At 39.3% G+C, this 72,089-nt stretch overlaps 2 pseudogenes; one reads left to right on the top strand and one right to left on the bottom strand.

The window, feature by feature from the left end:
- Positions 1–42,676: 42,676 nt before the first annotated feature.
- Positions 42,677–43,915, bottom strand: LOC149157625 (sister chromatid cohesion protein SCC4 pseudogene; annotated as a pseudogene).
- A 273-nt stretch (positions 43,916–44,188) lies between these two features.
- On the top strand, positions 44,189–45,345 carry LOC149157624 (arogenate dehydratase/prephenate dehydratase 6, chloroplastic pseudogene; annotated as a pseudogene).
- Positions 45,346–72,089: the final 26,744 nt, after the last annotated feature.

Below are 72,089 nucleotides of genomic sequence, written 5' to 3'. Positions count from 1 at the left end.
CACGGTTCAGAAAACTTATTGTATCATGACATAACGCAGGAATCCTGCAGCAGCAAGCAATCTCATCACAACACATCAAACAATGCAGAGTTTCGGGAACTTCATCAGCTTCTTGTATTCAAAGTCTGTAATTACAGTGTAGCTCTTCGGAAGAAAAATCATCAACCCCAACTAAGTTATGCGTGGGGATATATATACAAAAGTTTTTTACAAAATATCTGAAAGATGAGTCATTAGCTCATAACTTTCTTACCAACTTTCCAAAAATAGTAGATACAACAGTTATTGCTTTTAAAAGATTAATAAAACAGTTGTTTATCTTTGTCAGAGTTCTTTCACTTTGCAATCAATTGGGCCGGCCGACTGATTTGCATTCATTTCGGGAGCCTTTGCTTTCTTGCTGCTTTGCCACCACGCTGCTGTTGTGGTCACATCATTTGTAATCATTCATTGGTGCCTAGTCATCATCTTTTTCATTCAGTTGCTCTTCCTATTGCCACCCAGGTAAGCCGAACATGTGAGTCATTTGAAAATGCTGACTCGAGATTGATCAAATAAGATTTCAAACAAAATTTGATTTTTCAAAGCAATGTTTCTATCATGCCTCTCCACCAATCTTCAGTAGGCAATTGGTGTCTCTGAATTTTAATCAGAGTCTCATCGGCTTCAGTATATTTGTAGTAATTTGGAGGTGTTTCAAAAAGGTGTTTGATCTCATGCTCAATAAAAAACAATTTTTCTAGCTTCTCGTAGAGAGTCTGCCCAGATGGGGGCCCTGTTTCCTCTGAACTGCTTGCGGATGCTGTTATTTGATTTGTTGCATAATTTTTGAGCCACTTGGCATAATTTTCATGTGACATTAACCTTCCTGCACTAGTTACCAAGCTGGGAAGACCTTTGTTATGCAATGCTGTGATTTTTGTAATAAATTCATTTACTTCTGTTTGCATTTCTTGACACCTTCTATCCAATGTCTGCGCATAATTCCTCAAGGTAAGCACCCTTTTTATTAGTAAAATGGTATCAGTCCTGTTTCTAATACCCATTCCTGCTAGTTGGAGGCCAGTGTGATTGTTGAGCACTTGAATCATTCTGTTGGCTATTTTAGGCATACTCCCTAGGGATGCCCAGGCTCTTTGATTTTCTGCTTTTTCCCTGCCTAGGAGATCCATTTTCTCATGGATAGTTTCGATGGACTGCCATTGGTCTGTAATGGATTGCCCAATGTTGGCCCACAGAATCTTCTTGACTTCACTTATAACTTTGTCTAGAGTAAGCTCTTTTTCTAACTCCTTTATCCTTTTTTCAAGAGCCCTTACCTCTCTTGTCCTCTCAGCTATGTTTTTCTTTGATTTATCATATTTTTCTTCAAGCGCAACCAATTTCTCTTTAGTCTCATTCAGTTCAGCCATCTGTACTTCTAGAGCTTCAAGCTCCTTCATCATATTCTGCATGCTGAGGCTGGGCACCTGTTCTGATGTTGTTGCTGGTGCTGTCGCTTCTGGAGCTGGTGCTGAGCCTGAAGGGCCTGCCTCTGATGTTTGTCCAGTGGGAGGACCTGCTGAAGTAGTTATTACTTGAGGAGTATCCTCAATATTTATGACTGTTGTTGGTGGCTGAGCTACTTGCCCTTCTGGCCTTTTCCTTAGGGCCGCTTCCAAAGCACCCTCTGTTTCCACCAATCTCTTATGTAAGGTGAAGAGTAGAGCAACCACGTCTTGATCTTTCTTTTGTTCTGCAACCTCTTCAGTCTGAGGGTGGAGGGTAGGTGGTAGCTTAACTAGCTTCCTCAAAGCCGCTATGTCTTCATCTCTTTTCTTCAATAGTGCCTGCACACCCTTAGGGTCCTTTGGATCATGTCCGAGCTCTACAATAATTTCTTCCAAGGACTTGATTCTGTTGTCCTTGGCTTGAGATGATGCCTTTTCTAATTCCAGCTGAGCAGTAGTGTTATGTAGAGAATTCTGCAAGCGGTGTGCTAATAGAGTTTTATCAGCCAATGTAGAATAGAGCATCTCCCCTGTTTGCTTGTGTAGCTCGATCTGATCCATGGGGTGGATGTCTTTGGCAAACATTTCCAAGTTAGTTCTAATATAGTCAGCAGCTGATTGAGGTTGCTGCATAGTAGGCCTAAAATGACTAAGAGTCATCTTTCCTTCTTGAATATCATATGCTGACATGAGCCTTTCTTGATTGGTTGGTGCCATTCTGAGCAGCTGGTTATAGAGCTGGTATCTAACTAGCTCATTTCTTGCTTTTATATCTGTAAACTGCTTTTTGATACTAGAGTCTGCCTTGGTCCGCTGCCTTGAAGAACTTACTTCTGTTCCTTGTTGCAATTCTTGCTCTTGCTGTAAGGAGCTGGCCAATGTTTCTATGCTAGGAGGGAGCATAGTGTCAGTTGGTCTTTCCGGCATCTCGTCCTCTGAGAAGGTATTTAGCCTCTGTCTTTTCTCACCTTGCTGATCTGTTGAAGTAGTGAGAGGAGTTTCCTCTTGCCTATCTCTTTTCCTCATTCTTTCTTCGTTTGCAGGTGTCTGTAAAACTGTAGTTTCAACTGTTACCTACTGCCTTGGAGGGATTTGCTCTTGGGTTTGCTGCTCTGTGGAGGCAGGCGTTTTAGCCATTTCTTCTTGCTGCTCTACTTGCTGCTCCAAATCGAGAAGTGACTCTTCTTGTTGTACTTCTTTGCCTTTAGCTATGTTTTCTGTTTGACCAGTTGCTTTGGCAGACCGCTGTGGAACAGTGGAGGATGAGGCACTTTCTCCAAGATGCCGAGGGGCTGGAGACCAAACCTGTCCAAAATATTCCAAGTCAACTGCTTTTTCTAAATTCTTGATTGCTCTTTCTGCTAATTCTTCTTCAGAATAATCCTCCAATAATGTGCCTTCTCTCCACTCTAGTTGGTTAGCATGTTTTTCAATTTCTGGAATGCTAAAGTGATCATAGGTAGCAAGCCTATACTTGATTCTTCTGAGGCTTATGAAATGGTTAGGGTCATATGGTGCCCAATAGAGGCTTTTTTTGAGTTGGAGGCTTTTTAGCATCTTGTCTACATCTCCCCAAGCTTCTTCCCTCTTGTTAAAGATGAATGGACCCGGTTGGTGCTTAATTTTCAACTGTGATTTCTTATTTCTGCTATGAAAGTGGATCATGTCTGCATTGCCAAACTGCTGGAAGTATTCTAATGCAAAAAGTCTCATCGGAACGTACTTTGGCAGTTTGTATGGGGCTAACTCACAGCCATATACTCTGATTACTGTGTGGTCTTGGTAGAAGTACCAATCTCCAATGCTATAATTCTTTGAAAGTTGGAGGATCTTCTGCATGTCATCGGTGAGTCTAGGAGGAGGAGAACTCTGAAACAGGGACAAGGCTAGATGGATGAACAGATCAATGAACTAATAGTAGTTGTAGGGAGAGTAAAAGATATGGTGACAGACTGGTGTCCAGTATATCACTGACCTCCTGTTTCCTTTTGCACCCAGCGTTTTGAGAAAAATAGGGAAACTGTCAGGCTGATTGTATAGTATCAAATGATACATGTATGAGGTATATTTGAATACTCTCTCCCTCTCCAGATTCATGAATTGCTCATGAATTCTGTCAGCAATAAATGTGGCATAATCATATTGGACAGCAGGGGGCTGTCCTGGAGTGAACATGGATATCATTACCAAGACTGTTTCATCCCCAAACTCACTGGTATTGAATCCTAAAATGCAGGATATCATGTCTACTAGCAGTCTCCCTGTTTCATTGAACCAGACATGGAGATAAGGAGGAGGTTACCGGGGCTGGTAATCTGGGAGCATGAACAATTGGCCAATCCTTGTGACTTCTGAGCTGGGCAGCTTGGCACCTTGTTTGAGCAGAAAATTCATAGAAAGGGGCACCAGAGGTTTAGTTGGCTCAAAGCTTAGCATCTCATTTATGGATTGAGGAGTGGTGTGAAATAAAACAACCCCAGTTGGAGCCAAAACTGCTCTTTGAGAGGGTTCATAATGTTCACAACACTGATGGATGAAGTCTGGAAATACATTCACTTGTGGAAGGTAATAGATGGGCAAGTTGGACTCCCAGATACCTATGTCATCAGCACCACTTATGTATTTCTTCTTCAGATCAACAATGGTTTCTATGTGATATTTGTTGCTTATTTCAACCGTTTCTTTGATTTGATAATCCCGGTCAGCAAGGGCCAACCATTCTAGGTTCTTGTGTGGAGCATTCAGAGGTGCAATATTCAATTCCACAGGGGTCTCCATTGTTTAGCTGTCACTTGGAGTTGTATTGAACTTGAATTTTGGACCAAGGTAACACAGAGCAGTGAATTTCGATGGATAAGGAAATTTGCAGAGAAAAAAGGGGTAAATTGGGGTGAAACAGAGGTAAAATGCTACTGGGAGAGGCGAAAAGAGCCAATGCTGAGAGTGAGCGCTGCCTTTTTTCAGTGGAATTTGTCTGCTAATGGTTTTAAGTCGCAGATGTGCGAGAAGCTGTGGGAGTTTGGTGAATTTTGAACAATGGGAGCTCCTTCAAATAAATTTGGGGCTAAGCTGGCAGATGTAGGTTCTTAGTACTTAGGAATTTTGAGCAGTTCTTATGCTTTTTTCTTTCCTTTTAATGCAGATAACTTGGAAGACCAGGGTACGCAGAGGAAACGGTAAATACCTGGTAATTATGTGGCGGGGGGGCGCTGACAGTGGTGAATCCGCGGCGGCAGCAGCTCAGGAGTTCAAATTTCTGGAGGTTGGCGCAAACAACGTAAAATGGCATGCAGGCGGCAGACCACTCTTTCAAAGAAAAAATGAGAAAAAACATAACTTTTGCCCGAAATATGGAAAAATTTGATTTTCTGCGCCTTTTTATGAATGACGTCAGTGTGACGTCATTGGTCAGGTCCAGGTACGACGCGATGACATGGCGACACGAGACTGGGCTGAGGTGGACGAGTGACGGGGGGGCCATGTCAGATAAAAAGTGAAACGGCGGTTGGCGTGTATGCTGATGTGGGCGATGACGTAGGGGCGGGAAGCAAATGGTGGTAAGCGGTATTATCGGACCACTTTTAGTACGGGCCCAATAATGGTCAGAGGCCGCCCGATCCAATAACAAATGGGCACGCGTCCCTGGCACTATGTCACCCTCTGACAGTTTTCGGGCGCTAACGGACGGATAGTAGAGGGGCTCCCAAATGCCCGATGACTGTCGGATGGGAGGGCCCAGATCCGACGGTGGACGGGAGGACAAGCCGCCAGGACGATAGCGACGGGACCCGACGATTTTTAATTAATTTTTGTTTTTTGGTAAAATGCGCCGAGATATAAAACATTGGGTAAACGGCTTGAGTGGGTTTTTGCAAAAATTTGTAAAACAATTGGGAAACACATGAATTTACCATTTGTATGATGGGTAAGGGTTATTAAATCAACCAAGTGTTAATTTAATCCCCGAATACAATATGAACATCAATTTACATCAGAGCATTATACTTTCATACTTTAGGGATATATGGCTAAATTGCCCAAGGGGAGGATATGTACATATTTTTTGGGATTTTTACGTAAAATATGATAATAGTAGGGGGAGGGGAACACTTAGGGAGTTAAATAATAAGGTTAGAGGTGAATATGAATTTGAGATGTGAAAGAGGAACAGGGAGCTAAGTTTAAGGAGTAAACTTAGATTTAGAAGCAGATGAGAGTGAGAGATGATTTTACACAAGAAATGTGGCTTTCTTGTATAATGGAAACCAACACCTTGGCTTAATATTTCACAAAAGATAAAGTGATGCTCGGACTTGTTTGAGAAAATCTCAAGGTCCATTGGAGGAATGTTAGAAAGAGATTTTCTGGGGAAAACAGGGGAAGTTAGACATGCTTCCATATTTTGTCATCAAAATGCTACATAGGTACCTCTACGAGTGCTAACATGTGCCTTCTTGATCAAGGCCAAAACTGAATAGAATCAGGCTTCTGCAACTTCTGGCTACCTACCCAGCTTAGTACCTAGCATTTCTTGTTACTTCAGGGAGGGTGCACTTAGACTTGCAAACCCTCATATGCTCTTTTCTTTTTGCTGCCCTCCTATCTAAATCTACCCTTATATCTTCCAAGGGCCCAGATTAAGCAGATGGGCTCCTTCCTTTCTCTATCCAGCTACTCCTCTGTCAAGCTTGAACTGTTTGAACAGATATTCATTCTCTAGTCTAGAACAAGCAATTTAAAACATGGCATGGCCCAGCTTGAACTGTTGGGCCATCCATCAAGATAGCAGTGGCATTTTGGTTGGCCACTTTCCTGGTCTTTCTTTGGGGTTCATTTCAATTATTTTTTCTGACCAATTCATTTTCTTGCCTTTTGATTATTCTTTTAAGGCATACCCTCTTTACATTTTTTAACTGTCTGCTTTCTTCACAAAAAATGGAACCTTTGTATCATCAAAGATGAACATTTTTGGCACTTCCACTGTCAATCATGAAAAATGGAACCCTATTGGTATAGGAGGCTAACAGTGGCTCCACTTGGGGATGACTTTTCCGGATGAAAAGTCAAGAACAGCAGGTCAGATCGCCTTATTTTTCCATTCTTGTTGCAGTCTGAATTTTCCTTTTGTTAGAGACCATTGATCTGAATCTTAGAAACTTGTATGAAGTATTCATTAAGCTGATTTGCTGTGAAATTACAGCTCTATTTTTACTTGTTTCTCTGAGTGTTCCTCTTCACCTTGATAGTTTCAATGCGTTTTATCCTGCTTTTCAATAATAGGGTCAAAATATATATTAAAAATGGTGCAGCACCTTGGTCCTTCTCAAAATCGGATTCAGCTATACCTTCATCTATCCGCTGTAAATAAACATACTGAAAATACAAATATTTATGTACAATCTACAAATATGGAGTGTTTTATCAAAGGGGGTCAAAATAATGCTTGAGCATCCTCCCATTGATTGGGCCTTCCTCAGTGTTTGAGCCATCCAAACTCTTCAGAAAATAGGTGTTATTACCTTGTACAACATAAATGACATAAGGTCCCTTCCACAAGGAATCAAATTTACCATGTTTTCCTTTGTCCTCCCTCCTAGAATCCCATCTCAGCACTTTGCTTCCTATGAAGAAGTCTTCAGCTTTGGTTCTTTTGTCAAATATTCTTTTGAGCTTCTCTTGCAGTACTTGGGTTCTCTGATAGACTTCCTCTCTTGTTTGCTGTAGGTGAATTGTCTAATTGATCCTTCTTTGAATGTCATTTGGCTCAGCTTGTATCTCCTACAGCAACTTGATTACAGGGATTCCCAAAGATGAAGGAAATATTGCTTCTATTCCATAAACAAGTTCATATGGGCTTGTGCCAATGGATCTTTTGGTGGTCAACCTGTCCGCCCATAGTGCATTTACCAGCTTCTTATGCCAATTCTTTTTGTTCTCCTCCAGGACTTTCTTGATGATGTTGATGAGACTTTTATTGGAAGACTCAGCCAGGCCATTGCCTTGCGGATAATAAGATGTGGAATGACCCAAGGTCATATGATATTTATGGCAAAAGTTGATCTTTTTTTGGACTTGAAAGCAGCAACATTGTCTGTAATAATTTTATCTGGACAGCCAAACCTGGACAAGATGTTGGTTTCTAGGAATTGTATAATGATGGAGTCATTGGCTTGCCTACAAGGGATGGCCTCTATCCATTTAGTAAAATAATCTGTAGCAGTCAAAATCCACCTATGCTAACCAGAGGATGAAGGGTGGATTTCACCAATGAAGTCTAAACCCCATTGTTGGAATGGTCTCTTAGTTGAAATAGGCTTGAGTGGTAAAGGCAACAACTTTCTCTTGCCTTCAAAGATTTGGCATTTGTGACAGGACATTACAAATTTTCTCACATCAGTAAACAAGGAGGGCCAATAAAAACCAGCCCTTAGGATTTTATCAGCCGTGAATTTCCAGTATAAATGTCCTCTGCAGTCACCTGCATGAAATTCCTTGAGGGCATTGTTAGCTTCATCCAAAGTTAGGCATTTAAGCAAGATTCCTTCATGGTTTCTCCAAAACAAAACATTATCTATGATACAAAACTTTGATGCTTCCATTTTCAAGAACCTTTTCTTAGTTCTGGACAACCCTGGAGGAGCTTGTAGGTTTAACAATACAAAACATATATCAGCATACTAGGGAGATTTTATGATCCGGATCTTGGGAGGAGAGACCCCCAAGATCTAAAAACTTGCAATGGATCTTGGGGGAAAGGACCCCAAGATCTGAAAACTTGAATTGCCAGAAGAAAAATAAGGAGAATGCCCAATAAACAAAACCACAAAGAAACTTTTATTTAAAATAGTAATGGAAATAAACCAGCTAGGGCGATGGTAGCTTATCTCTAAGAAGAGATGTGGTGGCTACATGCCTCTGAACTGTAAAGGCTACATTGCGGCGGATAATATGTCCTTTTACAAAATGTGACTTGTTACTTATAGTATTTTTCAATTACAATACCATGGGCCAATTCCATGGGTGAATGAATACCATGGGTGGATTTTACAATACCACGGGTGGATGCCATTTACAATACCATGGGTAAATTCCATGGGTCGATGAATAATATGGGTGGATGAGTACCATGGGTTGATGCCATTTTCCATTCGGATCATTCCTCCCTCCTTAAGAAGCAATGGTCCCCATTGCGTAAAGTTCCCTCCTGTGAATCCTTTGTTGAATATGAAGAGCCACTGAAGATAAGGGTTTTATGTGGTTAACCCATAACCATGATAAACGAAGATCCGAGGATAGAGATACCCTGTAATGCTTGTGACCAACTGTGATGATGACAGTGTGCGGCCTAGCAAATGGACTTCGATGAAGTGTGGGTTTGTGGATGACCTATAACCATGATGTTGGTTGTTGATGAAGTAGCAGGTGCCTACATAGCCTGAGGTGGGAGGGCATGTCTCCAATGGAAACCCACTCTGAACGCTGCTTCAAAGTTAAAATGGACATAACTCGGCCAATATAACTTAGAATATTTATTATAACCTGTTTTTAGAAGCAGAAGGATCCTTTTGCATCTTCCCATGAGTTGGAAATCCTTATCTGGACATTCTGAGATCTCAGATTAGCGCTGCAACAGATCCGTCGTCACAAAAATTCTGATAAAATAACTGATTTTAAATCAGCGATATCTCCCACATCCGAACTCCAATTCGACCCATTTTTTTTTTTAAATTGGGTGATTTTTTGAGAGGAATCCAGATCTGGTATTTGTTTTTGTAAATTTTGTATCAAATGTTTCATATCTGATCTGCAAATTCGCCGCCCAAAAAAAACTCTTGCAAAAAATTAAAAAAGAAAATTCTTCCTGCTTGACCCAAGAAAGTGCTCTGTGGAGGTTGTAGCACATGCCTTAAGTTTTTTGAATATTGCTGCAAAATTTGAAACTGAAACATGCATCAAACCCTCATTCCCATGGAATCATAACCTGCTCTGATACCACTGATCCGGATCTTGGGAGGAGAGACCCCCAAGATCTGAAAACTTGCAATGGATCTTGGGGGAAAGGACCCCAAGATCTGAAAACTTGAATTGCTAGAAGAAAAATAAGGAGAATTCCCAATAAACAAAACCACAAAGAAACTTTTATTTAAAATAGTAATGGAAATAAACCAGCTAGGGTGACGGTAGCTTATCCCTAAGAAGAGATGTGGTGGCTACATGCCTCTGAACTGTAAAGGCTACATTGCGGCGGACAATCTGTCCTTTTACAAAATGTGACTTGTTACTTATAGTATCCTTCAGTTACAATACCACGGGCCAATTCCATGGGTGAATGAATACCATGGGTGGATTTTACAATACCACGGGCGGATGCCATTTACAATACCATGGGTAAATTCCATGGGTCGATGAATAATATGGGTGGATGAGTACCATGGGTTGATGCCATTTTCCATTCGGATCATTGTAAAAAGGCTTGGTTGATCTGTGGAGTCGCAATCTCCTCTTCGTTGTCCAGTTCATTAATGTCAAGGGCTTGAAAGTTGGTTTCAGTCATTAGCTTGGCTAGACCTTGTTCTTTTATCAGTTTGGTAGGCTTGATTTCAATGTCATATTCTAAGATATTGGCAATCCATTTTCCCCTCCTGCCTTCAATTCCTTCTTGGGTTAAAATGTCCTTAACCACGGCATTTGGGACGTAGGAAATTATATGAGAGTATAAAATATAGATTCTAAAGTCTTTGATGGCCTTTACCAATGCATAGGCTTGCTTTTCCATAATCTGATATTTTAAGGGGGCATCTCTAAGGGTTCTGCTAAAAAAAGCAATGGGTTTTTCACATCCTTGGTCATCTTTTTGTAACAGGACAATAGCAATTGTATGCTCAGATGCAAAAGAAAAAATGATGAAATCTCTATCAAACCTCGGGCTTGTTAGGACTGGTGTGTTTGTCAATGCTCTTTTGATATCCTCAAAGGCCTGTTTAGCTTCCATGTTCCATTTGACCTTAGAATCCTTCTTCAACATATTGTTCAATAGTCTTATGAGTTTAGCCAAGTTAGGAATGAATCTTCTCAAGAAATTGATTTTTCCTAGAAAGCCTTGTAGTTCTTTGATGTTTCTCGGATGAGGCACTTGAAGGATAGCTTGAATTCTATCCGGGTCAATCCTAATACCATCTTTTGAGATTATATGCCCCAAGAGTTTACCTTCCTCTAGGCCAAACAGTGATTTCTTTGGATTCAAAGATATACCATATTTTCTACAAATTAAGAAAACATGTCTCAAATGTTCTAAGTGTTCTTGGTCTGATTTTGAAAAGGCAGTAAGATCATCCAGGTAGACCACCAGAAAATCATGGATTTCCTTGGCGAAGGCTATATCCATTGCTCTTTGGAACGTGGCCCCTGCATTCTTAAGCCCAAAAGGCATTTTGACATATTTGAAAGTTCCCCAAGGTGTTGTGAAGGCAGTTTTGTCTTGATCATCTGGGTGTACTAAAATCTGATTGAATCCAGAGAATCCATCTAATAATGAGATCCTAGAGGCTCCCACTACCCTTTGTAGGATATGATCCATTTTTGGTAAGGGGTAATGGTCTTTGAGAGAGACTTTGTTCAAATTCCTTAGGTCAACACATAGTCTGATCTCTCCCGTATTTTTCCTAGTAGGCACTAGGTTTGAAATCCATTCTGAGAACCTGATTGGAGCAATGATCCCTACTTCATACATACGTTTCACTTCTTTTTCAATGAGGGGAAGGAACACAGGGTTCACTCTCCTAAGCTTCTGTTTAAAAGTTTTTTGGTTTTCTTTCAAAGGTATGGTGTGCTGGATGACTGAGGTATCATAGGACTTAAGGTCCTCATAACTCCAGGCAAAGACATCTTGGAACTCTTTAAATAACTCAATGTATTTCAACTTTTGATCAGCTGGTAGTGCCTTAGCTAATTTTATCATTTTGGGATTTTCTGTGGTTCCAATGTTGCAGTCTTCAATTTTAGCATTTAGCGGTTGCATTTTTGGTTTTCTTGAGATATCATTTGAATCAAACAAATCCTCCAAAGGGGTTAAACCTGTGGGCAGAAAATTGTCTTTTAGATCAATTACTTCAGCTTCTGTCTCAGCTGTTTCATCTAAATCTGTTTGCTTCAACTGCTGCACATTTTCATTATTAAAGGTAGTAGGATGCAAAACTAGATTCGTTGTTTCAGCTGATATATTTTGTGTGATTGTGTCTACCTGCTGTTGATCAAGCATAGTGCTAGAATCAATGTTAATGCTGGAAAATTCTTCTTTTAGAGTAAGGAATTTATTTATCTGTGTATCACTCTCAAAGACTTGCCAATTCTTGATGTTGTCCGGGACTGCAGGCCTATGTTTGATTTCAGCAGTGAAAGTGTGATTGGGTTTGAAAGGTAGCTTGCAAGTGCTGGCAAAGGTTGCCAGGCTATGAGCATGTAGATTGAGCTCTCTAGAAATTTTAGTTAACTGAGATTCTGAGAAGGTATCAAGTACTTGGATAGCTGCTCCCTTATAAGCTCTCAACCTAAGATCATTTGTGGTAAAGTTTCCTTTCATCTGTTGTATGATCAGATCTGAATCACCTAAGATTGAAAATTTGGTTGCACCTAATTTTTTTATGAGTTTGAGACCTAATAAAAGGGCCTCATACTCAGCCATATTGTTTGTGCATCGAAAGTTTAACCTATATGCATGACCTTCAGCCTGGTCATTCTGCATGTTGTGAATCCAGACTCCTGCCCCAGCTCCTAACTTGTTTACAGAACCATCAAATTCTAAATACCATAAGGCTTCATGGTCAAGCTTTGTATTGAGACTATTAGAGAGTTAGGTTATGGGCAGATTGGTTTCTTGCAAGTCACTTGATGCATCATTCTTTTTTGTTGTATCAACTATATGAAAAGTTCTTTGATCTTGAGAAACACATTGTTGATTCACTCCTTCAGTCTGTGCTGCCACTAATAGTTTGGAATAAGCTTTGGTGCACATGTCAGCATTATACAAAATGAATGAATCCATGTCTGAATGTATTGAATAGATGGGGAAGTTTTGGGGTTTTTCTTGACTGCTCACCACATATTTCATTAATGTTTCACGGTATAATCTCTTTGGTTGTCCAAAGACTGAAATGGTGGCGTAGGACATGTCCAGTTGCAAAGATCCTTGGAGTTTGGCTCCCCAAGATCTGGACAAGAGCATACCATACTTAGGAGGCATGTCAGCTACCACTACATCCATCAAAATTGTTTTGGTTGGGTATTGGACCGGGGAAACACACAGATCTTTAATCAAGCCTAGGCACCTGACTTGGCTTGAATCAAATGAAAAAAGATCTTTGTAAGGTCTTGTGATGTCTAGCTCTAGTTTTTCCATTACAGATTTGGGCATTAAGTTATGTGAGGCGCCGAAGTCAAACATTGCATTGTGTAAAATCTTGTCGTGAATGTTTAAGCTGACATAGAAGGGTGGAACCCCTCCATTTGTTGTCTTTCCATCAACCTCAGGGCCAAACAGCAGTTCAGGTTGGTCATCTAGAACATTTACAGCATCCTTAGTGTCTGATATTTGGAGTGACCTATTAATCTGTTGTCTATACACTTGATGTTTGGCCAATTCAGAAATAGGGACAGCTATCTTTAGCTTACTTATTTCTATTTCTAAGTTAAAGGGCTTTTCCATTTGAGTTTTGGCATTAAGTGCAGCAGATTTTTCCTTTTTAGCTGGATTTCCAGTGATCCTTTCTTCATGATTAGTATGATTTTGAATGAAATCGGCACCAAATTTATTTTCAGGGATGCTGTTTAAACTTGCTTTTGAAGGATGAGATGGGGATGGCTGGTTTCCAGAGGGCTATTGATCTGAAATATCTTCCACGGTGACTTCTATGGGATGGGGGTTTGTTTTATCAGCGGATTCTGGAAGAACAATATTGTCCTTGGTCCTTTTTGGCTGCTTACTGTCCTTTGGTTTGAAAGGTTCGGGTACATCTATGGTTCTACTTCTTAGTTTGTACTGTTTATGTACCTCATACACCGCTGCATCATAGCCTTCCCTAAAGTCAAAAGACTCTCCTGATTTAGTTTGAAATTGATTACAATTATAGGCCTCTTGATCTTCTTGTGTTAGAAAGACCTGATGCTCACTGTCTAGACCCATTAGGTTGATGTGAGGGTCCTCGGTTGGTTCTCTAGATGTTGAAGCCTCAGCATAATTTTCTTGAAACGGAGGTCTAATATGTTGGTCAAGATCAGTCCTTCCAACATTTGGATTTTGGTTCTTTCTAAAATTTGGGTTTCTAACAGTACTCGGTTGACCTTCCCATGATGATTTTCTTTCTATGGTTTCTACCCTGTCCCCAAGTCTGTCCATGCCTTTGATGATTGCATCTAGCTTTTGTTCAAACGTTGAGGGTTCTTCCTTAAAAGTAGTTCTTCTTTCATCTCTTGCCCGATTCCTTTTGGCAATCAGATTTGCCTCTACACTTACAGCTATGTTTTGCATGTATGCCAGGGTCGCAGCGGCTCTTTCCCTTAGTTGATATGCCATATCAGCGTCAAACCCATCCGGGAATTTGATTAAGGCTAAATCAGGTGGAGGCCTAAGATTTTGAGGAATGGCATCATAAACACTGTTGAATCTGGTACAATAATCTAGGACAGTTTCTTGTGGGCCTCTCCTTATGGTTTCAAACTCAGATAGAATATGCAGTGGGTCTTTTTTCTTTTCCCATCTGTTCAGGAAGGATTGATAAAGAGCACCCGAATTGGATATGGAATTTGCAGCAAGTGCTCTGAACCAGGTTCTTACTTCACCTGTTAGACTTTGGACAAAGATTTTCATGCTCACATCATCATCGTCTATTTCATAGTTTTCAAAGTAATCTTGCATTTTCTTGGTATGTTGTAGGGCTGTAAAAGGACCAGTATTGTCAAAATAGGTGATTTTGGATTGGTAATCTTGAGGTAAAGCCCCAGGATTAGCGGGCAGTTGCAGGGGTGCATATCTATTGGCCGTATTGGCAGGAATAAGTGGAACAATAGAGAGAGCAGGGATAACAATGGCAGTTTGTGTAGTGGATGGAGGTGTGAAGAATGTGTTTTGAGAAGTGGATGAGGAAGGGGGAGAAGACGGGGTTATGTGAGGACGAACTGTTGGTTTGGCAGGGGTTGGGATATAACTTTGTTGAGCTGGCTTAGGGCTGGAATCAACAATATCTTCTTGTTCTTCTTGTTTCCTAAGAATCTTCGGGATTAACATAGGATTGTCAAAAACCGCTGGGGGATTTGGATCAGGATTTGACCTAGTATACCTAGTTTTCTTTTTAGGAGCCAGCTTCCGAATTTGTTTTTTGTATTTTTTGGGAATGTTTGTAGAACTAACAAGGAACTGCTCAAATTTTGGAACAACTATCTAGAGGCTAAAACTAGCATGAAGTTTAACTGAAGCAACTTTTATCTAGTCCTGTAAATGCAAAGCAAGAACAGTTTCAAAGGCTTCCTGGCTGGTATTCAAGCTTCATCTGTAGTTGTAAAAAGTAGATGGAAGTTGAAAAATTTGTTCTGTTCCCCAGTGGAGTCACCAATTATGTTATCACTCGGGTTGTTCCCTTTGACTCCTAAGGGAATACGACTGAGGTAACCACTAACCAATCTTTGGATTACAGGTTCTAGCCCACCTGCAATCAGAGAGGGCTCTCTCTTTCTGATTTAGCTTTGTTTTGGGAATTTTAGGATAGTTATGATGCACTGAATTTTGTTTAAAGTTTGGTTGAATGATATCTTCTAACAGCTGAAATGCAATGTTCAGAGGGTTTTAGTCCATTGGGCATTGGAGTCTGTGGTTATGTGTTGCTTGAGGTATTTAGTGAGAATGATGATACTGCAGGGCCAGATGGGCACTCATGAAACAACCTTCAAATTTGGGAAGTATGGATTGTAATCAGTCAGTGAGAGGCAATCAAGGATCTTTCACTATGCTGGTGAGATGGAGAAATGAAATATTACTCAGGAGCAACTCAGAATTCCTGAACAGTATTTACTATGAAAGATTCAGTGTAAATGTGAGCAATTAAGAATTTCACATTCATAACTAATTATGAAGGAAACATAATTAACAACAGAGATTGAGCTTAGGGTCTTTAAGAAACAAATCCTGAACTATTCTTTTTCTCTAATGCTAAGACCAAAAACATACAGCATATGTGGATTTTGTAAGCGAATTGAACATAAAGACACGGTTCAGAAAACTTATTGTATCATGACATAACGCAGGAATCTTGCAGCAACAAGCAATCTCATCACAACACATCAAACAACGCAGAGTTTCGGGAACTTCATCAGCTTCTTGTATTCAAAGTCTGTAATTACAGTGTAGCTCTTCAGAAGAAAAATCATCAACCCCAACTAAGTTATGCGTGGGGATATATATACAAAAGTTTTTTACAAAATATCTGAAAGATGAGTCATTAACTCATAACTTTCTTACCAACTTTCCAAAAATAGTAGATACAACAGTTATTGCTATTAAAAGATTATAAAACAGTTGTTTATCTTTGTCAGAGTTCTTTGACTTTGCAATCAACTGGGCCGGCCGACTGATTTGCATTCATTTCGGGAGTCTTTGCTTTCTTGCTGCTTTGCCACGACGCTGCTGTTGTGGTCACATCATTTGTAATCATTCATTGGTGCCTAGTCATCATCTCTGTCATTCAGTTGCTCTTCCTATTGCCGCCCAGGTAAGCCGAACATGTGATTCATTTGAAAATTCTGACTCAAGATTGATCAAATAAGATTTCAAACAAAATTTGATTTTTCAAAGCAATGTTTCTATCATGCCTCTCCACTAATCTTCAGTAGGCAATTGGTGTCTCTGAATTTTAATCAGAGTCTCATCAGCTTCAGTATATTTGTAGTAATTTGGAGGTGTTTCAAAAAGGTGTTTGATCTCATGCTCAATAAAAAACAAATTTTCTAGCTTCTCGTAGAGAGTCTGCCCAGATGGGGGCCCTGTTTCCTCTGAACTGCTTGCGGATGTTGTTATTTGATTTGTTGCATAATTGTTGAGCCTCTTGGCATAATTTTCATGTGACAGTAACCTTCCTGCACTAGTTACCAAGCTTGGAATACCTTTGCTATGCAATGCTGTGATTTTTGTAATAAATTCATTTACATCTGTTTGCATTTCTTGACACCTTCTGTCCAATGTCTGCGCATAATTCCTCAAGGTAAGCACCCTTTTTATTAGTAAAATGGTAGCAGTCCTGTTTCTGATACCCATTCCTGCTAGCTGGAGGCCAGTGTGATTGTTGAGCACTTGAATCATTCTGTTGGCTATTTTAGGCATACTCCCTAGGGATGCCCAGGCTCTTTGATTTTCAGCTTTTACCCTGCCTAGGAGATCCATTTTCTCATGGATAGTTTCGATGCACTGCCATTGGTCTATAATGGATTGCCCAATGTTGGCCCACAGAATCTTCTTGACTTCACTTATAACTTTGTCTAGAGTAAGCTCTTTTTCTAACTCCTTTATCCTTTTTTCAAGAGCCCTTACCTCTCTTGTCCTCTCAGCTATGTTTTGCTTTGATTTATCATATTTTTCTTCAAGCGCAGCCAATTTCTCTTTAGTCTCATTCAGTTCAGCCATCTGTACTTCTAGAGCTTCAAGCTCCTTCATCATATTCTGCATGCTGAGGCTGGGCACCTGTTCTGATGTTGTTATTGGTGATGTCGCTTCTGGAGCTGGTGCTGAGCCTGAAGGGCCTGCCTCTGATGTTTGTCCAGTGGCAGGACCTGCTGAAGTAGTTATTACTTGAGGAGTATCCTCAATATTTATGACTGCTGCTGGTGGCTGAGCTACTTGCCCTTCTGGCCTTTGCCTTAGGGCCGCTTCCAAAGCACCCTTTGTTTCCACCAATCTCTTATGTAAGGTGAAGAGTAGAGCAACCACGTCTTGATCTTTCTTTTTTTCTACAACCTCTTCAGTATGAGGGTGGAGGGTAGGTGGTAGCTTAACTAGCTTCCTCAAAGCCGCTATGTCTTCATCTCTTTTCTTCAATAGTGCCTGCACACCCTTAGGGTCCTTTGGATCATGTCCTAGCTCTACAATAATTTCTTCCAAGGACTTGATTCTGTTGTCCTTGGCTTGAGATGATGCCTTTTCTAATTCCAGCTGAGCAGTAGTGTTATGTAGAGAATTCTGCAAGCGGTGTGCTAATAGAGTTTTATCAGCCAATGTAGAATAGAGCATCTCCCCTGTTTGCTTGTGTAGCTCGATCTGGTCCATGGGGTGGATGTCTTTGGCAAACATTTCCAAGTTAGTTCTAATATAGTCAGCAGCTGATTGAGGTTGCTGCATAGTAGGCCTAAAATGACTAAGAGTCATCTTTCCTTCTTGAATATCATATGCTGACATGAGCCTTTCTTGATTGGTTGGTGCCATTCTGAGCAGCTGGTTATAGAGCTGGTATCTAACCAGCTCATTTATTGCTTTTATATCTGTAAACTTCTTTTTGATACTAGAGTCTGCCTTGGTCCGCTGCCTTGAAGAACTTACTTCTATTCCTTGTTGCAGTTCTTGCTCTTGCTGTAAGGAGCTGGCCGATGTTTCTATGCTAGGAGGGAGCATAGTGTTAGTTGGTCTTTCCGGCATCTCCTCCTCTGAGAAGGGATTTAGCCTCTGTCTTTTCTCACCTTGCTGATCTGTTGAAGTAGTGAGAGGAGTTTCCTCTTGCCTATCTCTTTTCCTCATTCTTTCTTCATTTGCAGGTGTCTGTAAAACTATAGTTTCAACTGTTACCTCCTGCCTTGGAGGGATTTGCTCTTGGGTTTGCTGCTGTGTGGAGGCAAGCGTTTTAGCCATTTCTTCTTGCTGCTCTACTTGCTACTCCAAATTGGGAAGTGACTCTTCTTGTTGTACTTCTTTGCCTTTAGCTATGTTTGCTGTTTGACCAGTTGCTTTGGCAGACCGCTGTGGAACAGTGGAGGATGAGGCACTTTCTCCAAGATGCCGAGGGGCTGGAGACCAAACCTGTCCAAAATATTCCAAGTCAACTGCTTTTTCTAAATTCTTGATTTCTCTTTCTGCTAATTCTTCTTCAGAATAATCCTCCACTAATGTGCCTTCTCTCCACTCTAGTTGGTTAGCATGTTTTTCAATTTCTGGAATGCTAAAGTGATCACAGGTAGCAAGCCTATACTTGATTCTTCTGAGGCTTATGAAATGGTTAGGGTCATATGGTGCCCAATAGAAGCTTGTTTTGAGTTGGAGGTTTTTTAGCATCTTGTCTGCCTCTCCCCAAGCTTCTTCCCTCTTGTTAAATATGAATGGACCCGGTTGGTGCTTAATTTTCAGCTGTGATTTCTTATTTTTGCTATGAAAGTGGATCATGTCTGCATTGCCAAACTGCCGGAAGTATTCTAATGCAAAACGTCTCATGCGAATGTACTTTGGCAGTCTGTATGGGGCTAACTCATAGCCATATACTCTGATTACTGTGTGGTCTTGGTAGAAGTACCAATCTCCAATGCTATAATTCTTTGAAAGCTAGAGGATCTTCTGCATGTCATCGGTGAGTCTAGGAGGAGGAGAACTCTGTAGCAGGGACAAGGCTGGATGGATGAACAGATCAATGAACTCACAGTAGTTGTAGGGAGAGTAAAAGATATGGTGACAGACTGGTGTCCAGTATATCACTGACCTCCTGCCTCCTTTTGCAGCCAGCGTTTTGAGAAAAATAGGGAAACTGTCAGGCTGATTGTATAGTATCAAATGATACATGTATGAGGTATATTTGAATACTCTCTCCCTCTCCAAATTCATGAATTGCTCATGAATTCTGTCAGCAATAAATGTGGCATAATCATACTGGACAACATGGGGCTGTCCTGGAGTGAACATGGATAGCATTACCAAGACCGTTTCATCCACAAACTCACTGGTATTGAATCCTAAAATGCAGGATATCATGTCTACTAGCAGTGTCCCTGTTTCATTGAACCCGACATGTAGATAAGGAGGAGGTTGTCGGGGCTGGTAATCTAGGAGCATGAACATTCACTTGTGGAAGGTAATAGATGGGCAAGTTGGACTCCCAGATACCTATGTCATCAGCACCACTTATATGTTTCTTCTTTAGCTCACCAATGGTTTCTATGCGATATTTGTTGCTTATTTCAACCGTTTCTTTGATTTGATAATCCCGGTCAGCAAGGGCCAACCATTCTAGGTTCTTGTGTGGAGCATTCAGAGGGGCAATATTCAATGCCACAGGGGTCTCCATTGTTTAGCTGCCACTTGGAGTTGTATTGAACTTGACTTTTGGACCAAGGTAACACAGAGCAGTGAATTTCGATGGATAAGGCAATTTGCAGAGAAAAAAGGGGTAAATTGGGGTGAAACAGAGGTAAAATGCTGCTGGGAGAGGCGAAAAGAGCCAATGCTGAGAGTGAGCGCTGCCTTTTTTCAGTGGAATTTGTCTGCTAATGGTTTTAAGTCGCAGATGCGCGAGAAGCTATGGGAGTTTGGTGAATTTTGAACAATGGGAGCTCCTTCAAATGAATTTGGGGCTAAACTGGCAGATGGAGGTTCTTAATACTTAGGAATTTTGAGCAGTTCTTATGCTTTTTTCTTTCCTTTTAATGCAAAGAACTTGGAAGACCAGGGTACGCAGAGGAAACTGTAAATACCTGGTAATTATGTGGTGGGGGGCGCTGACAGTGGTGAATCTGCGGCGGCAGCAGCTCAGGAGTTCAAATTTCTGGAGGTTGGCGCAAACAACGTAAAATGGCATGCAGGCGGTAGACCACTCTTTCAAAGAAAAAATGAGAAAAAACATAAATTTTGCCCGAAATATGGAAAAAATTGATTTTTGGCGCCTTTTTATGAATGACGTCAGCGTGACATCATTGGTCAGGTCCGGGTATGGTGAGATGACGTGGCGACACGAGACTGGGCTGAGGTGGACGAGTGATGGGGCGGCCATGTCAGATAAAAAGTGAAATGGCAGTTGGCGTGTCTGCTAATGTGGGGGATGACGTAGGGGCGGGAAGCAAACGGTGGTAAGCGGTATTATCGGACCGCTTTTAGTACAGGCCTGGTAATGGTCAGAGGCCGCCCGATCCAATAACAAATGGGCACGCGTCCCTGGCACTACGTCACCCTCTGACAGTTTTCGGGCGCTAACGGACGGATAGTAGAGGGGCTCCGAAATGCCCGATGACCGTCGGATGGGAGGGCCCAGATCCGATGACGGACGGGAGGACAAGCCGCCAGCGCGATAGCGGCGGGACCCGACGATTTTTAATTAATTTTTGTTTTTTGATAAAATGCGCCAAGATATAAAATATTGGGTAAACGGCTTGAGTGGGTTTTTGCAAAAAATTGTAAAACAATTGGGAAACACATGAATTTACCATTTGTATGATGGGTAAGGGTTATTAAATCAACCAAGTGTTAATTTAATCCCCGAATACAATATGAACATCAATTTACATCAGAGCATTATACTTTCATACTTTAGGGATATATGGCTAAATTGCTCAAGGGGAGGATATGTACATTTTTTTTGGGATGTTTACATAAAATATGATAATAGTAGGGGGAGGGGAACACTTAGGGAGTTAAATAATAAGGTTAGAGGTGAATATGAATTTGAGATGTGAAAGAGGAACAGGGAGCTAAGTTTAAGGAGTAAACTTAGATTTAGAAGCAGATGAGAGTGAGAGATGATTTTACACAAGAAATGTGGCTTTCTTGTATAATGGAAACCAACACCTTGGCTTAATATTTCACAAAAGATAAAGTGATGCTCGGACTTGTTTGAGCAAATCTCAAGGTCCATTGGAGGAATGTTAGAAAGAGATTTTCTGGGGAAAACAGGGGAAGTTAGACATGCTTCCATATTTTGTCATCAAAATGCTGCATAGGTACCTCTACGAGTGCTAACATGTGCCTTCTTGATCAAGGCCAAAACTGAATAGAATCAGGCTTCTGCAACTTCTGGCTACCTACCCAGCTTAGTACCTAGCATTTTTTGTTACTTCAGGGAGGGTGCACTTAGACTTGCAAACCCTCATATGCTCTTTTCTTTTTGCTGCCCTCCTATCTAAATCTACCCTTATATCTTCCAAGGGCCCAGATTAAGCAGATGGGCTCCTTCCTTTCTCTATCCAGCTACTCCTCTGTCAAGCTTGAACTGTTTGAACAGATATTCATTCTCTAGTCTAGAATTGGCAATTTAAAACATGGCATGGCCCAGCTTGAACTGTTGGGCCATCCATCAAGATAGCAGTGGCATTTTGGTTGGCCACTTTCCTGGTCTTTCTTTGGGGTTCATTTCAATTATTTTTTTTGACCAATTCATTTTCTTGCCTTTTGATTATTCTTTTAAGGCATACCCTCTTTACATTTTTTAACTGTCTTCTTTCTTCACAAAAAATGGAACCTTTGTATCATCAAAGATGAACATTTTTTGCACTTCCACTGTCAATCATGAAAAATGGAACCCTATTGGTATAGAAGGCTAACAGCATACTTGCACCATATAAGTTGCCAAGATACCTCCCTATGAGGTTGTTTGCCTTAGAGTATTACAGACAAATCATCAATGCAGATGAAGTCAACTTTGTCAATGCCAAGAAGAAACCCTATTTCAAAATAAAATATCAATTAGGTACCTTTATATGCAATTCTAGAGAAGTAGGGAAGGAGGCAGACCTAATCCTGCAAATAATGAAGTTCCAAAGGAGTTTTGTATGGAGATATGACCCTTTAGAATTCATTACCAAGAAAAGGAAAAAGGTCAAGCTAGGACCCTTCATCCACCACCCCATATCAGAAATAGAGGCATATTCCAATCAAACAAAATGGGTGGAAGGTACCCTAATGGACCAAGATAGCACCACAATAGATGTAGAAAATGCCCTGATTGATTTGGAAAAGTAGCTTGATGACAACTCTTTCCTGCAAGTACCAGAAGAAAGAGCCATGAGCACCCCTCCAATCATGAAAACTCCTTAGAATGAGGAGAAGATTCCAAAAAGAAACAGAGAGGGAGCTTCCACTTTAGGAATGGACACCTCAAATTTGCAACAGGAAACAAGCAAGAGGCAAAGACTCAATCCAGCCTCTGAACAGGAATACACAGAAGATTCGGCACAGGTAACCAATACAGAGGTAAACAGAAGCAGGCCTACCACTCCATCTGAAGGCATGCAAGAGCCTTCCACATCACAGACTCAGATGTTGGAAAGGTAGCTTAGTGTGGAAGTGTCTTCATTCAGCAGGCCTGCTGACAGAGACCAGGACATAAAGGAAAGATACAAGGAAATCAAAGCAAGAAATGAGAGGCTTAAGGCCCAAACATATGCTCAGTACCTAAAGCTGACTCCCACCAATCAAACAAGGCTAATGTCAGCCTTTGACATTAAAGAGGGAAAGTTGTAGATGTCTTTCATCAAACCTATAGCTCAGCAGCCCAAGACAGCATCTGATTTCAAAAAGGTTGACTTTGAAGTGTTGGCCAGGGATATTCATCCCATAGACCAGATTGAACTGCATAAATAGGCTGGAGAGATGATATACTCCACCCTGACAGGTAAAGCCATAGTTGTTCATTAGCTACATAACTCTTTGAACAACATTTTTGCACAGTTTCAGTTAGAGAAGGCTTACTAATAGGCCAAGGATACAAGGATCAAGTCCTTAGAGGACTTATTGATTGAATTGGGACACGATCCCAAGGATATAAAAGCTACAAAGAAGCTTATAAAGAAGAAAAATGATGATATTTTTTCACTTAAGAGGAAATTAAAAATACCCTAGCTGCAACATCCTCAAACTCTAGAAGTCGTAGAGGGCCAAACTAGAAATGAGGAGTTGATGGACTTGGTCCTAAAGCTGAATGATAAATTAAAGGAGACAGAAAAGGATTTGGACACTTTAATTCAATTGAAGCAAAGCGACATGGCCAAAACTTCTAAAGATGTCATCCCTAAAGTGTTCACAGCAGTCCCTTCTACACTGGCATCTTCATTGGCACCAACAGCTCCACTTGCCACAGCATTGCCAATAATAGCATAATCTACAACAACAGCAGGTGCATCAGGAGTGAAAGTAGTGGAATTAGTAAAAACCATGGAAGAGATGTATATCCAGGCTACAAAAATGAAAAGATTGAGAGAAAAGGTGGCAAGTTTGGAAACTGACTATAAAATTTCCCAACTTAAGCAAAAGAAAGAAGCACAAAAGGCCCAAAGAATGAGTGAAAGGATCAAAATATTAGAGAAAGACTTAACACTGGAAAAACCCCTTGAGAAAACCAAGGAAATGTTGTGGGCCAATATCATTGACTTCATCAAGGATATTTGGCCATCAATTCAAGTTATTTTTTAGCAGACAGAGTTAGTAAAGATAGCTACAGAAGCTATCAAAAAGGTCAAATAAGAATTAGGAGACATGTCTGAGGATGCCAATAGACTCATCCACTTCCTCAACAGTAAAAATATGTATGAGCTCTAAGAACTCAATATAGAAGATAGAATTGAGACCATTTTGGAAATAAGGAAGGTCCTGTCTAAAAGGAACCTTTTGCTTAACTTAAAAGAAAAGTGCCACAACATGCAGATAGCCATCGATAGGTTCATGGCTAAATTCCAAATTTTGAGGGAGAAAGGTCTGACCAATCCTTTGGTTATCAATGAAAAAATCATGACACAGTTGGACTATGATAACAGACTCAGACAGTTGGCTAAGGAACAAGCAAGCACTTCATCCATAAAAGCCCTGCCAACAAGCAAAGTTTTGTACAACACATTTGAGAACTTCTTTTTCCTTGAGCATGAGATAAAACACTTTTTTGTCACCAAACCTAATTTTTCCAAGTATACTGAAGCTGATGAGATCTATAGGAGGATGATGAATGTAAGGTTACCTGATGCAAAATGGTGGGAGACAATGACTAATTTACTGTGATAAATTTACAACAAAAAAGTTACTGCACAGTAAAAGTGAAAGAAGCCAGGTAAACAGATGAAAACAGGGCAACATGGTCAAAGAGTGTCAGGTGAAAGATAAAAGTTGAAGAAGATTCTAGCGTTAAATATCACATACAAGCCAGCATAAAGGGCTAAAAACTCAACAATAGTAGCTAGCAGTACCAAATAAAAAGGGACAACATGAAACAGTTCATTAGCTGTCTCTATCTTCTTGCAAGAAGATATTTTTATTTCCTAGAATAAATCTCAAGTTTGTTTTGATATATTTGTAATAATTTTTGTATAAATACTTCACCATTCGAAGTATGTAGGGTGGATTCTTAGACATTTCTATAGACTTTCTTAATCAAAGACTATAAGCTATTGTATCACCAGTTGGACCAGCAAGCTGGATTAATGAATAAAGTCAATACATTTCCCTGGATTCATGTGTAGTGCAAAGTACAGACAAGTATTTTCTCTTGTGATTGTTATCTTTCATTTAAAGTTTTTCCCATAATCCTTAATATATCTAAAATCTGAATGCTATAATATGGAATGATAACTCAAAATTTGCTTCATTGCACTCTGTTTTAACTATTATGCATTTTAATGTTTTCTGCTAATTATCTTAGTTAAGGAATTCTTCATTTCTCCTTGATTTAGGTAGTTTCCCTTTGAGCTATAGTAAATGATTCTTAAGTGCCCTTTGCTCATGATTATCCTTTGTTCCTCATTTTGATCCTGGTTTGAGGATTCTTAAGTGCCTTCTCACCCTGATTAAGATCATTTCACCCATTCAACCTAAAAACATGTACTTCACTCTGCTAGCTTGCCCTTTGAATACTCCCTTTAATGAGTTAATCCCAATTTTGTTGCCCTTCTATGACTCCATAGCCCAATGGTCCAGAGACTTCATTCTATCCCTTTGTTTTAAGGATTCCACCATCCAACCGTCAATACAAATCAAAACCCCCTGAACTTTAAGAACTAGCCTAAAATCCCAGCAAACAAAGTTAGATCATATAGAGAGAGCCCTCTCTGAGTCATAGGTTTGCTAGAGCCTATACTTAAAAGATTGGTTTGTGGTTACCTTGGTCTTTTCCTTCTTCTGATAACTTCTAGGGAAAATTCTGAGTGATAACACCTTCATTTGCTGACAATCAAAGCATATAGCCACAAACTCTACTACGTCCCTCTTCAAATTTGGCCAATAATAATATCTCTTGACTACTGTGAGTGTCTTATGATAACTTGGGTGACCTGAATATGGTTTCACATGAAACTCCCTCAAGATCACTTTCTTGAGCTCACTGTTATTCGGCACATATATCCTATCTCGAAACCTAACCAATCCATCTGCCATAAGACAATAATCCAAGTCTTGTGCACCTGCACCTGTACCTGTACAATGACATGTACCTGTACCTATACTATCTCCCTACTGCAACCTGTGCACAATCTCCATATATCTTACATCTTGTTTTCCTACCTGTAAGATCCTATCCTACAAATTTGTCCCATAAGATCTCATAGTTTATAAGTGACTCGCCTGTACTCGCTAGCTAAGAGAATCTACTAGTTTTTTCTCCTTACCTTTGATGTACTTGATCTCAAAATCAAACTTGATGATCATGGACAACCATCTAGCCTACCTAGCATTTGGATTCAGCTGGTCAAACAAATGCCTCAACCCAACATGATCACTCATAAGCACAAACTGCATGCCAAGAAGATAGTGCCTCCACATCTTCAGTGAATGTATAATCATTGGTAACTCAAGATCACACGTGGGATAGTTATGCTCATCCTCATCTAGTTTCCAAGACTCATAACATACCACCTGTCTATCTTGCATAAGGACTCCACCAAGCCCTATCTTGCAAGCATCTGTACATAATACATACTCTTTGTCCGGATCTGCAATTTGTAGTAGTGGTGCATGTGTCATCAACTGCTTAAGCCGCTCAAAGCTAGTCTCACACTCTTCAGTCCATTCAAACTTCTTACCTTTCCTTTGCAATGATGTGATAGGATAAGAAATCAGCAAGAATTTCTTGATGAACCTCCTATAATAGCCTGCCAAACCCATGAAAGATCTTACTTCATCCACATTCTTAGGAGCTACCCACTCCATGATGGCCCTTATCTTCTCTAGTTCTACTGTAATTCCCTCCTTGGAGACAACATGTCCCAAGTAGTGTACCTCGGTCTGAAAGAAACTACATTTACTAATATTAGAAGACAACTGATGTTCTCTCAACAACCTCGACACTGCTGCTAAGTGCTCAACATTCTCTTCCTCACTTTTAGAATATACCAGTATATCATCAATGAAAATAATAACAAAGTTATCCAAATATGGATGCAACGCACTATTCATCAAACACATGAATGTAGTTGGAGCATTAATTAAGCCAAATGGAATAACAACAAACTTATAATGCCCATATCTAGTCCTGAACATAGTCTTTTATATGTCATCCTCTTTGATGTGCACCTGATGGTATCCGGATCTCAAGTCAATCTTCGAGAACACCGCTGCTCCCTTCAATTGATTGAACAAGTCATCATTCCTCGACAAAGGGTACCTGTTCTTCATAGTCACTTTGTTCAACTGCTTGTAATCAATGCATAATCTGAGAGTACCATCTTTCTCCCTCACAAACAAGATCGGTGCGCCCCAGGATGATACACTTGGCCTAATGTATCCCTTGTCCAACATCTCCTTCAGTTGCAATTTTAACTCAAACAACTCAGCTATGCTCATCCTGTAAGGTGATTTAGATGTTGGATCTGCCACTAGCACTAACTCAATAGAAAAGTATACCTCCCTATGTGGTGGACACTCTGTGATGTCCTTAAGAAATACATCCCTGAGCTACTGTAAACCTGGGTACTTGTTCAACACATGTACATCCTCAAACTCCTTACCCTTATCACTAGAAATATGTATTGCAAATAGCTTGCACCCTTTCCTATGGTTAAACTTTTCTTGCATAGCTTTCACCATCCTAACTGATGTGGATTTATTCTTACCTTGCAAGACTCTTGGTTCTCCATTTTCATCAACACACTCAATAGCTTTGTCATAGAAGTCAACCTTGGTTCTATGTAGATACAACCAATCCATGCCCAATAACATATTGTATGATCCCAACGGTAATGTATGTGTTGTGGTAGGCATACCATTCAAATCAAATGCACAAGCTCTTACCCAATGATGAACTCGCTTCTTCATACATGTAGCCAACTGCACTAACCAAGACTCTGCATGCAACTCATTATTCAAACCACACTTATCCACCAAGTCAGGACTAACATAGATATAATTAGATCCAGGGTTAATCGAAATAGAAATAACTTGATCACAGAGCTTACTGTCCATCTCAACAATAAATGTCTGATGCACAGTCGACCTGTTGTCCACAGCTGCATAGATAGGAGGAATACTCTTTCCTACATATCCAACAATTTGCACCTCCTGTGCACTATATATCTGAGGTCTACCACTATGATGATGTGGACAATCTCTCGCAGGTGGTCTTTGCCAAAAGTACAACAACACACGAGCTCCTTACTCCGCCCCTTAGGCCAATGTCCATGTCCTCTATTTGATGCATTGAACTTCTTATGCGGTGCAACATTCTACTTGTTATTTTTACTCGATGGTCTTGCTTGATTTTTATCCCATTTTCCTTTGTTCTTTACATCACCTCTCTAGTCTGACTTAGTCTCAGTTCTGCGCTTCGCTTGTTCATAGAAATGTCTTAGCTTGCGAATGGCCTCCTCCAATGATCTAGGCTCATCAAACTTGATCATGTATTTGAATGCAACCAGTAACCCACTAATGAACCGTTGAATCTAAGCCTTCTCCTCTGTGAGGTAAGGCACATACCTAAGTAACTCCAAGAACTTGCAAGTGTACTCATCATCTATTATAGAACCCATATTTAGTTCATAAAATTATTTTTCCCTGTCATTAAAGTACCTCTTTGACAAGTACTTCTTCTTAAATAGCTGCTCAAACTCACTCCAAGAAAAATCTTCCTCATGAATACACCTAACATTCTTCACATATTCCCACCAAATGTCCACTTTACCTTTGTGACTGAGGGTAGCTACTCTAGCTTTCATGTTCTCTGAGTATTCATGCAACTTTAAGAACATCCTCATGCCAAGCAACCATGCCTCTGCATCCTGTGGTTTATTCATTTCCCCATCAAAAGTAGGTGGCTTCACTTTCTTAAATTCATCCGACAAATATCCCCTATCACTCCTCCTGTAAGGATGATACCGATGACGATCATAGTTCCTATCTGAATCAAAACTAGAATCATACCTATGTATATCCCTTCTCCTCTCCAGAGTGTCCAACAATATTCCATCTCAGATGGTGTTAGATCGATATGACTTGTGTCTATTACGAGATCTGTTGCCATATGCCCCATTAGTTTTGTCCTCCTGCTCATGATTGATCCGGAGTAGTCCTTGTCACTACAAATCTGACAAGCTCTGAAGTATGACTGCATTTACCTCTGCTAACTTTTCCTGTGACTGCATGATTCTGTCATTATCCACCTTACAACTCTTGATCTCTTCCTTTAAACTTCTCAGTGTCACTGCCAAGTTGGAAGAGTTCCCAACACCATACTGATCTTCTGATTCGTAAGGAGAGTCTATGTAGTCAACCATCTTGCTAGCCATTTGATATTTCTTCTTGCAAGGCATAGTATGTCAGATAAACCAATCACAATAAATCAAGTACCTTAGCATAGCTTGGGGAGGATAGCTTGTTTGCAATATTACCAAATTAGTGTGATACATGTATAACATAATCATAATAACATATATACATATGCAAGTAAATGTATCAACTCATAAACATTACTCTAACTAGGGTCCATTCATCAATGCAAGGCAATATCAACAATGCATGCTATGACCTCATGCATGATACCAACTGATGAGCCTCATCATTGGGTAACTATATGGACCTTAATCCACATAATTATTTTATTTATTTACGTGCACATCAGTAGAATGTTTGATGCTTTGAATTTTCATGCTTAGGACAGTAGAAGTGCATACATGTTAACTTAGCATTCTTTTTAAGCATCACCTCTTAGCAGTTAGTTAGAAAATGGTGTGTTATAATATTTGATTTCAGTCTTTTTCCTTACTGCAGTATATAAACTTTCCCTTAGAGTAGATTTCTCTTTCCCTCATTGGTAATCAAGCTTCTTCTGAATCCATAGAAGTCTGGTTCGAAAAACCTTAGTGGTCTATCACCGGCTTAGCAGTGAAAACAAGCAGACCCATCACATTTACTTGTGTATACAGCACTATCACCTCCAAGTTTGTACGAACCCTGGGTTGATAAAGTAAAGTTAGTAGCCCCAGGAGTTGCAGCATTCTTGCTGCAATACTGGTGCTCATCACTTTTTGGCGTCGTTGCCAACTAGGTGTCTGAGTAATATGTGATTATTGCATCCTTTCTTCCATTTCTTGTCTCTGATATTCTACTATTAGTTTCATTTATGCAAAAGTAATTTACTTTGCTTTCTTTTCCATTCTGCATTCATTGCTTTCCTTTCCATTATGCATGTAATATTTCATTCAAGCAGTTAGTTTTCATTCAGTCGGTTAGTTTTCATTCAGTTTGCAATGATTTTCAAAGATTGAAAAAAAAAACACAAAACAAAACAAAAATACTTCTTTCATGCCTCATAGGAATAGGGATAACTTAGGGAAAAATTTTCCAAATACCCCCACTGCTTCAAACAGCCAACCTTCCCTCTTCTTCGGTGGCTGTGAATTGGAGGAACTCTCAAGTGAATAACCAGAGATATTTGAAGAGCCTACAGGGGGAGAAGAAGAAGAAGAACCCATGCCAACTAACCCAATGGCTGAAAATAGAAATGATAGAGGAAATAGAGAAACAATTGAGGGTGTCTTCCCCATTAGGGAAACTAATGGGGATACTAAGATGAAGAATATAAGCCCCTCTTCCCTTTATCATTTCCATGGCCTGACCTCAGAAGATCCATACACTTTACAGTTTTAGTTTGTTTTCATATGCAGAACCTATGATTACACCAATGATGAGTAGAATTTGAAACTATTCCCATCCACTCTCAAGGATGTAGCTTTGCACTGGTTCATGGGTCTACCTGGGGATAACATCACAACTTGGGCTTAGATGTAGCAAGCCTTCAACAACAAGTATCGAAACTATTGTAGGTCTAAAGACACTAAAGAGGAAATTCTTAGGATGACCTGCACACTTGACCCTGAGTCATTGAAGTTAGTCCTACTTAGAGGGGTAAGGGAAGATCTTATGGATACCCTAAACCTGTTAGTGGTAGGGGACATCTACCAACTACCCTATGAAGATATCAAGACTATCTTTAGAAACCATTCTAGGGCATCTAGGAGAAAGGGTAGGGGTAGTCAACCTATGGTTATTCCATCCTCTTCCAATACATCCATCAAGGGTGAAATTGGAAACATGCTGGAAGATTTCAAGAGTGAGATGATGCAAACCCTTGCCCTACAGATGGACACTATGCACACTAAGAGAAAACAGGAGGAAGAAGAGAGAACCTTAGCCATTTTCTGCTCTAGATGCACAAGGAGGCACCCTAGGAATGAATGTCCATTAAAATTAATTGAAGTCTACTCATTCTGTGAAGAAAACCACTCCACAAAAGTGCCCTTCGCTACCTAGACTAAAAGTTGTATATCAGGGAGCTGAAGGGGTGACTGAACAACTCTTCTACATAAATCAAAGGAGACCTCATGGGCCTCATCCATACCAACAAGGCATGTAAGGGTCATCCCATGCATATTACAAACCCAAACAGACCACATGATCCATTCCCTCTTGGGGGCCCCCTGCTCATCCTTCCTGGTCTACACCTCATCCTTAGTCCTTTGCACCTCAGTATCATTCCCAACTGACCAGCCAGTCATTTCAACCATATGCTCTACCACAACCTCAGTGGAATGCACTGCATCAAGGGTCGAGGCCCCCATACAATAACGTTGTAGCTTTATTTCCTTCAAAACCTACTAAAATACAACGTTTACAACCTGCTCCACCTAAACAACCCCAGATGCCCAGCCAACCAAATCTAAACCTGAACAATAAACATGCACAACAAGTATACAGTGGAGAGACATCCTATCTTGCTTATGCTATGGAGATTTAGGAAATAAACATGAGATCTGGGAGAGTACTCCTAGACAACCAACCTCTACCTCCACCTAGGGAGAGTGAGGAAGAAAGAGAGGAAAGCATGCCTAAAGTAAATCCACCACCCTTTCTTGAGAGATTAACTCTACCAATCCAGCCTACCCTGGAAGAGACTGAACTTCTGGGAGAATTGAAAACTCTGTCTCAAAATTCCACTTCTCCAAGCTATAAAAGATGTACCTATTTACAACAAGTTGATTAAAGAGAAGTGCTTCAAACATCTAGGAATGCAAAAAAGAGATGCCCGTACCATTAATGTCATTAGACAACTGTCTGACTTAACACTGGGGCAGGTAATTTGTCCAAAGTATTTGGACCTTGGAAGCCCTGTAGTAGATGCGCACATCAATGGCACCATTGTCCAACACACTTTGATTGGTCTTGGTGTTGCCATTAATGTGATGACCAAGGACACCATGCTCAAGCTCATCCTCCAGGGTTCATTGAGAAAGACCACAACAGTCCTGCAACTTGCAGATCATTCCACAGTGAACCCTGAGGGGATTGTGGAGGATGTGATGGTCTCCATTGAATCTTGGGAGTACCCTGCATATTTCCTAGTTCTCCAGCCTAAGGCCAAGCTTACTAGTTACCCTTGCATCCTTAGGAGGCCTTGGTTAGCCACTGTCAATGCCTACATTAGCTGCAAGGCTAGAAATATGACTATAAAAAATGGGCATATGTCTAAGCAATTGGTCCTATACCCTCCTACCGAACCATCTATAGAACATGAATTACCTTTATGGCTGGAGGAGGAGGAAGAAGATGAAGTTTATTCAGCCCAACTCTATACCTTATAAACAACCATGGGAGGAGGACAACCGGATGAAGATGATTTGATTGAACACATACTCCAAAGTCCAACTCCCAACACATTGTCCTTAGAAGAAGTAATAAAGGAAACCCAGAACAACCATCAGATTGATCTATGCTTAACTGATTCAAACCCTACCTGTGTCAAAACCATAGAATTTGGCCCTGAGAGAACTTTGAAAATCAACCCATCTCTTTCTGTACACCAAGAAGAAAAGTTGTGCAACATGCTAAAGGAACATCTAGATGCCTTTGCTTGGAGTTACAAAGAAATGAAGGGAGTGCACCCCTCGGTGTGTACTCACCACATTTATATCAAAGAAGGTTGCAAACCAGTCCGAAAACCCCAAAGGAGAATGAATCCAGCTCTCAAGGATATAGTTAAAGAAGAACTGCAAAAGCTGCTAGATGCAGGATTCATTTACCCTATCTCAGATAGTGAGTGGGTCTCTCCTTTAGTGTTGGTTCCAAAGAAAAATGGGAAGTGGAGGATTTCTATTGATTACAAAGAGTTAAACAAAGCAACAAGGAAGGACCATTTTCCTCCACCTTTAATTGACCAAGTTCTAGATGGCCTGGCAGGGAAATTTTTTTCTCTTTCCTAGATGGGTTTAGCGGGTACAATCAAATCTAGATCAGCCCGGAAGACCAGGATAAAACCACCTTCACTTGTCCTTGGAGTAATTTCGCCTATAGGGTCATTCCTTTTGGCCTATGCAATACCCCTACCACTTTCCAGAGAGCAGTCCTGAGTATCTTTGCCAAGCTAGTCCATGATGCAGTAGATATTTATATGGATGATTTTACACCCTATGGGTGTGATTTCCAGGAGGCTCTGTCCAACTAAGGTAAGGTGCTAAAAAATGCATTGAAATGAACTTGTCCGTTAGTCCCGAAAAATGTGAGTTCTTGATGACTAAAGGGACTGTGCTAAGTCATTCAATATCCCAGCAAGGATTGTAGGTGGACCTAAACAAGATAGCCATCATCCAAAGGGTCCCACCTCTGGAAAAGAAGAGAGATGTTAGAATTTTCTAGGTTTAGCTGGATACTATCGAAGGTTTATAAGAGAATTCTTCAAGTTAGCTCCTCCTTTATTTGGGTTGTTGGCCAAAGACTCTGAGTTTGTATGGTCAAAAAGTTGTCAAGAGGCCCTAGACACCTTGAAGGACAAGTTGACCACTGCACCTATTCTTTAAGGCCCAAATTGGGTCGTTCCTTTTCATATACACACTGACACCTCACACAAATCCATAGGAGCAGATCTAGGCCAGATAGATGACAAATTGCCTTATGCCATTTACTTTATCAGTAAGAATCTGTCAAAGGCCGAACTGAACTACACAGTGACCAAAAAGGAGTTCCTGGATGTTGTGCATTCATTGAACAAATTTAAGCATTACATTGCAGGTTATTAAACATTTGTACATACTGACCATGCTGCAATTAAATATTTAATGAATAAACCTGATGTGAATACCCAAATTATTAGATGGTTACTTTTATTACGACAGTTTGATCTAACTATTGTTGATAAGCCTGACAAGGAAAATGTTGTTGAAATTTTTTTGTCCAGATTAACTTTACCTGTAGGGGAGGAAGGAATGGTTGATGATCAGTTACTAGATGAACACTTATTCACCATTTCAGTTCTCTCTCCATGGTTTGTTGACATAGAAAACTATTTAGTGTCCGCATAGTTGCCACCAAGTTTGTCCTCCACAGAGAAAATCAAGATTGTGATGAAGAGCATCCCATTCACTTGGATTGGGGGAAACCTCTTCAAACTAGGCCCAGATCAAATTCTGAGAAGATGTGCCAGGGAGGAGGAAGTCTCTGACATCCTTTTAACCCGTCATGATGGGCCTTGTGGAGGTCACTTTGTAGCCAAGAGGACATCATTCAAGGTGTTACAAGTTGGTTATTATTGACCCACTCTTCATCAGGATGTGAGAAGATATTCTAGTTAGTGTGGTTGGTGCCAAAGGATGGGAAAGCCTACTCCAAGGGATGAAATGCCTCTGCAACCTCAAGTGACTTTTGAGCCATTTGACAAATGGGGCATGGATTTCATTGGACCTATTTACCCTCCTTCTAGGCAAAAGTAGTACATCATTGTGTGCACTGACTATTTGACTAAATGGGCTGAAACCAAGGAAATCAAGGCAACAACAAAGGAGAAGGTGGTTGATTTCTTAAGGGAAAATGTATTTTACAAGTTTGGGTACCCTAGAGAACTGGTCACTAACCAAGGTAGCCATTTTACATCCGACATGATTGAAGACCTGTTAAGCCAACACATGATCAAGCATAGAACCTTCACTCCCTATCACCCACAAGCTAATGGGAAAGTGGAGGTGACCAATAGAGAGTTGGAGGGCATTCTGACCAAAGTGGTTAGCAGCACCAGAAAAGATTGGCCAGATATATTAGTTGAGGTCAGCTGGGCCTATAATACCACCTTGAAGACCACCACTTTATTCACACCCTATGATTTGGTCTATGGGAAGAAGGCCTTGTTGTCCATTGAATCTGAGTATAATACATTGTGGATGGCATCCAAACTAGATCTATATCTCAGCAGTGCACAAAAATAGATATTGCTCCAGTTGAATGGGTTAGATGAGTTTAGAATGAAGGCCCTCCTACACATAGAGGTCACTCAAATTCAGAGGAAGATCTGGCATGACAAGAACATCAAGGAAAAGCAATTTCAAGAAGGTGATTGGACTTTGTTATATGATTCTAGATATCAAGACTTCAAGGGAAAGTTAAGGACTAGATGGTTAGGGCCTTATGTCATAGAGAAATGTCATGATAATGGTTTAGTGCAGATTAGAACCATAGATGCAAAGGCCATTCCTTTACTTCTTAATGGGCACAAATTGAAGGTTTACAAGAGGCCATTGCCAAAGCAAGAGTTCATTGATGGTATCAGCAAAACAATGATGGTGGTGAAGCAAGTCTCAGCTCCTATCTCATCAAGTCACTGAGGAAAAAAGAAAAAAAAGAAAAAAGAAAAAAAAAATAAAGAGAAAAATAAGGAGACTTAGGTGGAAACCTCCATGAGGCACCTGAGTCCCACTGTTGGGTTGAAAACCTCTTAACATGGCCCAATCGTGTCAAAAAAAAAAGATAAATAAAAAGATCTCTGGGTGAAAACTTATCTTGAGGTGCCCAAGGCAAGAATCTAGGATGAAGACCTCTTAGAGGCAGACTAGTTGCTTTCAATAAAAAATAAATGGAAAAAAAAGGAAAAGAAAAATTATGAAAATATTTTTTGTAGGTCAGCAGGGGGGCGATCAGAGTAACAAAAGAGAATCAAAAGGGACCTATCCAACTCATGTTTTTATTTCTCTATTCATTATCCTTCATCATTCAATCATTCCCTCCATTTTTTCATTCATTTACCTTAGGTTGCAAGGGTTCTTTGTTTTCTACAAGATTCCCTGTAAACCTACAGGATTCCCTGAAAACCTATAGGATGATCTTGTAGGAACTACAGTGGCATAGGAATCCTAAAGGAAGTAATCCTAGAGTAAGGAGATGACCTACCCATGTAAAAAAAATAATTCCTACTTCACCATCTCATCACCATACCTCTCTCCACCATGATCACCCATGCATTCATGAAAAAAGTTAGTTTCAAAAAAAAAATCAGTTTTGAAATAAAAGAGGATGAAGACAGAGAGCAAGGGGACAAAACCTAAAGGATATTTTCCTCATTCACAAATCCCTATACCCCTTCTCTGCCCATTCCAATCATCCTCAGGCTCTAGGAGTAGAAAATTATTAAGAATTTTGAGGGAGAGGCAACTATAGGACATCCTGTAGGAAATCTTGTAGCAGCCTATCCCACAAAAAAAAATCACAAGTTGCAGTCAGCTTCAAGCATGGAAGATCTAGAGGTAGAAGAAGCTCCTCCAGAACCTAGCAACAGCATCAAGATCATCATCATCAACACCAAGTACCTGCACATCAAAGAAGATCATCAAAGGACAATAAAAAGAGAGGATAAAATCACATGTAGCCAACACACAACAAAGACTTCATTCTTTAACAAACAACATAAAGGCATCATTACCATAGGTAATTATCTCGCTTCCACTCTCTTGTTAGCATAATGTGATCAAAAGATGTAAAAGTTGTGAAAGAGTTGGTTTATAAGCGAAAGGTGGCCAGTTAACTTGGCCACCTGGGTTTAGTCAACGATGAGAAAGTAATTAGTCCTTACACACGTGGCAGCAATGAAGTCAAGGAAAAGAAGAATGAGGTTGGAAGTAGTTAAGCTACGGATGCCTGAAGTGGGAGTTGATTATGAGGTGAGGAAAATGATGATGTGGTAGTGGGACCAATGGTCCAAAAATAGATATTCGTACCTCGACTACCAGCACACCACCTCACTCAAATCACTCATATGAGGAAATAAACATTGATCCGCATGCATAGAAGCGTTCACATTCTCGAGGCTCCACACTAGCAAAGTCGCTCTTGGCCCTCAAGTAGTCTACAGGAAAGGAAAATTTCGTTTTTTCCTATGCAGGACCACCTACAGGATCCTACAAGAAATCCTATAAGATACAGTCCGACACCTACAAGATTGGCAGTGAGCAGTTTCATAGGGAGAAAAATAGGGGTTGGCTTCATCAGGCAGTGATAAGGAGGTAGGCTCTACATTTCCCCACATTTTTCCAAGTGAAAGGAACATAGAAAAATATTCTAGTTTGTTAAAAGTAATTGTAGTATAGGGAATTTCATACATAGAATCTTCGTTTAAATTTCCTCATTCATTAAATTTGGTAGCAGACCTATACAACCCTCCATCCATCAGAGAAAATGACAGGGGGTTTAATAAAAGGGAGGCCATCAACACAATGAGGATTCATCAACACCCTCCTGTGCTAGAGATATTAAAAAGGCACAATTGGATGGATTTCTTCGAGAAATTGAGGGGTATGATGATGAAGTAGCTAGAGATTTTTCTATCTTCCTCATTCCATTGACTAGGACCCATGCCACGGTTGTGGTGAGAGGCCTCTCCATAGAGCTCACCCCTGAAATCATAGGCGGAATTACCATACTTCCCTTAGGAGTGCCTTGGAGAAAGGAGGATAAGGGAAATATCCAAACTGCAAAGAAGAAATTCCTTTTAGAAGGAGAGGAGGCCATGGAAGACAAAAGTGGGGTGAGAAGAGAAAGCCTACCCTATCCTTGGAATGAGATTAGCTACCACCTTATAAAGTATATCTCATGTGAAGGTAGGTATAATGTAGTATATGGGTACCACTTTAGGCTTCTTCAAGAATTGAGGTTTGGAGCAGACACACTTCCTCAAAATAGACTCATCATCCCCTACTTCCTTCTTCAATAAGTGATAGATATGAGCATGAAGGTGCAGGAAGGAAACAATCAATAGCTACCCCATCATGGGTCAATTAGACTTATCATAGAATATTCCCTCCAAAACCTCAGAATCCCTATCACATGGGAAAATTTTAGAGACATGCAGACATAGGGAGATATAAAAGCCCTTGAATATGACAAGAGCCCCACTGCTAGTGAAAGGGATGAAGAAGAAACAGAGGAGGAGGAAGAAGAAACTAAAAAAGAGGAAGAAGAAACAGAGAGGGATGAAGAGGAAATAGATTAGGAAGAAGAGGGAAAAAAATAGAAGGGAAGTGGTGAAGAGACAGAAGAAGATTCAAAGGAGAAAACTGATGAACAGGGTGAGGAAGTAGAGAGAGAAGAAGAGGAGAAAGACGAGTATGAGAGGGGGAATGGAAAAGAGGAGGAAAAAGACAAGGAGGAATCACCCAAGGTATCTCTAGAACTCACTAAGAAAGAGGCAGTAGCTACCCTCACTGCCCTTAGTACCCCTATAAAACAAAAAGGGAAAAGACAGAGACAAACTCTATTATACCTTAGGACAAGAAAAAGTACAAGAATAAGGCAGGGAAAACCTCAAACTCCCACCAAGGTTCCTATTGTTATTGAAGACTCACCCAAACAGCAGGAGAATATTGCTCCTCTTATGAAAACTCAAGGATAAGGATCATCAGGACAAGCCTCCCCCAAGTCTTTGATCACTTATGTAAGAAGGCATGTCACTAGATTTGCCTTATCCAAAGGAAAAGGCATCCTACAGGATACACAAAAGGACCTACAAGAAGTAGAGGAAATCCTACATGAAACTTTTCTAAACCTACAAAAAACTCAGAAATTGGATAAAGAAGGGAGTATGCAGCAAGAAACAAAGAAGGAGGATCCAAAGATAAGGGAACCTAGTCCTCAACCTAACCTTGATTCCTACTACAGGTTGATTGAAGGGGGTAGGGTCATTCCACAAAATTTTTCCATCCCATTATTATTTGAGCTTGAGAAAGAAAGGGGAAGAGCACATAGATGGATGCAGATTTCCAGATCCAAAGGGGTGGAGGACATATGTCACATGGAGGAAGAAGTTAAAGAGATGGGCAGATAACTGAGTAGCCTGAAGGACAAAGAACCTTGATGGGTGATTTGAACCATCCCTTTTTGAATCGTTAAAGAGAATAAAAACAAGGATCCGCTTTTAGCCATTTTCCGACCCTTTAAAAGTGAAAATATGGCCGAGCCCTTGTCCTTTCGAACTTGTTAATGGATGCAAAACGTCATGCGCCCAGTATAAGTTTACCCCTTTTTCAAGCTGGGAGGCACTATTTACGAAAAAGGTACTCCTTGACTAAAATGGTCAAGTGGTTCTCTCAAGTATCGTTTTCTACCTTTTAAGGCTCGAGAGACACAAATGTATGAAAAGGGACCATGTGGAGTTTTCTTTTACATGTCTTTTTCAAACTCTCTAAACATGAAAAAGGTACCGAGTTACACCTTTGTCAGACTCGTTAAACTATTAAACGACATCAGATTCATCATCATGAAAAACATGAGCTTCTCCTTCCTAGGGCTTGTTAAACTTACTAAGTCAGATTCATTCAAAGGATGAACTTACAGTGCAAGCATATGCTATCCCCTTCAAGCTTGTGATTAAAAAATTATTGGGGTACTTGCCAGAAATGGTGGGGGAAAATTTGGAAATCTATCAGTCGTGTCGACAGCTCACTCTTGAACGTGACACTCTTTGCTTCATGTCGGGTTGGGACATCCTCCTTTGCATTGTTGAACTTCCTAGGTTTAGGCCGTTTACTTTTTCCTCCCATATGATCTCTGCTACGTCATCATGACCACCAATCCTATGGATCCAGAAGCTACTAAACTTCCAGTTGTGTTGCCGATATGTTCAAGAGTTATCCTTCTATAGTTACACTTACCTCTGATTCTCTGCATCATCCAAAATCATTTTGCATCCTCTCGTCTTGCGTTGATTATGTGGGATTCATTATGGCCCTCCTTCGACATGGTCACTTTCCATCGACTTCAACTCACTATTTGAGAAGCTGACCGCGAGACTCCCTTCTAGTACCTTAGAGCTTACATGCCCTAATGGCAATTTCTTTGCACTCGACGACAAGTTCACATCATTGGCTTTCGATTGAGTGATTTCACGGGTGTTCGACTTCAATTCCTATATTCACATTCCGTGAATTGTGATGATAGTACCTTGGGGACCATTATCATTAGTGGTGGTTTCTCTCACGCTTGTTAATAGTTTACATCATTGACTGGTAATCAAGTGACTTTCTAGCATGTTCGACGTCAACACATCTATTCGCATGCTAGGATCTGTACTTTGATTGGGTCGTGTTGGAGTGCAAGACCCTGGACTCAGATCACAAAAAGTCCAGGTTACGAAGTGGTGTGACATGATTATGATGATATGCATGTCTCTTTCAGATGGCTGGCTGCAACTAGACCATGAGTTATCATATGTGATCCTTCTCATTATTGGATGGTTGCGACCATACCTTGGTTTCATTATGATCCTCTTTGACGGATGGCTGCGCCCATACCTAGATCCATTTACATGATCATTCTCTGGATGGTGCATCCATGCCACAATTCATGTATCATTCGACAGAGATCTCAGTTTATGTATATGTATCTATACTTTCTTGCAGGTTTTCTAATGGCAAACCAGTTCCCTGCACTTATTTATAAAGCATTTCATCCCTCACTCTAGTTCGGCCTTCACGCTTTCGGGGGCATTTGTTGCACATCATTTTGTCACTGTCCCTGTACTCGACGTTCCTTGATCCTGGAGGACCTCTAGAGTGAACCCCACATGCTTTTCCTTCATGAAGAAACTCCCATTGTGTCCCTCTTCATCAGCAAATCATTTCCCTTTTGCACCATTTCCCCTGAAACGTTTGTTTTGCCCAGTTTACAAGACAGACGCTAATGGCCTTTGTCTCCCCCATGCCGATGTGCAGAGATTAGCACTACTCCTCACGCCAACCAAAGCGACTGAGCGGTGTTTCAGTTACACCATTCCTGTTATGGAAATTTTTTTAAATTAGAGTCGAAGCTTCCAGCTCTAGAAGCTCCGTAACGGAAGTCTAGTAAATGGTTTGGCCGGATGGGGTCGAGGATGACAGTTTTGGCTCCTTTCCCCTATAATGATGGAACTACCTCAAGGGATAAGTCCTTCTCCCATGAGAAGAGGATCCATCTCCCATCCATATTTCCTATATAAACCTCCCTTTTTTCCAAGCACAACTAGTTGTAGTCATAGTTTTTGGCTGAGTGTGAGTGTTATAGTTGCAAAGTGTTGATGCTATTTTGGAGTAGACAAGCAAACTATTACTAGTTGTAGCTATCTAGTTGTGTGAGGGAGAAGTGTGTTTTAGTTTGGAGTGAAGCCTAAAGGGAAGAGCTTTAAAACTATTGTTGTTTGAAGCCATCGTGGAATGCTAGCAGAAGTGTGTGGGAACCTGGTCTTGTTAGAGGAAGACTGCAATGTCAAGACGAATGGTTGTAATCTATCTTTGATATTAATATATGCAACTATCGATTGATTTCCTACATGTTTTGTAATATTACATATCCATGTCTTAATGTTTCTTGACTTGTTAAGTAGGTTGAATTGTAATTTGTCTATTATTATGTTTGTGTGTTGTTGTTGTTTACTAGTTTCAGGAGCTTGAAGAAGGAAGCAAGAGATTGTTGGAGTGAGAAAGCAAGGAAATCATCAAGCAGGATAAGCGACCAAGAGGTAAGCCATCTTGATTGATTCTAACCTAAGGAAATCTTCCATAGAATGTATCTGTTCTGGCTAGACCCATTATCGGGCTAGAGGAATTCGTTCATGTCCATACTTATAATTTTAGTTCACCACACTTATGTAAATGGTTGCAATGAACTTCTTACTTATTTAATTTGTGGTAAATAAATTTTAATGGTATATTGTCATCAAATAAATTTTTAGATATAAATAAATTATTTCCCTTCTTACTGTGTTTAAAATTAGATAAATTTATTTTTTAGTTAGAGGACCCTAGGGGGGATCCTCACATATGGTATGAGATCCGGTTTCAAAATTTGAGGCCTAAAAGTAGATCTCCATCATCTAAGCAGCTGTGAGTAGGGGGTATCTATTTTTCCAAGTGCTTAGGACCTTCACCTTACCCCAACCATAATAACAGGTTTGTTTACACAGGTGCACTGGCTCACAAGGGGAAAAATGTTACTAGGGTGATTTGAACCATGGTGCAACAAATAACCATACCTTGCTTTACCAATCAACTCAGCCCCTATCAACATCTTTGATTTATTTAATTGTAGATACCATACCATATTGGTCCTAATCCTCCTTTAGTTACAATGTGCCAACACCTTTTCCTTAAGTGTCTTGAGCTACTTTGCAGTAACGGAGAGGAAGCTTATAGTGCATGTTTTGAACATTTAATATACATCCCTTTTTACAGAAATTGTCCTTTCATCCACAAACGTACATTTTTGTAGCACCATTCAAAAGTGAAAATTGCCTTCGGAATCTTCTATAGTATAACATAGTTTTATCGAATAGACAACAAACTGGGGCTAGGTAAATTATTGTTGCGAGAAAACCATGGTACTTGGTAGTCAATTACTAAAATTCCTGCAACATTAACAAACATAGTGTATAAGTGATCCATTTCAGTGTTAACTTTTAAGTAGCAGATTGAAGCAGGATCACCACACAGTATATTCATGCTTCTTGTAAATTGTGTTGCTTCATTTGTAGAAGACCGAAAGCAAAACGTGCACCTGTTTTCTCTCAAAATCCCACAAATAAGTCCAAAGACCTATAAAAAGGACCTGTTAAGTCCAAATCCCTAGAAGATGACTCAACATCACCTATACAAATGTAAGATATGGATGCATACACCTGACACATGGCTTGCATGCTTTTACTCTCGGTTAGCTTTGTTGCTTCAATAAAGTGTAAAGCAGCTTCATTGAAGCAACCTAATGAGTGCGCATATTGGCCGAGAAGCATTTGAATGGTGTTCTCACACCCTTGTAAAATGGTTGGAAAGCACCAAAACCAGTCAACAATTTTCTTTAGAGCCTTTTTTGCTTCAAGAAACTCTATACAAGTCAATTATATTATAGTTTTGTTTTCCAATAGCCACACAAGCAGCATCAGATAAACACCTGCCATCCAAATTTCCCATTGTTGCAAATATACCTCTCACATCCCCACTGATTCCAAGATTCCCTAGCTCCTCTTCAATTCGAGACATTCCTGATAAGATCCACTTTGAAAAATGTTTAAATAACCCCTTAGGCCGACCACATATAACTGCCATAAGGTCAACCAAGACATATACTGCACCCTTTGGTAACCACTCTCCATTAAGTGAATTTCCTTTTCTCAAACAATTCTGATTTTTGTGTTGCTGTAGACCAGGTTGCAATAACCTACTCTCTACTTTGTAAGTTCTGCACTCAACTTCTGAACTTGTTATGTTTGCTGCATATCATCTTCCAAGGCAGCATCTAAGATATTCATAGGGTTTGAAGCCTCCTTATCACATATTTGTAGAAGATAAAATGTGTGCAACAATTCATTATAAAGATGCAGACCACGACAACATTGTCTTTGATCCTCAGGAATTGAATTCCAAATGGAATCACATTTTTTCACAGCTCTCTCTAGAGTACTTGCATCTTCCCACTGCATAAGATGAACGTGCAATATCGATGCTACAAAGACCATCTCAAGTTCAGGGTACTTCATTTCACTAGCATGATGTTGTCTAGTCTCTAAAGCACGTATTGCACCTTGAAAATCCCCTTCATTTGTCAAAGCATTTTCAAGCTGTAAGCGGAAGTTGCAAGACCATAATTTTGTAGATTCCCCTTCTCCAGTAGAATAATAAGTAGAATAGGCATACTGGATAAGAATACACGGTCCTGCATACATAAATTGTTGAATAACCATTTAGAAATATATGAAAGTCAGAATTACTCATGCACAAAAATGTATTCAAGCATTTCATGTAACCATCTTATTAATAACCCATCAAGCTCCAAAAAAAATTTGTTTCGACCTAAAAGTAGTCATGCTCGACTTTCAAATCTGGGTAGTGTAATCCTCCCATCAATCAATAAATCCATAAAGCAGCTGCTCTCACTTCTGCAATTCGTTAAGCACGTGGTGGGCTTTCGGACTCTGTAAATTCTGGTAATAGAAAGCAGAGAATGCTTGTTTACCATGGCCGCTAAACTCCCCGCCTCCATGAAACTATGTTTTGGATCAGGATTCAATACCGATCCCAGGAGTCATGCAATCGAATCCCTCCCATTCTAGCCTGGTGTGCATGTGCAGTTTTATCAGAAGCGTTGGTGTGCAGCAGCGAAATTGATAATGGGAGGGAAGCAGGGAACGTTGGCTGTCAACAGTAACAGCAACTGAGGCAAGGATACCAAGTCGGTGGTAGAGGGAGAAAATGGTGTACGGAAGAAGGTGAGGGTAGCATATCAGGGGATTCCTGGGGCTTTCAGTGAGGCGGCAACAACGACGACCCACCCTAGTTGCGAGGTTGTGCCTTTCAAGGGCTATGAGGATGCTATCTAAGCCATGGAGTTCCGCAAGGTGGATCAGGCCATATTTTAGTAGAGGGAACTCTAGAGGGAAACGTCGTTCAAAACTACGACCTATTGCTTCATCATAGCCTGCACATCATGGAGGAGATTCAACTCTTCATTAATTATTGCTTGTTGGTGGCACCCAGTGTTCGGAAGGAGCAAGTGCGTCACGTGATGAGCCATCCCATGGTGTTGGCGCACTGTAGCCACGGTCTCAAAAATCTAGGGCTCAATGTGGTCATTCGTCAGGCTGTCGATGATACTTCTGATGCTGCGAAGTTCGTGCACTCCCATGGCCTTAGGGGCACTGCTGCCATCGCTAGTTGTAGGGCCACTGAGATCTACGGCCTTAACATTGTGGTACGCAATGTGCAGGATGAGCCTTGGACCGTGACTCGGCTCTTGGTGCTCGCCAGGAAACCCCATATGGACAACGAAAACGTTGGGGTTGGCGCCGTTGTTGGCATTGACCATGCCTGGAAGACGAGCATCGTGATTGCACACAAAGGGGGTTTGGATGTACTTATGAAATTGCTTTCTGCGTTCTCCTTCCACAACATCAGTCTGTCGAAATTGGAGGTGAATCCAAAAGGTAGCGCCCCTCTCAGAGTTCTCGACATCGATGCCAAGGGCAGTGCTGCCGTAAGGCAGTTTGAGTACGTTTTATATATAGATTTTGAAGCTTTCGAGGCAGACCTGGAAGAGGTAAGACGCTTTGCCACTTTTGTCCGGGTGCCAGGATGTTATGTTTCCCGCCCCAAAATCCACACCCTTGACCCTTGATTAGATGAATATCGTCAGTTGTATCAGAGGTATCGATGTCATGCCAAGCATGCGCTTTCTTGTTGAGGTTGTTATCTATGTGATTTATTACAGGCAGTAGGCTGTAGGTTTGTTATTTACCTGCTGTGTGGTATTTCTCTGGTTTGTATAATTATTATTATCAGTATAGATCTATCTTTGGATCCAAATATTATAAGTTATTATTATCCTAAAAATGGATTTGCATCCAAATAAATAATTACCTCACTCAACTTCACTCTTTCTTTTGGGACCTCCCACCCTTTTGTAGCCCTTTTTCTGTGCATGTATGCATTTGAATGTATTAATCATTTGCTTACAACACCTATAGTTATGCCCTTTTGGGTATTCAAGTTCATATTCATCTCCAAAGTATATGACATTGAATTTGGTACATTTGGGTAGAAAGGATTGATGACTCGCTTACGAGTCATGATACTCTGTCTATGGACATGTTGATATTTTCATATCAATTTAATAATTTTAGAGCCTACACTAGAACATTTTCTCGATCAGTTGTTGGACTTTTACATGGATGTTCTGAATGTTTATGATTATGAGTTTACATCAATGTTCTTTGAGATATCTATCCGAATTTCTGGACTTTATGCCTTTTGGGTCTTAAACTTCCTGCCCATAGTAGTCCTTTTCTATGCATGTGTTTACTTGAATGGCTTGATCATTTTCTTACTGCAATTATAGTGTGCCTTTTGATATTTGAACTCATATTCATCTCCAGAATATATGACATTGGACTTGGTACATTTAAATAGGCTTCGAAGGATTGATGGCCCTCTATTGAGCAATGATATTCTATGTACGTACATATAATCAAATTTTTGGATCAATTTAATGATTTTGGAACATGCACCAACATACTTGCTTGATGATTTCTTCTTGGATTTTACTTGATTCTCTGAACGTCCATGATTGTGTGTTTCGATCAATGTTATTTAGGATATCTATTCAATCTATGTGCTTCATGCCTTTTGCTAAAGAAGTACATAGAGAATATAAGTTTTGATTAATCTGCATTAATCTTTAAGCTATGGTATCATGTTTTATAGTGTTGATGAGTATTGATTAGAGATTAAAAAGGTTGGTTATTGAGAAGCTATAAGAGATTAAAAATGCATGAGTTCAAATATCTTATATTCTCATCACCTTAAAGACTAACATAAATAAGTAAACAGAATATAAGTTTGATAAATATGCACTGCTCTTTACTAATCTAGATATCATGGTTTATAATTTTGATGAGCATTGATTAGAGAGTAATTATGCGTCAGTTTAAATGTCAAATATTTTCATTGCTTAGATGACTGATATAAGTATGTGTATTTGAAACATTTGGCTCATAAAAAGTATTAGCATGAATTGGATGAGCACTTAAATGGTTTACAAAATGCATATATGTTTTTTTGCTTGGACTTGGTTGCCTATTTTTGGTTGCATGTATGATGTAACAGTCCGAAGAGCACCTAGTAGGAGAGTGCAACTGTTTTATTTTGTTTACAGCGACAGTTTGGAAAATGTGGTTGTCAAGTAAGCATATTTTGGCCAAATGAGGCAACTCACACATTTTGTCATCCATGGAAAATTAGCAACTAATTGTGGCATTCCGAGTTTCTAATTCATGGTTATAAATATGCAAAGAATGACCATGACTGTGAATGAGTGCTATATATATTGGGCCTATTACTAGTTCAGAGTCCTTCTGCTACTTATTTATTTTCTTATAAAGAAATCAGCCTTGCTTTCAACCTGAAGGCAAGAGTGAGGTTGTTGGTACCAGGCCAACCTACAGTTATACTCACTTAAGAGTGCATGTCTAAGGTTTAAAGCCATTGCATCATAATCATCAAAAACATCAAAGTTCATCATTTCAATAGCAGGGATTTGAACCTGGGTGAGAAGGATAATAATTGATCCACATCAAAAACATCAAAGCTCATCATGTCACTAGCATGGATTTGAACCTGGGTAAGAAGGATAATAATTGTTCCACCTAACCACCTGAGATAACCCCAAGTAACTCCTCTTGTTACTAATATCTTAATGAGGAATGAATTTAAGAATGAAATGGGGTTGCCTTTTATTTTGAAACACAAATTGTATAGTGTAGATATTGCTTCCTAATGTGAAACACAAAATTTGGTATATTTTAGATATTTCAAACTTTTATTCTGGACTTTGAAAATTATGTCTTCATTTCTGGTTTAAAATTTGAAAACCATGTCTTCATTTCTGGTTTAAAATTTAAAAATCTAAATTATGTGCATCATCTTGGATAGTTGGTCTGGAAGTTAGAGACTTTTATCTATTTTTCCACTTGTTGCATAGTTTCACTAGTTTGTTTATTGTCTTCCCTAGTATGTGCTTATAAAGGCAGATTTGCATCTAAAAATGAGTGTTTTGGCCTATAGAATTCAAGGTGTTTATTTATTTTCTTTTGAACTTTATGTATTTTTTAACCCTACCTTTCACCATAGAAGGCAAGGAAGGAAACTATTAGATACATATTTTTATGGCTCAAAACAATCTGAGTGTGGATAAAGTTGTCTTTTTGTAGATGCATTTGGGTTGATCGTTAATTGGACCGACCCCTATCATGATAAAAGAATCCACCCCTTGGGTTTGCTTTATTTTTGGTATTTTCTTCAAGTTTTCACAAGTATTAAATTGTTGTTTTAGCTCTTAAATGTATGAAGTTGGAAGACAGTGGCATTTATTTATTTATTTTTATTTTATTTTTTTGAAGTAGATTGTTAATTTTAGCATTTTAACAATAATAGATTATAAAATACCAAAAACAAATCCAACACTACCTTTGAAGAGTTGAAGGGTTGAAAGAGTGGTCAGAAGTGTATGTGATCAAATTCGACTTGCTAACAAGTTTCTAGGTGGATTTTGAGTGAAGTATTTCAAACTCTGGATCATGCCTAACATTTTTGAAATTGTTATAGGGGATGTGTACCTCCCAACTTTATGTAGACATCAAAAAGTAGAACAAAAATATTATTTGAAGATAGGGTAGAGAAAAAGGATCAAATTCTCCATTCCTTCCTCTAGAGGAAGACATCTTTTCCAATACCTGGAACAGAGCCAAGGGAATCAGTGATGAAGCAATCTCTTTCCTTATTGTGCGACCCACAAATAAAGATTTATAGAGAAAAGGGAAAGAAATATGCACAAATGTCTACCATTATGTGCTGGAAGACTATGCAAGCATCTGTTTTATTCCTATTCAAATTTGAGGTTATTATGGATATGACTATCTGGAGTATGAAAAAAGCTAAACTTATTCCTTCCACATAAGAGGGTCGTGTGATGAAGTGGTTAATGTGGTTAATGGGATTGGAAGGAATTCAACCCAGACATGAATGTGACCATGTGGAGTATAAACAAGCCTAAACATATTCCCCTCCATGTTAGAGGTTCATGTGATGAATTAGTTTATGGGATTGGAAGGAATTTGATCAAGACATGGATAGAGATGAAACAAACATTCCTAGGAAGATGTAGATACTATTGCAAGACCGTAGCTCAAACAGTGGAATTCCTAAGAATAAAACAACTAGAAAAGTTATGCTGATTCGCATAGGATTGATCGAAGTTATGAAGTAGGAGACCAAGTTTTTATTCGTATCCGGCCCAACAAAAGCACCATTTGGTTTGGGAAAGGGATGAAGTTGTCACCTCGGTTTATATGACCTTTTAGGATCAAGGAGAATATTGGACCAGTTGCCTATCATCTTGTACACCCACCCCATTTGCATAAAACTCATGATGTTTTTCATGTATCTATTTTATGACATTATGTTTCTGATGCATCTCACAAACTGGATTGGATGGAATTGTGGGTCTCATACATGGGAACAATAATGGTCGAACCATTACGCATATTGGACCATAAGGTTTGACAACTCAGACGTCGCATGGTGGACCAGGTTAAGCTCCAGTGGGACAAGTATAGTGCAAGATCTTCTACCTGGGAGGATGTAGAGACTATACGTCATGACTACCCCTCACTTTTTGAGCATCTGTGATGCCCATTTTGACTTAGATAGCTACCTATGCTAAGGATCTATTGCAATTCCATGTTATTTATGTATAAACGCTATGTAATATTGACGCATTTAGTTGGATGGGTGAAACTATTTATATAAACCATTAGATGGATTAGAATGTTTGATGTATGACCTAATGTATGACTTACTTGGTGATGATTTATCTAATGCATGACTTATCAGAGTTATTGTTGTTTCATGTATGGCTTAAGTGGATATGATTTATATAATGAATGACTTAGTGAAATTATGATTTATCTAATGTAAGATTTATTTCCAATATGAACTACGAAATTTACACGTGGATACTAGACTTAATAAAATGATGTTTAAGATCACTTATCTATATATATTTTGTTGTTATAAATATGCATGAAAGAGAACTAGCCTGCAGATTGGACAGAACTATATGATAGCCAAGATCTACTCTTCCATTGGGGAAGTTCGAGACATCTAATGAGTAAAGGTATGATGTACATTGTTCTATTACATTTTGTATCTACTTGATATGCACTTTTATGACATGGGTCAAATGTAAATAATAGGTGACAAGACTACCTGACTAGATTATTCAATGACAAGTATCCAACTAACATTGTAGTGTGGTCCATATTAGGATGTTGACCCTAGTTGTGAGGAGGGGTGGAGGTATTTCCCACTATGTAACCTCCAAACCTAGAATCATGGGAGGGCAGTGATGGACACGCTCCCCTAGATGTGTGATGATGATTTCCAATTGCCTGCTGGGGAAGTTAGGTCGATGTAGTCAGTGCTTCCTCCATATTGGTTTTATTAGTGGTTAGATTGGTATAGCTAATGCCATAGTACATAGCAGCAGAGGATGGATAGGGTGGGAGTGGAAGTAGGTTAGGAAGGATAGGAGGATATAGATTAGTTGGAGACTCTTGATGGGAAGTGGTATCATTGTCTGACTTACTAAATTTTACTACTATTTGTTATGCCTTATTGTCAACCTGCTTTCGAAATCCTTGTATATTTTCACTCTAACTTCAAGACACATTTTTCTGAAAGAGGGGTGTATGTAATGCCCTACTTAATATTATCATGCAATTTTTATTAGTGTTTAATTTACTTGAAAATATTGACTTATAATTATCAAGAAATATTTATATATACCTACATTTGTGAAACCATAATTTTAATTTACCAACATAAATTTTATTATTGTTATTATTCAATTCCCAACTTGTCTTCTCAAATTTAATTTTGGATAGGATATGGTCTCCTCCCATTTCCAACTTAGATATCCATATCCCAATGTGTCTTTTCAAATCTAGTTTTGAGAAGATATGGTCTTCTCCAATTAACTTCCAAATTAAATATCCACATCCTAAGGTGTCTTCTCAAATCTACTTGGGAGAAGATATCGTCTTCTCCAATTTAATTCTAAATTAAATTTCCATATTTTATTCCCAAAATGTCTTCTCAAATCTACTTTGAACAAGACATGGTAAGAAAAGTCAAGAATATTAAATGAAAGGATGAGGGGGTAGTCATGACATTAATGATAGGTGGTTGAGGTGGATGGGAGGAAGAGACATAAAAGGGGAAGGATGATGAGAGGAGAGGGGGAGATCCTTGGTCTTGATTTTGTTTTGGAGGATTGTGTTTTGGGGGAGGAATGTGGAGAAAGAGAAGGGAGAGAATGGAGAGATAAATGAGGGAATACAAACTTGGATCTGGAGAGTGTTTGTTAAACTTGGACACACTACATCTAGTTGGACTTGGGCTCAGAGGGCTAGGGAACCTGTGGAGGTTCCCTGGGCTAGGAAATACTTCCTAGTTGGCTGGGAGGCAAATCCAGTTGGGTAGTTAAGAGGAGCATCCCAAGGGAGTTAGGAGCTCAGGAGCATCTCAACTAAAATATTGGAACAGGTATTCCTCCATTTATTGATTACTTATGTAAATGGTTGCAATGAAATTATTACTTACTTAATTTTTATTAAATAAATTTTAATGGTATATTGTCATCAAATAAATGTTTAGATATAGATAAATTATTTCCCTTCTTATTTTGTTTAAAATTAGATAAATTTAGTTTTTAGTTAGAGGACCCAAGGAGGGATCCTCATATGGGTATTGACTTTCCTCATCATCTCAACTGGAATCACAACACCGAGAAAATAATTATTGGAGGTTGGAAAGCCTATTATGAGCTTGAAAAAAATTGAAAGTCAGCCAATTTGTACATTTGGAGTAAAAAAAGGTTCCTCTTTCAGACTCTCGTCGCCCCTGTTATCTTATACGGATGTGAAGTTTGGGGGTGCAATATTATAGAAAATCTATGTAGGCTAACCCGATAATGCAATATAAATCAAATTAGAATACTATAACCTACTTCTACTATCAATTTGTGGAAGCTTAAAGATCGAGTTGAACAATATAACCAGAAGAAGAAGAATCAATGGCACAATACACATGAAAATACTTTTGGGGAAAGCCTCAGCTAAAAACCCCACATTATTGTATTATCATACATGGTGGAAATACATAGGAATTATACAAAGCCTTAGCTCTCACAGCTAGCCAGCTCTCAGTACAATCCTCACAGATGCTTATAGGCAATCTTGGCTTCTCTCTAGCCTTCCACTGTGCCCTCCAAGCTCCTATTTCGTTGCATTGTTCCTTGTGGATGATTCTCTCTTACCGAGTGGATGATTTCATCCTCCACAAATGCGCAATCCTCAAGGATAAATCCTTGAATGCATGCATGAGTTTTCTCCATGAGAAAACACATGCAACTGATAGTACATTGTCCTTGAATTTAATCTCAACTGGGCCTTTCTCAGAATAGACATGCATGAGTTTCTAATGAGGGAATATTCAGTTAACTGGAGTAGCACCAGTTGAGTGCATGCATGCATCAACTGACTGTTAACTCACTATTAGTTCCTCAAACCGTTTGGAACTAATTTAACTAGACTTAACTCAGTAAATTGAGTTAACTAATTACAACTCAAATATAACTCAATCTTATCTCCTTAAGTTAAGGGATAACTCTTGCATGACTTCAGAAATACTTCTAACTTGAATTTCTCCAACTAATTAATTCAAAATAAATTAATTAATTATTTCGAAGTAGTTGTTAAGACTAAATTCAATTTTAATTCACAATTTAATTCAAGGAAAAATTAAATTGGAATATTCTTGTTGCCATATTTCAACAAGTATATCTAGGGAGTCATGGAGAAACATTGAGATGATCCAAAAGGAATTCATAACCTATAACCTCAAGATCAAGGGAAATACTCCCTATCCTATCCTTTTGATCGAAGTTGGCCTATCCCCCATTGGAAGTGCATCTATGTTTAGATATCTAATGTATAAGTAGAAGCTTCACAATATGGAATCCAAGAGGCTCCCAAAAATTGCTTCTTACTTTAGTCAAAACCCCCACCTGTGCTTCAAGCGCGGGTGGCATCAGGATGCTCAATCTTGGCTCAACCTTTGGGGGATTAAGGAGGAGATCATCATGGGAAGTAAGGATAGTATCAAAGATACTATTACCTCTAGTTTTAGGACAAGATGTGGGATGCTAAGGAGTTGGAGGGTAAAAGGAAGCTAAGGTATTATAAGGAGGTGATCAATTCCACTAGCACTAAGAAGAAAATGAACATCGCTAGGATTAAAACTAACTCTCATGAGCTCTGGAGTGAGATCGAGCGGTGTTCTACTCCCAAGACTCCCTAGGACAATAGAATTTGTCAGACTTGTGATACTAATAAGGTGGAAGATGAAAAACACTTCCGTTTAGATTGTTCGGCTCTTGCCCACATCCGCTCTCAATTCCTTATCATCGGTCACTCCTCCAATCTTCTTGACTTATTAAGCCAACCCAACTATAGCGATCTTGAAACGCTTCTTTCCCTACTCCTTGATCACAAAAACAGGATTTTGAAGAATGACGATAAGACTCTCTTTTCTTAAGGTTCGATAGACCACATTGGTCGTAGTGGATGTTAATCATCATCATCATCAATGTGATATACTTAAAAAAATTATAATTAAATTTATAATTAACCTTTATTTTAAAATATTTTTTAATATTAATTTTTTTATTTAAAATTATAATTAAATTTATGATTTAATATTTATTTTAAAATATTTTTAATATTAATTTTTTTATTTAAGATTATAATTAAAATATCTAAAATATTAGAATATATTAAAAAAAACCACAATAAAATTAACTTCACATAAAATATAAATACTTATTATATCAAAGCCAATTATAAAAAAATGATTGAAGTTCATCTAAAATTTAAATATTTATTATATTAAACTTAAATAATAAATCAAAATCCCCCGATCGGGGTGACAAAGGCGACAAGACGGGCAAGCAATAAAAGGACAAGGGGTGGCAATTATAAGCCACCTTGCATTAAGAGATCACAGCAAGTGGACATGGCGTTAGGTAGACTGGGCATCATTACAAATAGCAGAAGGAAGGAAAATCTGAAAGCCAGAGGTGGTCGAGGTGACGGCGGAACGGTGATGGGACAGAGACCAGCTTGCATAAGGGCAAGTTGAGGAGGAGTGTGTTATCATGGCGAGGGCAAGAGACAGAGAAAGACGGTGCAATAGCATAAGAGAGGGCGGCAGGTAAGAGGAAGTGGGTACAGGTGGAGGCATAAGGGTAGATATGAAGTTAATGCCTTCGAGGTGAGCGGAGATAAGAGCGTAAAGGTGGCAATCAAAATAGGAGTTAACACAGAGAGCAAGCAGTGGAGAGGTTGACTTCCCGGTCTAAGGAAAATTCAGAGTAAGAGCACTAAGGGCGGAAGGAGGAAGACTGTAACTTTCGAGAGCAGAGGAGGAGGACCTTCATGAACTGAAGGAATTAAGTCGGAACACTAGGAAGGAAAGGAACAGACTCAGGCTAACATGGAGGAGATATATGAACTGGAAAGGGATAGTCAACTGCAGACTAGGATAAGCGGAAGAGGGAAAGGGAGAATTGAGGAGGATATACGACCGGCAAAAGTTGACATCAGAGATAAGGAAACCAGAGGCGGAGAAGAGGATAAAAGGAGGGGAACTCCTTCAAGTGCAATGGGACAGGGAAGCAGGGTAGGGGAAGGCAATGTAGGAGGTGCAGTATGAGGAAGAGGACGCAGAGGAAGAGGAGGGTGCCGTCAAGCGGGCAATCAGGAACAGAATTATCCCCAACAGGCAGGGGGCAAACACGGTAGGAGGACGATGAAGCGACAGGTTCAGTATGCGGAGAGGGCATAAAATAAGGATACGCAGGCATATATCAGAAGGATAATACAACATTTGGAGGAGGAGGCGACCCAGGAGCAGTCGGAATCTGAAATGGAAGACTGGGAGTATTTGCTGCCAGACCCGGGAAATACTAGAGGACGTATGTCTTTGTATAAACAGGCTCTCCATGTGTATTGGGTAATGAAGCGGCTGTTAGCTAAAGCCATGGAACAGGTGGCTATGGAGATGGCAGAATTGGCCCAAGGCATTCCAAACTTGAAGAAAGAGATGAATAACCTTCAGGTAACCCTTATGATGCAGGATGGCAAGCTTGATGAGATTCAGCAGCAGCTCAAGAAGCTCTCTCTGGAAGTAAAAGAGGAAAAGGACCAGCCGAGTGCAATGGAAGAATGATTTCTCAAGATATGTTTATTATCTCCCTAGTTTAGAAAGCTGAAGAGCTTGTTTCTTTTGTTATATCTCATAATGCAGCTAGCAAACAGTGACAGTTTCTTTGAATGGTTAGTTTATATAGCATGGATAAGTAGACTAAGTAAATTTTGTTTTTGGATGGCAATTAAAAACTTCAGAAGGCCAACAGACCCGGTTTCCCTTCAGGGCGGGTTGAGGCCTTCGTATGTATGTACATGCTTTAACTCGTTTTTAATATGAATGGTTGCATCTTAGCCCACAAAAAAAAAAAATCAAAATATTTTTTCTATTATTTTTATTAAACAAATTTAAAAAATAATAATTAAAATAATTATATTTAATTGATAGATAAAATTATTTTTATTATTTTTTAAACCATTTTTAATAAATAATAATTTATATTCTAATTATTAAAAATAAAATTTTAATTTTAATAAATTATTCAAATATTTTTAATAAATAAATTATCTATAAGAAACATATTTAATAATCTAAATGCTACTGTCGTTTTTTCAAATTTTCAAAATATTTTTTCTATTATTTTTATTAAACAAATTTTAATAAATTATTCAAATATTTTTAATAAATAAATTATCTATAAGAAACATATTTAATAATCTAAATGCTACGGTCGTTTTTTCAAATTGATACCTGTTTTTCAAATATAAAAAATTATCGATGGAAAATATATTTTTGTTTTTGTTTTTGTTTTTTTTTCATTTTTATAGTGAAATGGATACTAGTGCATGTCATGGTTGAGTCTAGAAGTTTATTTTACATTGTGCAAAAATTACATCATTATCAAAATTGAAATTTTACTTATATTGACTAAAAAATTAAAAAATTAAAAATTAAAAAAATTAAATAACTATATAAAATATTTAAATAATATTGATGATAAAAATTAGGTAAACCCCTTTTTAACTCAAGTTAAATTCATGTTTATTTAAAATAGAACCATACCAATAACTAAAAGAATTGAAATTTTATTGTGAATAGTGTAGTAAGTGCAAACAGTATAGAAGTGAAATTTATGGATGAATACTCGATCTTAAATCTTTATCAGGAATGACGCAACTTTCGTATTCTTGATGCGTTGGGCATTTGCTGCGCAGCTTCCACGGTCCTTCGTTTTTTCACGGCTGAGCGAAAAGTAATTATTAAATTTAAAGAAAAACCACCTTCCACTTTATAAAAAAACATAAACTGTGTGCAGATCACTTTCACATCAACAACAAATGAAACACTTGTGGACAATGTTGCAACGAATAGTCACATTGTCAAATATGTTTTATGGATGAAGTACTATATGTTCTCAATGGTAAAAAAAAACTTTAAGAGACTTACTGATTAAGATGTTTTATTCTTTTATTTTTTAACCATTTCTTTTAGGTTGGGTTATTTTATTTAAAATAAAATTATATTTATTTACGATAATTAAAAATTAATAGTTTTTATTTAAAAATATATATATTTAATTTTTAATATTTAAAATATTCATTAAAATTAGTAAATTTTATAATTATTTTTTAAAATTTTACAAATGGATTAAAATCAAATTAATTTGAATAGTAACCAATTATAATATTGGTTTTGGAGTATATCTTAAAATTGTTTTTATTTGACTAAGAATTTGTTTTCTTTTTATGAACAAGGTAATCCCTCAAGACTTAAAGGTATCTAAAAGGAGTGAAAGTTTGCCCCTTTATGATGACCAGTGGTTTCTTTGAATAACTATGACTTGTCAATTTACATTTATTGATAGCAACCACTGATGATTATCCCCACTACTGGTTTGAAAAGTGAGTTATGAAAGAATTTCCCACTGTATTAATAAAATAGAAAAAGCAATCACAATATAAACAATTATAATAAATCTTGAGTGAAATTGGTTAAACTATTTACTATGGCCAAATTATGAATTAAGGGAATAAAATAATAAATAATAAGTAAATATCATCATATATACAATTATAATAAATTTTGAGGGAAGGTGATTTGAACTATTTTCTTAGGAAAACAAGATGCTCTCCCCACAAATGACCAAATTAATTGTGAACTAGTACAACCACATTAAAAATATTAATGTGGTTGATATATTCAAAGGCTTCATAAATATAACCAAAAAAACTATTGCAACATGAAGTATGTCTTACTAATGGACACATTTACTTGATTAACCATGTATAAAAAAGTTATGGGTCAACTTTAACTCAAGAAAAAAAAGGAATTACACATCTTATTGTAAAATTGACTATTTTGCTAAATAAAATTTGCTTATATATAAATGAATTTTATAAATAATAATGAGGAACTTATCATGGAGAAACTTATTAGAATTGGAATAATCTCAAATCCCTAGAAAATTGGTGGGTGGGAGCCATGTGAAACGAATCTAATTTTTTAAATTTATTAAAAGTACTGGACCATTTTGCTATATAAAATTTGCTTATATATAATTGAATGTTATAAATAATAATGAGGAACTTATTAGAATTGGAATAATCTCAAATCCCTAAGAAATTGGTGGGCAGGGAACCATGTGGCATGAATCTAATTTTTTAAATTTATTAAAAGTCAATGCAACCTAACAAACTCTATAATACACGAGAGTGGTTGATAATCATTAAGACTAAGAATATGCTAAGCATATTCCCATTAGAATCAATCTAGGTCTTCAATTAAAAAAAAAAAAAAAAAAATCAACAGATCCTCATCCATCTTAAGTTGAAATAAGAAGCTTTCAACAATTAGGGTGATAAAAAAAAGAAATAAATGAAAATAAATATGTGAATTTAGGCAAAATCTTAGGAGGTAAAGACATTAATGAATATAGATTTACTTACGAGGGATCCATCTTAACTCTGAATCTACCAAGCACGGAGAGATCTTTTCACTCTAAAAGAGGTTTTCATATCAATGAATTTGATCCCTTTGGTGGTTTGATAGATCTGAAATTAAGATGGATCTAGGTTGGTTTAATTTCTCTATTTAAATAGACTACATCCCACATGAATGCCATGGGCCATTTTTATTTTATTTTTATAGGGTTATTTTTATTTTGTTAATTTTATTTTTTATCTTTGTTTATAATTTTTGACGAGTTAAAATGTTTACATTACATTACATTAATATTTTTATTTAATTTAATTTATTTAAGTTTATTTTATTTTTATCTTATGTTAGTCAAAATGTTAAACATTACATTACAACATCACTCTTTGAGTGTAATAACCTTAAATCCATCTTAAATCTCTTTGTCTCTCTATATCACCCCCAAAACATACACTCTCTTTCTCCAATATATCTATTTATCCCTCCCTCCTCCTCTCCCTGTCTCTCTCTTCCCCTTCTATCCCTCTCCCCCACTTCTATCTCTCTTCCCTCCTGTTGTCTTCTCTCCCTCTCTTTCACTCCCTCTCTCTCTCTCTCCATGTTTCTCTCTCTATTTCTTTATTCTTAACTCCCTCTCTCTCCCCCTCCAACTCCATCTCTCTTTCCCTTCCCCTTTCCACTCTCTCACATCCTCTCTCTCTTCCTTCATCTCCCATCTCTCTCTATCTCTCTCTCTTCAACTCTGTTACTATATCCCTCTCTCCTCCTCTCTCCCCCATTCTCTCCATCTTTCCTTATTTGTCTATTTATCTCACCCCAAACATACACACTCTCTCTCCATCTCTATCTCCACTTCTCACTGTCTATGTATTTCTTCTTCCCTCCCTCTCTCCCCCTCCAACTCCATCTCCCTATCCCTCCCTCTCACCTCCTCTCTCCCTCCCTCTCTCCTCCTCTCTCTCAAGTTTTCTCTCTTGTACTTCCTCTCTCTCCCTTTCTCTCCTACCTCCCTCTCTCTTCCCCCATCACTCTCTCTCTCTTTGCCCTCCAATCCTCTCTCTTCCCCAATCACTCTCCTCCTCTCTCTCAAGTCCCATCTCTCATTCTTCCTCTCTCTCCCTTTCTCTCCTACCAAACTCTCTCTTTTCCCATCACTCTCTCTTTCTCTCTCTCTCTCTCTGCCTTCCAATCCTCTCTCATTCTCTCTCTTTTCCCTCTTCCCCCATCACACACACACACAAACTCTCCCTCTCTCTCCAACTATGTTACTATATCCCTCCCTCTCTCCTTTTCTACATCTCTCACTCCTTTCCCTCTCTCTCTTCATTCGTCCTCTCCCCTCTCCTTTGTTATCTCCAGCTCTCCCTTGTCACTCCCCTATCTCTCCACCTCTATCACTTTATGTCTTTGTTCTTCCCTCCCATATATATCTAGAGTTAATATATATCATGATATATTAATATATATTATAACAAATTTAATATTGTATTAATCCAAAGTTATTAAATTTAATAATATTAATATTATAATATATTAATATGAATATTAGATTTAATAATAATAATAATAATATTTTAATATTAATATTATGGTTAATAATGTTTTTTTGCATGGTATTTATAATAATTTGGCCCATGGTATTTATCCCATAGGCTTGGTATATAATTAGATGTTGATTTTTAATCCTATTTGATATATTTTTATTTATTTACCATACTTCTTTATACCTCTTTTATATGTATTTATTTACTATACCTCTTTTATAAATATGGTATTTGGCCCATGGTATTAATAATTATTTGTCTCATGGTATTTAGCCCATAGGCTTCACCTAAATAAAACCTCCTTTTAAAGTTTTCGTAAATATAAAGAGGTTTATGGAGTAAATATAAAAAAAGTTTTACTATTTGTAAACCACTTTATATTTTAAATTTGTATTGTGTTTATACATAATAATAATTATATTGATTTTTAAATAGGGTCGACATTAGATCGAAAATGTTAAATGTTAAACATTATGTTTACATTTTACTTGTTTACGTGAGATCTCGCGGCCTCCCTCTCCCCTTCTTCTATATCCAGCCTAGATCCATCTTAACTCTGGATCAAATATAAATATCTTTTCACTCTAAAAGAGCTTTTCATATCAAGGGATTTGATCCCTCTCAATGCTTGGTAGATCTGAAGTTAAGATGGATCTAGGCTGGTTTAATTTCTCCATTTCAATAGGCTACATCCCACATGAATACCATGGGTCAATACCATGGGCCATTTTTATTTTATTTTTATAAGGTTATTTTTTTATTTTGTTAATTTTATTTTTTATCTTTATTTTTAATTTTTGACCGAGTTAAAATGTTTACATTACATTACATTAATCTTTTTATTTAATTTAATTTATTTAAGTTTATTTTATTTTTATCTTATGTAATTTGACTTTGTAAAAATGTTAAACATTACACTACAACATTGCTCTCTCAGTGTAATAACCTTAGATCCATCTTAAATCCCTTTGTCTCTCTATATCACCCCCAAAACATACACTCTCTTTCTCCAATCTATCTATCTATCCCTCCCTCCTCCTCTCCCTCTCTCTCTCTTCCCCTTCTATCCCTCTCCCCGCTTCTATCTCTCTTCCCTCCTATTGTCCTCTCTCCCTCTCTTTCCATCTTCCTTATCACACTCTCTCTCTCTCTCTCTGCATTTCTCTCTCTATTTATTTATTCTTAACTCCCTCTCTCTCCCCCTTCAACTCCATCTCTCTTTCCCTCCCTCTCTCCACTCTCTCACATCCTCTCTCTCTTCCTTCCTCTCCCACCTATCTCTCTCTCCCTCTCTCTCTCTCTCTCTCACTTCAAATCTGTTACTATATCCCTCCCTCTCTCCTTTCTCCTTCTTTCCCCTATTCTCTCCATATTTCCTTCTTTCTTTCTTTATCTCACCCCAAACATACACACTCTCTCTCCATATCTCCCTTGTCACTCCCTCTCTCTCTCCACTTCTCACTCTCTATGTATTTCTTCTTCCCTCCCTCTCTCCCCCTCCAACTCCATCTCCTTATCTATCACACCCACGAGCTGAGCGCCTGCGATGTGCGATGGTGGGGCACGGGCATCTTCGATTAAAGGCGATGAGTCGGTGTGTGGCAAGTTGGGTGGTCGGTTAAATGCGCCTGAGTCACATGTGATGAATTTGCAACGATGGGATGAGTCGGTGTGCGACGAGTTGGGTGGTCGATTAAACGCGCCCGAGACACAAGTTGTGACAAGCCAACACAGGGGTTGAAAAACTGAGAAGGTGAAATTTGGCTAAGTGTGGGGAAGTGTGAGGAGTTTGTAGGAGGGTCGAAAAACCGAGCAAGTTAGTGAAGTTGATGTGTGGTTGGGGTGAAGCCAACTTAACTTGGTGGTGCAATTACCAAATTGTATTACCTTATCACTTGGAGAGTTTGTATATATTGGTGGATGCATGGAAGAGATAAGGCATCAAGTTCAATCATCAAAAGAAAGTTCAATCGTACTCATCACTTGGGCAAGCAAGGAGGAAGAGCGAACAAAGGGGCCGAAAGTGCAGGCGGACCGGGGGCCACAACGCTTGGCCAAAAAACAGAAAACAGAATGAGGGCAGGGCGAGTCTAAAGGGCGACCTGCGGTGGGGCGACCATGCTTAGACGAGTTGCAAGAGGGGCGCGTCTTCCCGGCGAGCTGCAGTGGGGCACCTCTGCCCGGACAAGTTGCATGAAGGGCGCAACTAAATGGGGTGACCCTGAACGAATGAAGGGCGCGACTAAACGGGGCGACCCTAAATGACTGAAGGGCACGACTGAACGGGGTGACCCTGAATGACTGAAGGGCACGGCTGAATGAGGCGACCTTGAATGACGGAAGGGCGTGAATGAACGAGGGCGACCCTGAACGATCAATTAGGGTGCTAGTGAACGGGCAAACCGAATTGTTGAATTTTGACATAATTGTAAAGGTGAAATTTTGGGTTCCCTTGCAAAGGTTGTACATGTATAATTACTTGTAAAAGTGTATTATTACTATTATTTGGGCAGACTCTAACCAGGGAGTTTCCCCTCCCATTAAAAGAAGATTGTATCCGTTGTGCATTTTTATAAATGATGATGATGAATGTATTTCCACTGTGTTAAAAGATGAATGCTTAGTAAAGTTGAAAAATATTCTAAGTGTTGAATGTTAGGCATAGTCCGTACTCGAGAGTATTGGTGAAAATAAATTGGGTAGCGGTGCCGCACCTACCTATGTGTGGTTGAAAGACTACCACCAGGATAGGGGCGTGACAGTTGGTATCATATCCCATTGGATATTTGAAGAGAATTTGATCCCACTACACTTCGTGAAAATTGGTATCAGAGGCTTGATTCAAAGAATCGAGTTTTGTAGATTGAAGTGTTACTACTACACTTCGTGACAGGTTTAGTAGAGGTGAAGCATTGTGCTTGGACCAAGCTGAACGACGAGACATGGCAAATTGGGAAGAATGTGAAGGGAAGCTCTTAATGACCTTATATAGGTTGAAGCTAATGAAAGAAGAGAACCCACAGATTCAAGATGAACTTGAGGTCTTGGAAAGAAATGTTGAAGACAAACTTCTTCGACTTGGTTGGGCAATGGAGCAGGATGTAGCTGTAGATTGCGATGATGAAGAAGAGGAAGTCGTGATGTATGAAGATGTTGAAGATATGACAACAATGGAGGAAGAACTTGAAGCACTTCTAATTGCTCAAGTCGAACCAGGATCATACATATTCTAGACATTGATGGATTAAAGCACTCACAAGGAGGAACCTCATGATGAAGTAAGTACTACTTTTACTTTTGTTTCATTGGAGCTTTTGGAGGATGGGCCATATGTGGGGAAGAGAAAATATAGTTTTCCAATGTGATGGACAACCTTACCATGGATGTTTACGAGGAGACCTTGTGTGGAGAAGCAAGGAACATTGATTGTTGCAGGGCTTGTTGGAGCAATTTGTGACCTCATGGTAAGGGGTGAAAATGCTCATGAAAAGGGAGGAACATGATGATCATTGCAGAGGATGGATCATGCTTTATCCATATGGATAATTGGCTAAGTGCTCGGCCTGACTCATGGATAGATTGAAGAAAGGGCACACCGAGTTTGATGATATGATACTTGGGTGGACTTCTTCATGGCTAAGACCAAGAGGCAGTCTTGGTGGACCTTTAGTGGTGGAGCAATGATGGAAGGAACCCATGTGATATGAAATGATATATATGGTTTGAGTGATTGAGTTCACTAAACCTAATTGAGGACTAGGATGAGGTGATTGATGTTGTGATGGGTCTACCTAGTTGGACAACATGGGAAACTTCAGTCATGGGCATCGAGTTGGATAGATGGAGCATGGCAGACACTATGCAGGGAAATTATGCATGAGAACTTGTAGAGATGTCTCTTATGGGCATCCAATGAGGAGTGCTAAGGTAATGATGTTGTGCGGATGTATTTTCTGATGCGACATGGAGACATTTTACTTATGAGGTGATGGAGACATTGTGCACTTTGTACAACAAGGCCATGGACTTGTTGGATTTGTGGGCAATCTATGAGAGAATTCCTACCACATGGAGAGCATAGGCATCTTCTAGGGACATTTCAGGCCGAGACATGTATGCTTGCTGAGATGTTGGATGGAGATGATTCGTGGAGTTAATGATGACTTGAGATTGTTGCAGCCATTGGAGACTTCATATTATAGTGTGTTATAGACATTTTTGGGCACTGCAAACCTAATCAAACATGTCCATAAACCAAGGGCTCCTAAGTCCCTAAAAGTGTTATTCCATACCCTAAAAGGACAAGGTCAGCTGATTACATCATCTCCCAGAAGTTCTCCATGAAAAACTGCTCAGAACTGGTCAAAACTGGACCATCTCACTTGCTCCATGGTCAAAGTGAGATGCATCCCACCTAATGCACATGGGAGGTGCGATGCATACTAAAAAGCCCTTCTATGGGGTGCGATGGGAGAGAGTGGACAAATGGCAAAGACAGTTTGCGAGGCAGATGATCATGGAATCTTCTAGAAACTTCTCCTGTGACACTTGCCTCTCTGAATTCGCCCAGGGATGAGTAAGAGATCATCAATCTCCAAGTGGAATAAAGAACTATTAGAGATAAGACACTAATCAAAATCCCAGAAGCTAACTCACCCCCCTGAAATCATCTATATATGGATCCCTCATCCCAGAGATCCAGGGGCTGTAATTTTGTATCTTGTAAGGAAGTGTTGTTGGTTTCTTGTTGGAATATCATAGTGTTGGGTGATCTAAGCTTTTCATGAGGTGAAAGAAGGGCTTTCATGCTGGAGGATGACGCTGGGTCAGAATAATTGGTTGTAATCCTCTTTGCTTATTCTTGATATTAATAAAGTTATTCAAGTTTTCCTCCACATTCTTGTATGTTTGATGATATATGCATTTGTGTGGTCAATATACATCTGATCCTATATTGTTTATGATTGTAGATAGCTGTTCTTCGATAGTATTATGCTGCTTTGATTCCACAGGTGCTCTTTGAAGTTGGGTCGATGAAGGAGAAGCGGCAAGGATCTGTCAGAAGGGAGAGGAACTGAGCAAGGAACCAAGGGCAAGACCGAGGTTGGTGTCCTTCATTCCACTCTCATCTAGTTCTCATAAAGGAAAACGAAAGTAGTTTTAGTTTGTTTGTTTCTAATATAGCTACCAGTCTTAGTGGGACTAGAAGCTCCGAGTGGACACTAGATTTCCTAATAACAAAATGGCGACTCCACTGGGGAGCGAATAGATTGTTTGTTTATCTATATTTGTTTGTTTTATAAACTTACAGACAGAGCCTGAAGTCAAGCCAGCTAGCCTTCGAACTAAATTTGCTATGCAAGTGCAAAGTAGATCAATGCTGCTTCATTCTATCTCCAGGTTTTGTTTATAAACTGAACAATCGATTTGCAAGCTTTCTAATTGCCCTAGTGGTGGCTCTAGTAACCTCATTAGATCAGCCCCTGTGATTTCTATTTACTGTACATAATTTGCTCGGCCTAAATCCCTGAACTGAGCTGCAAACTGTGACCAAGAGCCAAGTAAAGTATCGTCCTGGCACCATCACACCCTCTCTTCAAGAAAACAGTATGCATCGCACCTCCCGTGTGCAGTAGGTGGGATGCATCCCTGTTTCCTTGTGTTACAGGTGCAATGATTAGAAAAGGCTAATTTTGCCTCCAGGTTTTGTTTCTTCTTCACTCTTTTCAGCTCTATTCAGGAGTTTTTCTGTCTATGATCAGTATACCACTGTGGAAACTCCCTTCCTTTCCATCATTCCACCTCCATTGTGCAAAGAACTGTGAATGTTTTTGTGTATTTTCTGCCATTTTCAGTTCTCTTTTTCAAAGTAGTAGCATAGTCATACTGTCGTCTTTTGATTTGAAAGTGTCGCAAGTGTCGTTTTCAGTCAAAGAAAAGAATTCTATTGTTCTTGATGGTCGATTATATAGTTACTCTTGTATTGGATTTGAATTCGTAGTTTTTCAAGTGTCGAAAGAAGTTTTCAATTCAAAATATTAAAGTGTCGTCATTATCTTCCTTTCGTTTTGAAGAGAAATTTGTTAGTATTTATGCTTTGAAAAGATAATTCAGATTTGTACTTAGCATTCTTCTTGTCATTCACACATTAAGAAAGCTGAAAAAATACATGCATGTGCATTTGCATTTAGACTGCTTGTTGGTTTGATTTAGGATAGTGCATCTAGTGTGTGCTCTCTACTCTATGTTGAAAGAATATCATCTCTCTTTCTTTAGTAGCTAGGATTTTCATTGCAAAAATAAGATTAAACGATTGTTTATCATCTTAGATTGCATTTTAGGAATTGTACATCTACATCACGCGGTGAACCTAAAAGGAAAATTTCTTAAGAAAGATCAACTGTAAAATAAATTTAATGAACCTAAAAACGCTTTGGAACCTAATGCACAACATCTAGAAGTCTAGGCTAGAGACATATTCTGGCGTCGTAAAGCCTGGTAACTGTCGCTTTCACCGTTGGTTGGGTGATTCCTCCTCTTTGAGATGACAAGTGCCAGTACGGACTTGTGCTTCCATGTACCGTCGAGTATATATTGGGAGACCACAATAGGCTATATCCTTTATCCATAGGAAGTCGTGTCTGCCACCCTATCGATCACAATGCATTGAACACAACATTTGGGAAGATTGACTGCCGTACCATAAAATGTATTCTGCAGTTTTGCGATTGATTTGGTAATCCCTCTCTCTAGATTTCCAGAGTAGTCTCTTTCATTCCTTTTCAGACTCCTTAAAGGAAAAGGTCCATCTGAGCACTTGTCACTTCAGGCTCATTAAAAATCGAAGGCGACTAGAGTCATCTTTTGTTTTTTCTCGACTCTTAAAAATTGAAAAAACAAGTTGTGTCAAAGCATCTAAAATTTATTTTAATTGAAATAATATCACCTTTCCCGTGTTGGTCTTAGGTTGAGGAAAATGGAGTCCACCAACCAAGGAGTTCCCCTTGGAGGAAATCCTAGTCCTTTCTCCTCTTAGGGAGATGTTGGTGCACCTCATATGGCCACATTGTCACTTCCAGGATTGACGATTGGCTTGCCAATATGGCTCTTCTCGACCTCCGTCGTTCAGAATACCGCGATTCTTGAATAATCAAGTCAGCAACTAGATGATACTAAAGTTACCCCCCAACCTTCTACTTCATTCGATTCTCCCTCTCCTCCTTCCTCTTCGCTTGATAAAGCTGGTAAGGCCCAAAACCAAGTAACTGAGAAGAAGAAGGAGAAGAAGAAGAAAGAGAAGAAGAAGAAGGAGCCAAAGGTGAAAGGGGGAAACCATGCATCATCTAGCGAAAATCCACACACTGCACCGTCCAGGCCTAAATCTCCATGTGTCATTTGCAAAGGAGACCACTACCACCGAGATTGTCCATGCATCCCTCAGATCTTAAGGGATTGGTCTCCCCATTTGCACAATCCGGTGTCATCGACCTCTGACAATCATGTTGAGAGCACACCATCAACTAGTGAAAATGAAGTCCCTGGAAAAAAAGGAAAATGTAAATTTCCTTGTAAACTGTGTGAAGGCGATCACGCCGTCCACCGTTGTCCCTTCCTAGACGAAGCTAAAAGAGTTTTGGATGACTGTCTGGCTTCACCACTACGGCTTCCTCCTGGATATAAGAAACTCTTGCCAAGTCCATCACTAGTTGAAAATCCGACCAACACGCCATTGTGGTCGGTCGAAGCATCTGTCATTGAAGATAAACCCACTGAACCCATACCAGACGAAAGTCAAAAGGGTGAGGTGGCAGTCGACCCGGTCTTGTCTTTGGAAGGTCCATCTTCAGATGACACAATCATGGAAGAGAATGAGAACGACATTGTCCAAATTCTTTTCGTAAACACAGACTCCGATGAACATGGGGGCAGTCTACCCGTTCCTTTACCTTAGGAAGGAAGTTTGTCAGAGTCATATCCGGCCGTCTATTTGTTCCCACCTCCAAGCAACCTAGTAGTTTCTTTTGATTGGAATCTACTAGGCAGACCTTGGGTACTGGCCAATGTACCATTCTGAATTATTGCACAAGCTTACAAAATGATCATGGTCGGTACCATCATAGATGAAGGGGCTTCTGTGAGTATCCTTTCCTCAATTCCTTGGGAAGTGCTTGGTTCGCCATCGCTTCTGCCTGAGATGAGAAATCTGATAGGCTTCGACAAAGGAACCAATTGACCATTAGGGATCCTTCCTAATGTGCCCATAACGTTGAGAAGAAAAACTGTTTACATGAACGTAATGGTACTCCAAGGACCTCTAGATTATAATCTACTCCTTGGATGCGACTATATTTATAGCATGGGAGCCAATGTCTCCTCACTCTTTAGAGTAATGTGTTTTCCACATGAAGGCAGAGTGGTTAAGCTCATAGACCAGCTATCGTTCCCGGCTCACACATAGCTAATAGTCAAATACCATCCCTAAATGGTCTTTTCATGCAAGGAATGTATCATCAATTTCCAGTCCGTCCACCTGATGAGCGCAAGTGATTCGGGAGGACATGGCTGAATCCCAGGGGGCATGCACGTTGGTCTGTTTCGGCAGGAAAACCTTGGGTATAGGGTAGGTTTCCACAGAGGATATATGACTAGTCTGACACACCCGTCCATTTAGGAAAATGGGATTAGACTGGAATAAGATTCCTTCATCAAGGTTAGGAGGTTGGGATTTAGAACCACCCTGGTCCAGATGGACTAAGCCAGGAAGTGTTTCTATCTGCAGTGTGGATGGAAATTATCTTGCAAAAGCAGGAACTTCTATATGGTAACCTAGAAATTTTTCACTATACCTGGGGGCATGCAAACCTTTTTGCATACAAGTGAAGAGTGACCATTTATTTTCTTAGTTTGTAGATTCTCAAACCCTTTAAACTCGTAGGATTGGTCGCTCCTAACTTGCATAAACAAAGGATCCAGGGCAAAGATTTGGAAGGTGCAAGCTCCATCAAAAATGGCATCTTAGATGAGATATCCTTATTATACGACTGGCACGAGCAGTTTTTATGTGGAGTTCAAGCTCGTTAAAAGTTAAACATAAGCAATGAGCAAACGTTCCCCCAGAGTTTAAGCTCATTAAAAATGAACCAATTTCCGGTAAATAACCATTGTGAATGCATTATCATCAACTTTTGAGCCCTAGTCGTGTTCTCATCATCACCTCCACTCTATTTTAGCCGATCATTCACCTCCATTTGATTGTTTACCCCTTTTGAGGAACAGCTGTGAAGAGTGATCCTGTTAGCCATCCTTGTGACACTGTGGTGACTGGAAAATTCCAAACCTTACCTGGAATTAGCTGCTACCCGAAATTATCACTCGTTCCTCAAAAACGAGTCTCCTATAAGCTCTTTTCACCTGACTTGTAAAATATGAAAATATTACCGAGCAATTGGCCTCTCCAGCTCGTTAAAGCGACCAGAAGTGCTATCCCTCCTCTAGATTTTAATCTTTTTGGACCTGAGGAATTATTACACAAAAATATCAAGCGCTTGTCTTGTTCGGCTCGTTAAAATTACCGAAAATTCATCCCTTTCGTATTATTTTATACTTTTTTGGACTTAAGGGATTATATGACGAAAAAGGAGTATTGGAGTTTCCTTTACGTCCCTTTCAGATTCTCTAAAATTGAAAAGGACCGAGTTATCTTTGTCTTTAAACTCGTTAAAACCAAATAGCGACAAACTTGTCCATACAGACAAGAACGAGTTTCACTATCGCTAGGCTCATTAAAATATAGTGACGGGTTTTCTCGAAGGGAAAATTATAGAAAAAGAATATGTTATCCTCCTCAAGCTTGAAAAAAATAAAGAGGTACTGGCCAACAATGGTTGGGGAAAAATTGGGAAGAAAACTTGAAGAAACTTTATTGGTAACAAGTCGCTCTTGAACATGACACTTTCACTCCGCATTCGAGTCAGGTTGGGTTGTTCCATTCACTGGTCATATCACCATTGGTCCATCACACCATCCATATTTGGGGTTAACGCTACCAATCCATGTCAGTGTCACCTATATGTTCAAGAGAAGTCGCTCAGAGAATTCACTTGTGTCTCATCCGCTGCAATACATTCACACTCCATTCTTTCATGACCGCCACCCTGAACCCTATATCATCAGATCGTTTTCACCTCCAAAATCATTTACTCCGTTCCGTGTCATAGATGTGGGATTCATTAAGGCCCTCCTACGGCGGGTCACTTCTTGTCGACATCATCTCATTATCCAAGAAGTCGACTTAGGAACAACCCTTTCAGTACTTTGAAGCTTGCATGCCTCAATGGCAAGTTTCTCACTTCCGGCGATAGGTTTACATCAATGGCCTTCAACCGAAATATTTTGCGTGGTGTTTGACGCCAAGTCCCTTATTCACACCACGTGAATTGTACTATAGTACCTTGAGGGTTATCATCATTATCGGTGATTCCTCTCGCGCCTGTTAACGGCTTACATCATTGGCTGGTAATCAGGCGATGTCTTTCCATGTTCGACTCCAGAACATCTTTCACATGGATCGACTTGTACTCCGAGTGAAGATTGAACAAGTTTGAAGACCCCGGATCTAGTTTCATCCATCTGAGCTGCAATATATTTAGGAAAATAAAGACATCAAATGTACATTGTTACTGCACAAATGATCATCCGAATCAAAGGATGATGACTCTATCAGAATCATCAGTCTCTCGCACAGACGGTTGTCTGTCTTATGTACATGAAAATGAATTTATAAAGCTCAGCATGGGAATGCCCGCCTTAGCTAGATCATGAAAAATATTATGAAGATAATGTCTTGTATTGTATCTTATTACAGGTCACCTTCCAGCTCGAAAAAACTTTAGATCCTCATGATAAAGCATTTCACCCGACATCAAAAGATTAACGACCTCATGCTTTAGGGGGCAACTGTTAATAGACATTTTTGGGCACTGCAACCCCAATAAAACATGTCCATAAACCAAGGGCTCCTAAGTCCCTAAAAGTGTTGTTCCATACTCTAAAAGAACAAGGTCAGCTGATTACATCATCTCCCAGAAGTTCTCCATGAAAACTGCTCAGAACTGGTCAAAACTGGACCATCTCACCTGCTCCATGGTCAAAGTGAGATGCATCCCACCTAATACACATGGGAGGTGTGATGCATACTAAAAATCCCTTCTATGGGGTGCAATGGGCGAGAGTGGACAAATGGCAGAGACAGTTTGCGAGGTGGATGATCTTGGAATCTTCTAGAAACTTCTCCTGTGACACTTGCCTCTCTGAATTCGCCCAGGGATGAGTAAGAGATCATCAATCTCCAAGTGGAATCAAGAACTATCAGAGAGAGGACACTAATCAAAATCCCAGAAGCTGAATCACCCCCATGCAATCATCTATATATGGATCCCTCATCCCAGAGATCCAGGGGCTGGAATTTTGTATCTTGTAAGGAAGTGTTGTTGGTTTCTTGTTGGAATATCATAGTGTTGGGTGATCTAAGCTTTTCATGAGGTGAAAGAAGGGCTTTCATGCTGGAGGATGACGCTGGGTCAGAACAATTGGTTATAATCCTCTTTGTTTATTCTTGATATTAATAAAGTTATTCAAGTTTTCCTCCACATTCTTGTATGTTTGATGATATATGCATTTGTGTGGTCAATATACATCTGGTCCTATATTGTTTATGATTGTCGATCTATGTTCTTCAATAGTATTATGTTGCTTTGATTCGACAGGTGCTCTTTGAAGTTGGGTAGATGAAGGAGAAGCAGCAAGGATTTGTCAGAAGAGAGAGGAACCGAGCAAGGAACCAAGCACAAGACCAAGGTTGGTGTCCTTCATTCCACTCTCATCTACTCCTCATAAAGGAAAACGAAAGTAGTTTTAGTTTGTTTGTTTCTAAGATAGCTACCAGTCTTAGTGGGGCTAGCAGCTCCGAGTGGACACTAGATTTCCTGATAACATAGTGGTCTGAGAGTATATGATGCATTGAGGAGCTGAGGTCAGTGGTGTACCTGACTTTGATGTGGTATGGGATGCATACTTTTGAGCACAATTATGGGATGTGTTTAGGGGGAGTGACTTGACGGAGATGATCAAGGTGAGACACTTTGGAGTTGATGGAGCTGCTGCGATGATGATGCCTTGGTGGCAACACTTGGGTATGGGTTGAGCCGAGACTTAACCTATTTTTATACATGGAGGTTGATTGGTCTATGACCATGGGCAACACATGGATGATGAGACAGGTGTATACTTGTCCCTTTGATAAACTTGAGGTATGGCATATTATAGATGTGATGGAGGTTGCTTCATGGTCCTGGATGTGGCACATTAAGAGTCGAGTTGATGAGAGGATCTCTTCATTTTAAGGAGATGGATCTCACACACATATATGGATGATGATGTTTGGATATATGCGACTGATTGACATGCATCACATTGAAACCAACATCATGGATGACATGTTACGGATGATATGGAGACTACTTCATGGACCTGGGTATGGTTTACTTACATTTTGATGGAGATGGGATGGATTCTTGATCAATTTGATGTTGTGACAGGATGCTGAGAGAAATGACTGAAG

The sequence above is a fragment of the Pinus tabuliformis genome, chromosome 5_2, assembly GCF_031772625.1.
Source record: "Pinus tabuliformis cultivar Carrire ecotype Pingquan chromosome 5_2, CPIR1, whole genome shotgun sequence".
Taxonomy (NCBI): Eukaryota; Viridiplantae; Streptophyta; class Pinopsida; order Pinales; family Pinaceae; genus Pinus; species Pinus tabuliformis.
The sequence above is the reverse complement of the archived record's forward strand: the minus strand, read 5'-3'. Positions and strand labels throughout refer to the sequence as shown.